General features: G+C 41.8%; 1 protein-coding gene across 2 annotated transcripts; it reads right to left on the reverse strand.

Moving 5' to 3' along the window:
* Positions 1-748: 748 nt before the first annotated feature.
* ITCH (itchy E3 ubiquitin protein ligase) lies at positions 749-53,812 on the reverse strand. Of its 2 annotated transcripts, XM_083508027.1 has the most exons (24): positions 53,533-53,812; positions 34,742-34,832; positions 31,329-31,470; positions 29,653-29,777; positions 28,659-28,793; positions 27,945-27,987; positions 25,218-25,387; positions 24,188-24,410; positions 21,991-22,086; positions 21,110-21,284; positions 19,882-19,942; positions 18,732-18,816; positions 15,193-15,321; positions 13,996-14,068; positions 12,789-12,860; positions 12,438-12,526; positions 10,906-11,065; positions 9,824-9,957; positions 9,060-9,200; positions 8,500-8,620; positions 7,861-7,965; positions 6,601-6,697; positions 5,249-5,321; positions 749-3,973 (listed from the first exon to the last, which is right to left on the reverse strand). In XM_083508027.1, exons 2-24 carry the CDS (start codon positions 34,809-34,811, stop codon positions 3,874-3,876), a joined length of 2,619 nt encoding a protein of 872 aa, XP_083364153.1. In that variant the 5' UTR covers positions 34,812-34,832; positions 53,533-53,812; the 3' UTR covers positions 749-3,873. The 2 variants fall into 2 exon arrangements, with proteins under 2 accessions (XP_083364153.1, XP_083364154.1); XM_083508028.1 differs by lacking the exon at positions 31,329-31,470 and having other exon boundaries at positions 53,533-53,698.
* Positions 53,813-57,273: the final 3,461 nt, after the last annotated feature.

The raw sequence follows: 57,273 nt of genomic DNA on the forward strand, positions 1-57,273 counted from the left end.
GCCCAACAAAATCTAATAGTCACCCCTGATTCAGCAGAGGGCACACAATTGCTGGCTTTTTGGCACTACTGTATTCAAGTGCTATTCTGCCATCTAGTGACATGGCCAAGAAATACATGTCTATACCAGTAACAGAAAAATTCCAAACAAATGTCACTAAAATGCAGTTACCGACGAACTAGGACTTGCAGTAATGTAGACGTTTTGGATATGGGAAGTCCAGTAATGTAAATGGGTTTCTTCAGTTATAATTGGATGCAACACTTTGACCCATTTGTGATCAACGACAGTGAGAGCATAGCATATGCAAAAGCTTTAGTCATCAAAACAGGAAGCCGATGTGCGACAATATTTCCTGGTACTGGTTTGTTACTGACCGTGACATTACAATATCTCCACCTCACAATAGCAACCTAGGCTAAGACAAGTTCACTAAGGAGTCAACAGGATAGGAGAGAATTACAATTGTGCAGACAGCTTCAAGGTGTGTGTTCAAAGTCCATGAAGCACATACATGTCAGTGTGAAATAAAAGGGAAACTTTAACCTAGAGGAAGCATATGTGATGTGGAATTCACCCCTTTAGTAAAAACATAAATAAAAACAAACCCAACATTTCGTATAACATACACAATTCCATTTAAGTGACGATTAGAGTGAATGTATGTTGCTCAGTGACTGTTGTTGCATTGTTTAAGGCTTTTAAGAGAAACATTTCACACCATACAAGGAATGACAACCACCACCAGCTTTTCAGTACTTTTATAAAAGTATGACTTGGTGAGAGACTTTTACAGTTACCTGAGTATTTGAAATTACAGTTCAAGGAAAATTTAACAATGGGATTCCAGTACAGTATTTTACAATCCAGTGCCTCTGATCCCAGTTCATAAACTAGTTAGCTAGGGCACATATACATTACAATGATTCCAGGGGGGCAAAGGTGGGACGACGTGACAGACCATCACAAAAGGAGCTGGAGATACCAATGCACTGAATGGAGCTTCAATTCAAACCCCACTGTAGTGTGTATTTATGATGAATATGAATCAAGAGCTCTACACAATGAAAATGGCTGATCATGAAACCTTGCACACTAAAAATTGGAAATGTAAATTCCATACAACCTATCCTGAGCTTTCCAGAAAGATAAGGCTTAGAAAAAATTAAGATCTGTAGGTTGAAGTACGTACTTTCATAAGGCAAAAATTCAAATAACTGATTAATGTTTCCAGTCAGATTGTGATGTTATCACATGCATGCAGCAGAATGTGGTTGTTATTGCTGTCCACATGCTGTTGAAGCTGTTTGAAGCAGACAAGTCTTAATATTTGCAGAAAGGACTTGTTGCAATCCAATTCATTTCAGTCTGTCGCCCATCAAACCAAACTGTGCTTCCACAAGTCTCCCAGGTTCCCACAATGAGAAGAGTGCGCCGACTGCTCAAATTACTTTTTATTATTGCAACATTACATGGCATAAAAATAACAGAATTTAGAATTTACAATGCAAAGGGACTTTAAAAGCAAGTTTTCATTCTGATCTTAGAAATATTGCAAGCATAATGCTTAACAACAAATCTCTTTTAACAATACTTCATGGTCAAGATTCCATTTCTTAAATATCCTCAGTTTTGAGTGTTCAAAATACTTTCTTGTGCTTGGGATATCCAGCCCCCATTACCCATGTAATACAGCAGTAAAGACAAATAAACATGCCATTTAAATTAAAATAAATTGAAGAAGCTAGACCCCCAGACTGCAAAAATATATACAAGCTTTTACTTTTTCCTGAACTAAACATCTGAGCCATAAAAATATTAAACAGCCTCGCGCCCTATAGAACTAGGGCTTCAGCTATTTCAATTAGAACTACTCTTTATTTTAAAAATATAGGGCAGAAAGCCTTTTGAATGATATTTATACATTAACAATATTCCTAGGTCCCTAAACAAATCATGAGCCATTATGGAGAACAGACTATTTTCCATAGCTTACTCTTGGTTACTTCATTTCATTTCTGTATTGTAAATGTTAGTTAACTAAGATGTATTAAAATCAATAAACAAAATATTTCTAAGGCTTTTTCTCCTCCGTAAGCTATATTTCTAATACACCCATCAGGTGTTCTGATAGGTGGCATAGGTAGACATATCTCCAGCATTCACACATGCGTCCTCTACCCACAGAAGCAGTAGGCCATTTGTGTAAGGGGAAAACTTCTACATATATATATTAGAAGACACACTGAAAGGGAGGAAAAGGAGAGCATGTTCTATTACCCTCTTCTTGTAAGCTCCAGCCGAGGGGAAATGGGCTGTTTATATTACTTCACAGAAGAGTCCTAAAGTCGGACAGTTGTAAAAATGGTTGAGCCCACTAGCTTTCAATAGCCCTGAATTAAGTCTCCCCCCTCCTTGCCCCCACCCCTCCAAGTCTGGATGGGGAAGATGATATTTGTTACCAAGACAAAAATGTTTGATCTTCAACTGTCACGGCAAGCTTTCAAACTTTGCTGCCTGCGCACAGCAGAACAATGCAAGTATATAGTTATCAACATGCACTACTGCCGGTTCAAATATCATCACTTCTCCCATTTCACAGCTGCATGCACACCATGGAATTATAACAACCTGGAGGAAAGGATACAAGGCAGCCAAGCTGGGGTAAAGAACAAAGTGCTTTCGTTCCAAAACTGGGAGTGTAGTTTAAGTACTGTTGTAAGCTACGATGGAAGTTTTGAAATTGTGATAATATAAATAACTGAAGCGCAAATCAGATTTAAAATCAAGGGCAGCACAAGCTGCCTGTAAGAAGCTGCTCAGAGTGCTAGCCTAGAAGATGCACAGTCTCCATCCTCTAAAGGGTTACTGGGTGGGTTTTCCTATGTAAAATTTGGATTCTTTCAAGAATTCCACTATTGCACATCCATTTCCTACAATACAATTCAATGCATGTTGACTCAGAAGTAAGTTTCACTGTGCTCAGTGAGGTTCACTTCCAAGCAAATGTGCACAGGATTGCAGCCCCAGAGAAATTAAAGTGGCGGTTTCATGGCAATGATTCAGCCACTACTTGGAAGTGATATTCCCTCGTTCAGAGGAAAACAAGAGTTGTTCATTTCAGGCATTCGCCTACAAACAGGACTGGAAATGAATTCCAGCTGCTGCCTTTTAAAGAGACCTTGTATTCTCTTTTAAATTCGCTCCTAAAGTTGAGAATTAGTCAAGAATAAGTTAAAATTCCTATGAATTTGAAGAAGCACATTCAAATGTAGGGATAAACCTGAGGAATGTGATCATCATGGTTAAATAAATAAAAGTGCTATGCTCTATAAGTGTGCATTAGCTTTTCGGGTCCTACTCTGCAGCTTGAACTGAGGTGATGCGGGAATAAAGTTTGGAAGGCAAACACAGTTAGATCTCACTTGGGTAAGAAACAGTTAACATAAGCAATGGATCTGTTTACAGCACCTCCGGAGTCTGATTGCAAGGAAGCACTGTTAGCAATAGGATGGGTGGTGCAGCAGCAAAAAGATGCTACTATAACAGAGTAACTTTTTTAAAAAAGTCAAGAACACATTCCAGTTAATGAACATGACCCAGGACAGAATCCCAGAAGTACAGGAAGCCTCTGGTTAGGGAAGATTTCATTTATAGTTGTATCATTCTTGGATTTCGCAAAGGGACTCAGGAGAAATCAATAATTAGTGGGAATAAAATGGCAGGATAACATCCATTTACTTACACACTAGCAATTGTTTAAATAAATCAAGGTCAAGTCCTGTTTACAGTAAGAAGTGCAACTAGCAGAGGCAGTGAAGAACTCACACCATATATGACTTAATGTTCTTCAGATGCAAATCTCCCCAATTGTTATTCTTGCCCGAATCCTTCTGTTTCTTCTATTGCAAACAACAGCTTTTCCTTCAGTTGTTCATAACTCTTGTATGGTGGCAAGTCCAAGCGGTTGAAACTGGAAAAAAGCAGCAAACCTCATTTTCATTTGAATAATTAACCCACAAACACAGGAACAAAAGTTCCCCACTATTTACACCATTGACAGTTTAAAACGTGAGAGGCATATTTATCTGACATTATTCCTCAACTTTGGTTCACAGCAGCAACCTAGGTACAATACTGTGAACTTTCAGGTTTCTATCTTGTGTGCTAATCTGCTTCATTCTATTAGGAACATACTGTCCACAGGGTTGAATCCAGACTCTGCCCTCAATGAACAGAAGGGCTCCTGCACATACAAGACTTTTAATCAAGGAATCCTACTGGCAGAAGATGGGTGCCTCTTCCAATTTCTCCTTCCCCCTGCAGATGGCAGTGTCATTTCCCACTGCAAAGTGAGCAATGTCTCCTCCCCCACTTATATCAGCTGAAGTGAAGGATTCAACTTCAGAGTAAGTCTATGTTTATTTCCCAAGACCTTAGGGAATACTGATTTTAACAGGACTGTGAATGAATCTGTTTTCAATACTGGTGGTTGTCGTTTTTTTAAAAAATGTTTTCACAACTTTTCATTCCTGGGCAGTCAAGAATATATCTAAAATAGAGTGAAGGAGAGCCTCATCAAGGACTGTCATGTAGAATGGTACAGCAACGCTCTCAACATGCTTGAAATGTTTATTTTGGCATCTGACAATATGGTAAATTAAGAAGTAGCGAAGAACATCTTAAATACCAAATTATGTTTTGTATGAAGGCACACCATTTGCTAAAGGCAACACATGATTTTGTGTGTCTAATGTTGAGACTACACGACCCTAACGATTCCTTGTCAAAACGGATTTAAGCAACCAATTACACAAACCAAATTACTCACATTCCTTGTGAATTTGATCTAAAAAAATACAGTACACCTGTCATTCTAGATGAAACCAACATAGGTAAAGCAAAAGTAAAGATACAGCAGACTTATTTTAAGTGCTTATTTTTAAACCAGAAACTTTGGCTCTCTGGGCTACCACACACATTTTGTTTGGAGTCAAACATGAGTTTGCTATCAAGTGTACACTTAATAAAGAAGCTCCAGTTGATTATATCTTTATGATGCATATTGACAATTTTGTATGTCACATTCATATGTGTGCCATGTATTGAGATGTAATTTTATACATCTTACGTGTATAACTAAAAAACGTGATGTGGTGCTAAATCTGTTATTTAAATGCCAAATAGGATCATCAACTGTAGAAAGAAGTATCAGAATCACAATTCTCATCTAATATATTTCACTCACCAGGTATGGCTTCTAGGTAACCAGTTTTCTTTGCCAACTTTCTCAATACAAAACTTCTGGGGTCCATTACTCCCTAAAATAAAATAATAATAATACAGGATATGGGAAAATAAAAAAAAAATTTCCATAACTAAATACACATTGAAAATAAAATCGTTTTGGCCCAGACATTTGAATTTGATAAGAAGTAACCCTAAGAAGAGTTCTCAAAGTTTTAAGAACTCAGATGTACCGTACTTTTTGCTCTATAAGACGCACCAGACCACAAGACGCACCTGGTTTTTGGAGGAGGAAAACAAGAAAAAAAATATTCTGAATCTCAGAAGCCAGAACAGCAAGAGGGATCGCTGCGCAGTGAAAGCAGCAATCCCTCTTGCTGTTCTGGCTTCTGGGATAGCTGTGCAGCCTGCATTCGCCCCATAAGACGCACACACATTTCCCCTTACTTTTTAGGAGGGAAAAAGTGAGTCTTATAGAGCAAAAAAATACCGTATTTTATGGCAATAGAAGACACTGGTCATACTATCGAATTCCTGTCAGCAAAATCTTCCCAGTAAGTGGCATTGCCACTACAGCTTGGTAAAATATTGTCATGCAAAGCTCTTACATGGGTCAGATATGACCAGGGAGTCATAAAGTGCTTTATGCCCCACGGAGGACTTTAAGGTCCATAAATAGCAACACCCTAGAGGTCCCGGGCCCTAAGGAAGTTAGATTAGCTTCAACCAGAGCCAGGGCCTTCTCAACACTGGCCTGGTGAAACGCTCTGTCACATGAGACCAGGGCCCTGCGGGATCTGATTTCTTTCCGCAGGGCCTGTAAGACAGAGTTGTTCCGCCTGGCCTTTGGCTTAGAATGTTTGATTCCCTCCCCCTCTTTCTTTTTCCTTTCTCCTCCTGTGAAGAGGCTGCATCCTAATGTTTTAACGTATTTTATTCTTGTTTTTATTATTGGTTGTTAGCTGCCCTGAGCCAGGTCTTGGCTGGGGAGGGCGGGGTATAAATTATTATTATTATTATTATTATTATTATTATTATTATTAAGCCTCTAGATGAAATTATTGCAGCTTTATACATTGGGCTGCTTTTGAAGACAATTTGGAAACCATAAGTAGGGCAGAATTTGACAGCCAGATATATGCTTTGACCACTCAGGCCACCAATTCTGGCCTGAGTAGAAAGTCAATTTGCTCCCAAGCCTAATTGGAAGTGCTGGTTTTGACCCTATATGCCTCAGGACCACCATACTTCAAGGAACACCTTTCCCCAAAATTCTGAACTGGCAACTCAAGCCAACATTCTGACACACAGGGTCATCCTGGCTCTTGCACACTTAGGAATAATTTTGCATACCCATGAGGTCAGAAAATCCTCCAACTGGTAATCGGCATGTTCCAGTAACAAACTGTAGTAGTCTCATCCTCTTCTCATTATCTATGTCCTTCACAAACTGAAAAAGAACACATTTAAAATAGCTGTACAGACCCCATCCCTATTCTAGTCTTAAAAACAAATAAAATTTATATAATCCATTCTCATATCCTTGTGTTTTGAGGTTCTATTTTTTGGTAAAAGGGTAGTGGAAGGAACAAGGATAGAGGCAACAAAGACAGCTTCCATGGGGAATAGTAGTGGAAAAGCCTTTTGAGGAAGCTTATTTAACTAGAGTGCCTGGATAAGCTTCTGAAGTATTAGTGTGAGATATCACTGGTGTTAGCTGTATCCCACTGAAGATTTTGTATGGTTTAAAGACTGTAAAATGTCCTAAGAGGTAACTAAAAAAGAAAAGAAAGCCTTTCCTCCTCATCCATGATTTCTTTTTCCAAGCCTGGAGATGCCCACGTTCTTCAGTGTTTGTTACCTCATTCCCAGGTGAAGAAAGGATTCGAAATAAGAAACATTTTTGCACAGTTCTGAACATATAGATCCATAGAATAGTTTGTAAGTGACCACAAAGCCACATAAGATCACTTTAAAAAGACTGCCAAAGGACACTGTACCTTAGTTTTTGTCAGCCATTATATATACTGTCATTTTTAACTTTGTCACCTAAGTCTGGCTTAACTATTACCATATTTTTCATACATAGAACTTGTAGCATACGTGCAAAATGTTCCCGCTTCAATCCCTGGTATCTCCAGATAGGACTGGAAAAAGACTGCTGTCTAAAACCTTGAAAAGCCACTACCCATCAATGTACTCTACAATTAAGGTAATACTGACCTAGATGGACCCTGTTCTGACTAAGTGTAAGGCAACTTCCTATGCTTTAAGTATTTTTACTATCCCTCACATAATTCCAGTAGGAAACCTGCTACTTTCCCCATTTTTTGGATGAGCAAGAAAGGCTGAACAATTGTGACATGCACAGGGTCAAGCAGCATCTATAGCAGGGTATAAACCAGAAACAGTTTTAATGTGCCACAAGACTACTGTTATTTATGCAGCAACAGTCTTAGCATGGCTCCCCCTCTGAAATCTGTTGGCTTCCTGTAATCTTAAGTTTATAAGGCTAATACTTAGGTAACTATTGGAACAAGAACAGAAGAGATCCTAGATTCCCAGAAGTTCCATTAGTGGTACATTTGGCACAATTTTTGCTGCAATACAAACCTGCCAAAACCACATTATTTGCTTGCTTGTTCTGGTATAATGTCGGTAGATGGTATGCCTTTGCCAGTCAGTCAAGTCAATCTCTTGCATTCCACACAAAAGCACCTTTTTGAAGAGAAATAGTTGAACACCAGCTAGGTTAGTGAAACTCTGATGCCATGATACGTTGGTGTAAGAGATGATGGAGGAATCTCTTAGATACTCAAAGGGTTAATGAAGAGTTACTATCTTTCTAGACATGGTGCATTTAGGAATTCATTTTCTAGCTCAGTTGTCCAAGTATTTAAACACACTTGTAGCATCCTTGTTTAGAAGAGCTTCATATTTACAGGGCGATCTGCCTCTGTGTTAAAACATGTTAAAATATACTTTGCCATGTTAAGGTGATTGTCTACCCTTGTATTAGGCTGTGTGATGCCCTCCAGGTGCTATGAAACTACTCTGAACAGAGTCAATGTTGGCTGGAGCCAATGAAGGTTGTAGTCCACAACATCTGGCTACTCCAGGTTAACTAAACTGCAACGTCTTTATTATAACTCTGCTATGACTCATGTCATAAAAGTGCACCACATTTATAAGCCCCTGCAAATATGCTAACCATTTCTCAACTAAGCCTTATGCCCAAAGGATTAGACATACCTCAAGCTCTTTTGCATCAAAGTACTGCAAGTACTGCTGTGGTAAGATCTCATTGAAACCTTCAAAGAAAGCTTGTGTCTGCTCTTCAACACCCCGGGAAAGTCTCCACTCTGCCACTAGCCTGGAGAATGAAAACACACAGTTACTCCAAACAGGCCCAACCAAGTCTGAAAATGTTGATTTTTGATAAGCAACAATATTAATTAAATTGTAGTAGGTATTATAGTAGACAGACATTGAATTTGCAGTGGAAGGTCCACCTCCATGGCAGAATTACAACACTGTGCCATGTGACACAGGCAGAGGTTACTGCTTAAGATTATAGCACACCAATCATAATAGTTTCCTATGCATGAATATGCTCACGCTGTATTTGAGGCAAGACTAGCTTTGATGTAGCATTTTGACTATTTTACTGATAAGCCCACATCTATTTTACATGTGGGCCTTCATGAAGAGGTTCGATAATACTTCCAAAACATTAAAAAGGGAAAGTTTATAGAATTAAAAAACAAATGGTTAAAAGATAAAATAAACTTGCAAACCAACTTTGAACTTACTTAATGTATTCCTCTTTATTTTCCTCAGTAACCAGGATGTTGCTGCCATTGGGTTTCAAATCATGGCTCTTTATTTCACCTAGAATTTCCTTATCAACTGAGAAATACATCTCCAGGCCACATTCCTCAATATTGTTTTCCCTACAAAACAAATACCATATATATTAGCTACTATTTTCATGAAGTGCAATCAGCAGTATCATTAAACAAGTTGATGTCACAAGCCGAAAATTCCTTTTGTTCATCAACAAATGTAATTTGTAAGGAGAAAAGGTTTTCTGAATTTTGATGTTTAATGTTCATATATATTTTCTGTATATCAAAAAGTTCGGTATCTATACTAGCTATCCAGTAATAATTTACAGTACCTCAGAATTGGCACGCAATAATATTTAACAGGTACATACTTTACATTTCATATCAAGTATTTTATAATTACTACTTCCCATTTTTAAAAAAAACAAATGGTCAAAGCAGTTTACAATCCAAACAAAATATTACAAAAAGATTTAATGCATGGCAAAATAAGGAATGTCAATATTCACTTCAGTTTTGAGGCAAATGTTCTTATTTTTAAAAATCACACTTGAACAGTAAAACTGACTTTTAAAACAAACTGCAAATATGATTTTTAACACTAATCCATACATATCAAATCACAGCACTCACTGATTTTCAAATGTGCATACATAGACACACACAAAGTCACACATTTTAACATCTACAACATTTCAAGAATTGAGAAGCTGACTTCAGAAACTCACTTTACCCAGATGAGTGAGTTGTAAAACTCAGGATCTACAGATTCTAAATCCTTTAGTCCTACTGGCTTGTTGAGGATACGTTTGTAGAATGGTAGAGAAAAACCCGTGTCTATAAATTTCACATGGAATAAAGCCTGCAAAAGATGGAAACTATTAATTATTTGTTTTATAGGAATCCTTGTCTAGTCAATCTCATAACCAGCAAACAGGTGCCTGCAGCCTAGATTTTGGAAGAAACAATGAATTAAAGGCCATCTTCAAGTCACTCAAAAACCAGTAACTATTTCCTTAGGTGGATGTGCTGCGTTGATGGTTACTGGTGACAAGAGAAAGGGGAAGCACAGAAAACATGTGAGGTATAATCCCTCCCTGTGTGAAATAGGCTATAATTCCCCATGATACAGATTATGGGTGGATTCACCTAATGAATCCCATCTGTGGAACCCTTGTGCAAGGATTTCCCCTTGCACAAGAGGGCTTTCCCCCCTCCACTCAGGCAGAATTTTCAGGTGGTGCTTTTACCGGAAAATTGCTATAAGATACTGTATATTTTGGAGCTGTAGGTTAATATGGATGATATCCGGCAAAGCCACGCTCAACAGTATAGCCACTGAAATCAAGGGATTCAAGTCATTATTTATTATACTCAGGTGGCCTATAACCCGTACTTCATTAAAACCAGCCCTAGAGTAGGGTGCAACTTTAAAATACACAATTCATAATAAAACAATTTGAAAAAATCAAATAATAATAAACCAAATTTACAGCACAGCACAAGCATGACCAAGCATGTATTTATTGTCACAAGCATTAAGGAAAAGAAACAGAATTAAGCACCTGGTATGTTTTAAAATACACTAGAGTGTAAGAGTGCAATGCACTGCACTGCAAACAACATTGTCATCCCTCTTGTCAAGAGTGGGTTTTTTCAGTCTAGGTTCCCCTGGCCCCACATGCGGACTTAAGAGTTTCTGCTACACTTTAAGAGAAAAAAAATTCCTCATTCTACCAGGAAAATTTCAGCTTGTCCTTACTACGTTCCCACAAACTCCCCTATTTATTATTTTGTGCTCTGAACTCACCATGGCAATAAATCTGCCAATAAAGTGGAAGTATTTCAGGTGGTCTGGATTGATGTAAGAAGCTGGATTTATCTGTAGGCAGTAGTTATCCTTTCCTGCATATTCAAACAGGCAATACATTGGGTTCAGCACTTCATGCGACAACAGAAAGAACCATTCCCTGAAACCACATAAAGAACTCACAGTCAACACCACAAGAACCAAGTATTAGATTTAGACATTGTGTACAGATTCCATAGTGCTAATTTAACCTCCAAAGCTAACATATAACTATTGGGGCAATCTATTATGTTCAGCCTGCCCACAGCTAGTTGGAATGAGCATGTCAAGTGCTTCGATAGGACACCAAAAGTAGTTCTCAGTTATAGAAATTCCGGTGCTTCTAAAAAGACTAGGATTACTCAAGGTTCAGATGCAGATAATTAGCAATTTACTTCTGCTGGCTTCAGCTCCTACATGCGCTCCTGTTTGAGGCTTATCGTTTTTCTTTTGCATATGGAAACTCAGGGTTCTCTTTATAAACAGGCCAACGCTATTCTTGCAATGCCCATGTACATCTCTTAAACAATGTCACAATATTGAGTGAAATTAATTATGTCCAAGATGCAGCCCTGTGACTTCTGATGTGGAATCAGATGTTCGGTTTATAAATACTGATGCTGACTTTACATTTTTTTTTTAAGCTGAGGAGTGTATTGACTGATATGCTGGGATATTTGGCATTAGAATAGACACTTACAATCAGTATAGCCAGAGTAGATAAAATCATTTTAAAGATAGTTATATGTATAATGAAGGACTGACCCAGCACTAAAGGTATGGTTATTTTGAGTGCCGCAAAAAACACAAAACTAGGAATCAATTTTAGTGGTTATCAAACTTTTTTGCTGCATCAGCTAAAGAAACAAGTATTGTGAGTCTAGCCCAACTCAGCTGATACAAATCTTACCAGGACACGTGAATATGTAAGTCAGGGGTAGGGAACTGGATTCAGCCCAAAGGCCAGAACCTTGCTTTGTCCATCTGTAGGCACTGATTGGACTCAAACTGTGCCTGTAAAGGAGACAATTTCCCTCTGCAAACCAGCGAAGTCTGCTGAAGGAAAATGCCCATTTGCAGGCATGTTTTGCCAAGGCACAATTGAGAGCACATTTCAAGCTCCTTATTGTTCCCTTGCAGCCATGTGATGTCATGCGTGGGGTGAATAGGAATGGTTTGCAGTCAAATTAGGAATGCTAATTAGGTCCACAGGGTGATGCTTTCTCACCAATGATATTAATGTTAAACATGATACTAGAGCCCAAATTTGTTTATTGAAAAGTTGTGTATATAACACACACACAGCTTTAAATCTGCAAGTTTCCCTTTTCCGGATACTGACAAGTTAAACCCCAAATTAGATAGAACTTTCCAAAGAAAAGGGTCACAGTTTTTTAAAAATGTAACCCCTCAGAGTTGTCTAAAAAGCTTTCCTACCAAACAATTTCAAGTGCCTATGGTTCTATTTGTTTTACATAGTAAGACATCCCTACCGTGCAACACCTCCATAATCTAATCCTTCTTCTCCAGGGAAAATGACCCACAAACGTCTTCGTAGGTCCGCAGGGCTGAGGCTCATTATCTTAGTGGAAGAAGTATTAGAAGATTAACATTCTAATAATTGTTCACACAGTCATGTACATTAAAATGGACACTGGTATATGGTGGTTTTGCTGTTTTACTCATTTATTCTGGATCAGCAGATCCATGAAACATTTAACAGGCCATTTAGAGAGGAAGGTTGACACTGAACAGATTAGAGAGGGCTGAAATATAGTTCAGATCAAATACACATACCCCACACATTTTACAATGCTTTAAGTACTGAAGCACAGCTCAATTACCTGCTGAAATGAATCTTCAAACAATGTTTTTCTGCTCACTGTGATTTTAATGTGCTGGGGCAGGGCCAATTGCTAAAATGTAAGAAACAGATTTGAAAAACAAGCCAACTACATAATAGGACAATAGATGATAAAGTATATGAAAATACTGAATTCAAGAAACCCTGGTTGCACATATGGGAACTGGTTTGCATATACAGTATAGTATTTACACATATGGAAGTGTGCCAGATGCAGCTGTGTATGGTTAAAAAAAAGAATCCTAAAATATCCCTTCCACATGTGCACATCAGCTATGAATCTGAATGCAGGCAGGTCATTATCTAACACATAGGGCAAATCCACCATGAATGAATGCAATAGATTGATGTGTTTCCATCTGTACCAGGTGTGGGGAACCTGTGGCCCTCTAGATGCTGCTTGACTACAATCCCCATCATCCTTGACCATTGGCCATGCTGGCTGGGGCTGATGGGAGTGGTAGACCTACAATATCCAGAGGACCAAAGGTTCCCCACCCGTTTTACAGAGATAGGTGAAACTGTGAATTATTTCCCCATGTGTGGTACTAGCTGCTTACAATGTATTACTGCATACACATATCCTTGAAAAGGGGCCATTGACACCATTGCTAGATATTGCCAGTAAAATAAAGTTGTTGTATGTGGATGGTATTCCCATTGATGTTCATGAATAATTCCAAATATACACGGTGAAAATAGAAACTCTGTAAACTTTATTTTGTAAAACAACTCCAATTCAAACCTATGCTGAGAGAAGCTTACTCCTTTGTGCATTCATCTAGTTTACTAATGCTTTGACCTGACAAAGTTTAATTATTTAATGACTGCCCTGTGGCCAAAAACTTCCAAGGATGTTTTTGAGTTTGCATGTAAGACAAACTCTAAGATAATGCTTTTATCTGATGGTAAATTATCACAGTTATTCTCATTAATAGTCATTTGTTAATGTAGAGGACAGTGCAGTGGAAGATTCTGAGTATCCTCTCTCTCCACTCTTCTTTGGGGTGTCCAACAGAGTTACTACCACCACAATTTCACCAAGCCTCATGAAATCCCAAAGGGCATGGGGGTTTGTGGAACTGGCACTCTTTTAGAAACATACATACTATGTAACACAGATTATGACAATGGACTCACTAGAGATTTGCAGTAAAACTCTTCCCCCAAAATAAAACATAACTTACCTGACACCAAAACCGGAAGTATTGGACCTTTGCTTTGAAATCACGAACATAGGCTATCTGGGGTCCATTATCTCTGAAAACAGAAGTAAAAAAATCACTTGAATACAGGTGTGCAATTGTTATCCATTTCAGTTCCTTGCCTAGTTAATTGATTCACAAAAGGAAGGTTTGTTTTGTGGAAGCACATATAGCTACAATATAGCTAGGTAAATTATTCCTTAGGAATAAAATCATCTCCCTTCTTCCCTTTACTCAGTGGCATGCTACTAGTACACCAAGGAGTTGTAATTTTCCATGGGCCTCTGTAGCCTTTCCTCCTAGCATGGTAGCAGCCCATTAGGGAAGGATGCAAGAGATTGATCCTATTTTCCCCTCTTCTCTTACCTCAACCTGACTGCTACTGCCTCTCCCACTTTCACCATTCCACTAAGTAAAGGTAAAGGTACCCCTGCCCGTACGGGCCAGTCGTGTCCGACTCTAGGGTTGTGCACCCATCTCACTTAAGAGGCCGGGGGCCAGCACTGTCCGGAGACACTTCCGGGTCACGTGGCCAGCATGACGAAGCTGCTCTGGCGAGCCAGCACCAGCGCAGCACACGGAAACACCGTTTACCTTCCCGCTATAAAGCGGTACCTATTTATCTACTTGCACTTGGGGGTGCTTTCGAACTGCTAGGTGGGCAGGAGCTGGGACCGAAAGACGGGAGCTCACCCCGCCGCGGGGATTCGAACCGCCGACCATGCGATCGGCAAGTCCTAGGCACTGAGGTTTTACCCACAGCGCCACCCGCGTCCCGCATTCCACTAAGTAGGTGTGATTAAAAGGGAAGGGTGGAGGGGGATAGAGGGAGCTAGATGAGTGAAGAGTAAACTGGGAATTCTCTGATTTGGAATTTAATCTTTGGGGTCTTTGAAGCAAAACTGATAAAACGCTGAAGCTCAGGTTAAATAAGTACTAAAGGAAAAATTTATGTATATTATTTTATAAATAATGTAAGTATTTAAAATTTAATAGCACATAAAAAAACCTTAGGCGAGTTGTTGAACATACTCTGCTAACATTTTAAGAACAGGGTCATTTGTTTTCACCACCAAAGGTAACCAAGTTTAATCGTACGGCAATCCAGCAGTGTGTATAACAGATGCCAATAGTAGAAAGGAAGTAGCAGTAATACAAAATTGTAGTAAGAAAGCTTACAGAGCCGATTTCCCAGTACGAGGATCGATATAGGTAGTTGTTCTTCTATTGTGATCCACAAAATATGGAATTCCATCTACAGTGAATCTCATCTCCCAGCCCTCTGGCAAAGGTTTCTCATTTAATTGACTGCAGAAACAAGATACACACAACACATAAATCTCATTATACATATTTTTCACACATAGTAAATAAAAGCTACTGTTCCATTTTTATTCCAGGTATTTCATTTAGCTTTATTAGACCCAAGATAGTAAATCGAACTCTTAATTATACTGAGCTCTAAGGATTGCACAGCTAACACCACAAATCCAAAATGGAAAACAGTTTGTCAAGAAGTTAAATGCCTATCCCCATCTCAAAAGGGAGCATGTGTTATTACAATTAATCACATGGAATCAGAATAGGGAAGAAAAACTAAACATTACACCAGACAGCCTAGTAAGAGAAGACTCAGAAATTCTTTATATCCTGCTCACAGAATGTAGGTTGATGTGTGGGTTACACCGTTTGCTTGTTACCTAGGACTCAGCTATACTCGTCAATTATATCGTTATAACTGCTTTATAAACACCAGATGGCGCAGTAGAGTTTGATCTTGTGATTTTCCATTATGAGCTTTATAACACGTTTTCCTGTAACTTTTTTTTATGTGTCTAGATCCTGCCTTAGTTATCTGTTGGTCACAAAAAAAACTCAGGGAGCTTCATGGGGGTGTATCCTTCATTTCCCCTCTCTGCTAATGTTATCTAAATGTCTTCTTCTTCTTTGGCCATCACTCGTAGCCAAGTAAGATTGTCTTCCATAAACACGGTTTTAACAATGAGTCCGTAAGTGACTGTGGAGGCCAATTCTGGATCCACATGTCCTTTCACAGTGGGGACATTGGTTTCCGGGCAGGAGTTGATCACGGTGTGGATTTGCCAAGCGTGCCTTCCTCTTAGCACGTTTCTCCCTTGTGTCCTGAGTTTGAGTGTCTTCAAAGCCCATGACACCTTTTGTAAAGGCTGTTCTCCAACTGGAGCGCTCGCAGGCCAGTGTTTCCCAGTTGTTAGTGTTTATACTACTATTTTTTAGATTTGCCTTGAGACAGTCTTTAAATGTCTTTGGTTGACCACCAGCATTACGCTTTACATTTTTAAGTTTGGAATAGAGTAGTTGCTTTGGAAGACGATCATCAGGCATCCACACAACATGACCAGTCCAACGAAGTTGGTGTTGACATTATTACATGTAAGAGGTGTATAAACAGGTCATTTTCCAGTGTATTCAGAGTGTTTAAGTGTTTGGGGAGAAATCCTCACAGGATTACAGAAGTGCAGGGCTGGGATACACCTGAAGATTATTTAGCAGAATGCCTGTTTTTAAGGCCTCAAATATGTATTACTTTCTAATCCTTCTCGGGGATATTCTAGAGGGTATCTACTATGCCTTTAAAATATTAAGCTATTTTTCCATTCCTCCTTTTTTGAAGAATTCTAGCAAGATATGAAATAAGGAACAGGAGTAGAATGCTTATTGAAAACAAGTCTCCGCAAGACTCTGGCTGACATCCAAGGAGGCAAAGTTCTTCCATGTGTGCAAGGCGGATTTCTGACTTGCAGCAATGAGCACCTGTGCCTTTGGGAATGCAGCTTCAGAGGGTTCTTTGTGCAGCAGAAAGGGGGTGCTAAGAACACCTGCATCCAGGCAGATGACGACTCATGACCTTTGAGATCTCCGCCTTTGATCATGTTATTAGGTTAGCCAATAAAAGAATGGCAAAATGAGTCAAAAGTTGTATAATAGGCTGAGTCGCCAGCAAGTAATTTGTAACACTGCACTAGAGGCAATACGTTCTTTTTCCCACCAACTCACTAAGACTGGTTATGAAATAAATAACAGGATATGATATCAAATAAAATAAATAACATTGAGTACAAGAAATGTTTTTATTGTGTGTTGGATGCAAATATGAGGATTTCCTTTTTTGTTCTTCTAGTAATAATTTTCTTATGTTTTGTTTCAACAAGAAATATTCCTCTTAAGAAGCCACTTCTTCATATCTGCTACTTTCCCCTTATGTTCTCAATACACTTTTAAAAAAAATCAATCAATCTCCTTTATTGGCATAGAAAAAGTGCATCGTATACATGGATCAGAACACAACACAACACAGTTAATGGAACATAGTAGGAAATACTTTAGGATAAAACTGTCCAGACATTTCAAGTTATGAAAATGGCTTTTAGGACCTACGGTGACATAATTTCATGGAATACACTTTTGATAAGCAACATGCTTTAGTAGTCTAAAATCTAGCCTTATTTCAGTTTAGATCCATTTTAACCTAGCTTCGAGACTGGTTTGGGCACTGAAACAGCCCCGGCAACTCTGACTGATAACCTGTATGGAGAAAGAAACATGGGGAGTGCATGGTGGTGCTCCTGGAGTGGTTCTGTGAGTTGGAGGCACTGCTCCTATCTGCGGGACCACCACCAGAGTAGCAGCAAGGGCAGACTGCTGCTTTTGGCATTTGTGCTGTGGGGTCCTGTGGGGTTCCATTCTGTACCCCACACTTTTAACATCTATGTAAAGCTGCTAGGAAGTGTCATCTGGAGATTTGGAGAGCAGCATACCTAGTATGCAGATAATATCCAGCTCTCGCTCTCTCCATACCACTTTACTAGTGTCTGGAGGTGATTATGGGCTGATTCAATCCCAACTTAGATTGAATCTGGACATGATGCAGGTGTTGATAGTTCTTATATTCAGGAATTGAGGCAACCTGTGTTAGTTGGGACCACACTCCTCCTGAAGGACAAGGTGTGTAGCCTGGGGGTGCTCCTGGAACCAACACTTTCAACTGGAAGCTCAGGTGGCTCCAGGAGCAAGAAGTGCCTATTTCCAGCTAGGGCTGGTTCACCAGCTATAGTCCTTCCTGAACCAAGATACCACAGCATGGACCACCATGGCTAGGTTGACCTCCCATTTAGCACTACTGCAATGAGTTCTAAATGAGAAGCTGGAGCTAGTGACAATGCAGCCATCAGCTGAGTGGCACTGTAAGGTGAGACCATATCTCAACAAATCTTAAGAACTGCACTGGCTGCCTATTCGCTGATGGGCCCAACTTAAGATTTTGATTCTGGTATATCAAACCCTATATAACCTGGGCCCCAAGTACTTGATGAAGAACTTTTGCCAATATAACTCACTCTTAGACTTAAAATCTGCAGAGCAGGTCCTATTCATGATCCCACCTATGCCTGTGGTACATTATGCAGGGACATGGGATATGGCCTTCTCTGCTATGGCACCTTCATTTTGGAACACCCTCCAATTAGTAATTCAGTTGTCCCCCTCAATTAACAGCTTGTTGTAGCCAGGTAAAAACAGTTTTGGTTTTAATATATCTTGAGCTACGTATTTATTATTTGCTGGGGAATCTCTCTGGGATGAAGGAAAGTTTAGAACTAATAGTAAACCAAAATGTTGCCTATGTTTGTTTGATTTTGGATTATGTTCTGAAGACTATTAAGAGAAGAGAAAAATCTTACCCTTGGCTTCTGGGATCTTCCCACTGTGTGATGCGTGTATTGTGATTGACAAAATATACTCTGCCATTGGCGTCTGTTCTTTTTTCTGAGGGAATATAAATTAGGACCATTTTAGTTATCATGGACATATAGTTTTAATTTTAAGATAATGGCAGTGAATTATATATGTCAGGACCTATTGGGAATATCTCACTTCTTTCTCCCCTCTGCAGAACTCTCTGTCAACAAAGCCTCTTAAGGGTTGGGGGCCCTCATGAAAGACTTGGGATGTAGAACAGTGGGAACAGGAATCTGGCAGAGGCAGCTTGCCTAAGCGTGATCTTTTCTGTAGGGACACAAGGGGAAGCAGAGGGCAGGAGGGCAAGGAGAACTTCACCTTGTGCAAGCACTTATTTAGATAGAACCCCATGTGTTTGGCAGTTCTGCTCCCCCCTTTGACTTGAATTGTGCCCAAATGCCCAGTCTGGAAACTTAGCATTTCATACCAGCTGTTTGAACATATCATCCAACTAATGAATACATTGTGTTCCATCATCTTAACTTCCTAGTTCATGAAACCTCAGTGGAACAGCACTTTATATCCAAGTCAAGGACATCTCCTTCAGGGAGAACCTTGCACAGGTCAATAGTATAAATAGCAGTACAGATGATTGGTTGTGAGAGTAGGGCTCAGATTCCTGTCCTAGATGAAACACTGTTACTTATGATTCTGCTACTAGACTAATAGAGGTCCCTAGAATTGTATACAAACTCAATGACAAGAGACTATAATATGTATAAAATATAGGTCTTCACTCCTGAAGGCACACTCTTCCATTGCCTCCTGAAGCAGATGGATGCCAACCAATGGGTCTTTATGCTTCTCAGATGAGCTGTGCTACATATTACACTATTCCTCTTGGGATATGAACACAATTTATCTACAGACTGCCCAACACCTACTGAGATTTGCAGTCTGGATAGCCGGAGAGCTCTGAATTTGAAGTGACATTATTGTGATCCCCAAGTAAACTCTACTACTTTTATCAGGTTTCTGGAGTCATCAGAGTGCAATAAATGCACTCATGATGGCAGAGTAATAGCTAGACTCAGTGTTGGCCTGGACCACTATATAAGTGATGTTGAGAAGCAGAACTTTTAAAGACCTTACCCCATCCATGTGGCAGGGGACCAAGAGGATCAAATTCTTTGTTCTGTGTGAAGTCTTGATTCTGCAATCACAAGAAAGCATACTGTAAACTACTAACTGAAAAATCTAAGCTTGGATAAATCATATACATTATACTTTTTATTTTTTATAAGACCTTTCTACCTTTTTGTAATGAAGGTAAAATCACCTAACAAGATAGTCCCTGGACCTATTTGTTTTAACTTTGGCAAGTTTCTTACCCATCGGTACCTCTCTCACTTTTCCAAACAAATGCCCACAAAAACTAGGAAAGGAATAGGATTTTACCATCCCAAAATGGTAATATGTCTGTCCTTGTAGGACAACCACTGCATCCACCTTTCTGGAATCTGACAGACTTCCGCTCCTCAGTAGAGGCAACCTACTTTCATCCAATTTTGCAGAAAATAAAAATACCAAGCCAGAGACCTGATAATATGGTTTCCAAGGATGGCATCCTGTGAAGTTCAATCAAAATATGCTCTCACTATGCCTTGAACAAAACTTGCCAGTAACTCTGTGCTTGCCTGCAGCTGCTTGAATTAACATGACAGTGTTTGCTTGCAAATGGTGAAGTAAGAAGCCATAGGCAAAATATATCTGATTTGTAACCCTCTAGGATCAATTTAAACTACAACTAAATCTGACAAACAGCTTATACTTTGTATACTAAAGAAATTTCCATTGAAATGTTTGGAGGGAAATGAGTAACTTCCATGTGTAGCAATCAATCACCCAAAAGGGACCCCTGACCATTAGGTCCAGTCGTGACCGACTCTGGGGTTGCGGCACTCATCTCGCTTTATTGGCCGAGGGAGCCGGCGTACAGCTTCCGGGCCATGTGGCCAGCATGACTAAGCCGCTTCTGGCGAACCAGAGCAGCGCATGGAAACACCGTTTACCTTCCCACCAGAGTGGTACCTATTTATCTACTTGCACTTTGACGTGCTTTCGAACTGCTAGGTTGGCAGGAGCAGGGACCGAGCAATGGGAGCTCACCCCATCGCGGGGATTCGAACCGCCGACCTTCTGATCGGCAAGTCCTAGGCTCTGTGGTTTAACCCACAGCACCTCCCGTGTCCCTCTGTGAAGTATCAGTGATTACTTATTAGGAATTTTAGGCTGAGGATACAGCAAGTGCTGTTGAGTTAATCTGCATTAGCTGATGTTATGCCAATATGAATTCCAGCCCAATCCTCAGCGTTCTCACCCCATATATAAACCTCTGGTTAAATTGTTGCATAGCTCCTTGAAGCTGGCTGCGCTGAAGTTGCCACTGTTCATAATTCCGGACAGATTCCAAAGTTGGCCGCTGCCAGGTTGTTGTTCTGGTGAAATGGTCAACATAGTAAATCCGGCCCATGTTGTCAACTCGACGTTCCCAGCTAAAGAACACAGATGATATAATCAAATGACTTCACAGTAGGCTACAGTCTGACAGAATGGAATACAGGAGTACTTGTTCAACATAATATGACAAAGCGGGTCAGCACAATAATTCCTCAGTTTTGCTTTATGTCACCTTATTACTCAATTCCAAGGGGTTTATCATTTGATTAAAGGTTCTGCACTTTGCTCTGAACTTCCTAATTTGAGGTAGCAATATCTATTTATCGGCCCGCCATTTTTTTTGAAACCTCTAGAAGTGTGCTACAAGTCCAAAGGATGAGAAAATACCACTTTCATATGCAACAACATTATGATGCAGACCCCAAACACATCCAATTTCTTTGGTTGGTTTTGATTCTCCTCTACTGAAACAGTGAGCAGCATAGCAGGCTTAAATGTACCATATCCATGCCTAGCGGCACTTCAGTTCCTGTCAAGGAATGCCACAGATTTTGGAGGTTTGTGCCACCGTTGGCCTCCCATGGCCTAATATAACTGACATTTCTACAGCCAGTCTTAAGATTCAACATACACAGAATAAAATGCAAATTAGACCCATTTTCTTTTCACAGAACCTTGATTTAGCTATCCAGCAGTGCAATATTTTAACTGGACCAAAGCTGGACATAAAGATGGCAAGCTTGGAATGACATCTTCAAGCATGTTATCAAGTACAGTTTGACAGATCACCAAATGACTCACCCTGGGGGAAGAGGTTCTGGCCTATCCCATGTAGTTCTTTTTTCAACATGATCTACATAATATACTCGGCCATGTTGATCCACTCGTTGTTCCCAGCTGGAAATAACACAAATAATTCATATGTACTATTGTGCCAACCTATTCACCTTGTTGCTTTCTCATAGTTCTTATTTCCAAATGGTCCCCTGGTCTGTTTTGTATACAGTAAGCCTGCCACTTATGCGGGGGTTACGTTCCAGAGACTGCGTCTAAAATCACATATAGTCAAAATGCCAAAGTCATTTTTCCTTGAACCCCACCCCCTTCCCATTCCTTTTAATTTTTACTTTGCCATGCATGTAAGTTGCAGGCTTACTGTATAGGACTAAATCTTCTTGTGACAATTAATAAAATTTTCAAACACATTTGTTTCTATACAAGACCAAGACCCAGGTTTAATTTTACATTTGTATTTATGACACTAGTACCATATAACTCTTGAGGGACATTCTGTGATTCCTTCCCTTGGACACATTTTATAGGAATAGGATTTATTGGTCATCTTTATAGTGTTCTCCTCCTTTCTCAAAGTTGCAGAGAGTAGCATACATGGGAATTATCTGTTGTGATCTTATATGAATCTTGTAAACTATGTTAGGCTGACAGAAGTCTGCTTCAAAGTCAACAAGTTAGGATCTGAACCCCCGTCCCTATGGTTGAGGTCTGACAATTCCCATCTCATAAGGTATGGATGAAGGGTAGGCCACAATCCACCAGTGGATCAGTAGTTCTTTTCTTGTGCCTGTTTACTTACAGACTTCCTATGGATATCTAGCTAGCCATTGTGGAAGAAAGCACACTGAACTAAATGAATCTTGACCTAATCCAGAAAGGCAAAACTTCTATTTTTCAGGAAGAGTGCCTACTTTTAAACTGCTATGGCATGACTAACATTACTGGAGATTCTGAATATGTACTCTTGCTTTAGAAATTTAGTGAACCACAGAGCTTCTTTAAAACATACTCCATGAAAACATAATCAACTCCACCCTGTACCATATCACACTGACTTAAGATCAAAAAATGTAAGACATTTAGATTCCAAACCCACTAAGCAACAGCAGCTACATTGGCCCACTGTGACTACATGCTATCACATATATTGCACACATAGGATTGTACCCATTTCTCACTATACATATTCAAACTGCAGCCATTCAACTGTATTTATAAACATACTGGCTTTCTTGTATTGGTACTCAACTATGGAAGTTTTGAAATTCTGATCATCATCGTATTTGGGCACATACAATAGTTTTTTTAAGTGTTTTGCAGAGAATAAACATGGTGGAAAAAAAGGCTTCTAAAACTTATTATTGGGGTGTGTCATTTATCAGATCTTATGGAATTATGTGCTCGTGCCAGATTACCTTTTACCACTGTACTGTGGGGTAGTCCGCCACAATATAAACAAATGTATCTTTTTCCATAAGCCAAGTGCTGAACTTAGTAGTTCTTAGATAGGGAGACAGACAAAAGGATCTTATGCTCTAATATTCATTTTTGCCTTTGCTCACTTCTTCAAGCAACAAAAATTGCTGAGAAGACTGAAAAGTATGATCATTATCTTTGATACTTGCCTTTCTCATCTCATATTACTGCTCTAGATAAAGTCTGTTGATTGTCTCTCTGTGTTAGCTTGGATTTCAAGAACTGTGAAGAGTTCTACTTGCAGGAATAGGGCTTCCCTGCCTCTTCCTTCCTGAAAAGATATTCCTGGTGGTCTGCAGACTCTACAGAATGCAAAGGTGTATGGCACAAGGAGCTGCAGTGAGTGAATTCATGAAAATTAGAACAAAAAGTTCCACTCATTGTGCTGTTTCTCATCTCTGTGATTTCTCTCAACTCAGTTAATTCATGGTATCTTTCCCTTTAATATTTAGCTGACCTCTCAGCTTTAAATAATTAAAAACTCACATCTTGTCTCAAGCATTTCCGTGTTGGTGTTCTATTTTTTCTAATTATTACATAGGTTTTACTTTAACTCTTTTGTCTTTTTTTAGTTCCACCCTGCAAATGCAATGTACTGTATAAAGCATAGTATATTTTGGTGCTTTTAGAAATCAAATGGATGAGACGGAGGAAACTTTTATCTTGCAGGAAAATTAGTGTTAGAGATGTATGTATAACATAAAACCTAAGAGCATCAAACTCTTACCCAGGTGGAAGAGGACCTTGACTAACTGTGTGATGTGGCTGTGAAGCTGGAGTTACTGGCTGAACTTGTCTGGATATTGGTGGTGTGGCCAAAGCAGCTGCTGCAGGAGCACCTGTTCCTGCTGTTGCTCCCTCTGAGTTTTGTTCCGATGCTGAACTTGTAGTTGGCACTAATCCTGCACTAGCCCCTTCTGATTCTGTGGAGGAAGTACCATTGACACATGCTGCAAAGAACACAGGCAAGAAAAAGACAAATAATTATGTTTATTTTAATTCCAGTATTGTATATTTATTTATACCCCACCTGTCCCCCTGAAATGGACTCAAGACAGCAGTACAGCAAAGCAAAAACAGATAAGCCCTCAAGTAACTACTTGGTACACAGCAGTTAATAAGTTCCCAGACTTCTAAGTAAAAGTAGTCAATGGCAGAAACCCTTTCAACAACATTTCCACAAACCTATCAGAACTCAGTTCAACCCTAAATGGAAAAGCCTTCTTGAATTTTAGTTTGGCTCATTGTTCTATTTCATTTACAGGAAATCTGTACTCTGATTAAGAGAACACTATGAAAGAGATTCTTTTTGCAGCAGTTGCCTCTTTCTCTTGACCACAGAAAGCCTGAAGTCCTTGAAAAGAAAATTCCAGGCTGCAACTTCAGTAGGCGTCACATAAAGCTACTTCAGTATTTTGTATGAAGAAAACTTCCATAATTTAACTATGGGACAATGTGTGTTCTCAGAATTACCATACGATGCACTTCTGAGCTGTATAGCTTTTCCTTCAGCAGTTTAAGAATGCTTTGCTGAAGGTCAGACAGAAATATATCTGGCTTCACAAATGCTAAAGCATGCTTATTATGAATTAAGCCACAATTTTTTGGAGGGGGGACGCATGTGGCATTATCTTTTATTATATTAGACACAGCTTTAATACACTAGTGCAGTGGGCAGAATACACTGAACAAACATAATTCAAACAAACACTGCATTCAAGAGCTTTTAAAGTGATACTTTTCTCTTGCAGACATACCAGGTGGAGCAGAGGGTCTACGTGGAGTAGGTGGAGGTGGCCGAGATGGTCTAGGTGGTCTAGCAGGCTTACAACCGCCATTTGCAATTAATGGAGAATCATTGCCATTAGATGTTCTGCTGTCACTAGACCCAGGAGACTCACAGCTTTCAGGACCATTTGTATTGTTCCTTTATGAGAAAGCACAATACAAATTATCATGGAGACATGGAGATCTCACTGAATGTTAAATTATGAAAAAGAAGTTTCCTAATTGAAGTCTTGTCACAATTCATATAAACAAATTAGAACCCTGTTCTTATAAAAGTTCAGAAACATATATATGATCATATATAGTGATGCCATCAAAACATATGCTCCTGGACCAGAAATATGAGTCACAGAGGCTCATAATGCTCACCTTAAAGATAAAACAAACACTGTAGCTTAATTAATTTTTCTCCAGCTTAGATTTTAGGCTACAAATTTTACAACAGCTTCCTAACTACATTGGTATTTGTAACTGATACTCAAAACTTGATAGCAACTGGAAGGAGTTGATAGCTCTCAAATAAATAAAATAGGTAGATAGGTTTCAAACAAACAAAAAAGCATCTGTAGGGTTATGGCTGAATTGTCATATACTCAAGCCAACTACTGACAATCATTTTATTTTCAATTATAAAAACTTCAAGTGGGCAAAATAACATAAACCACAAGAAATGTGCCCCTTAGATATCAAACCTTCTATAAGAGTCAGAGAAATACAGGACATCTTATTCAAATATTTGTAAATCTGCAATTATTTGAAACGCCACCCTGATAAAAACTTCTGACTAGATGAAATAGCTTACCATTTTAAAAATAAATTATTTTTATTATTGTGGAAGGTTGACATTGTGAAAGGAGACCTATGAATTTCTGGCATAATGAGCAAGAAAATGTTTAAAATGAACTGAGGCTGTCTCAGGCAACTGAGCCAAGTGTTAATGCTCTGAGTAGCTTGGACTCGGAACAAAAAACAAACCATCATTAAACTTTAGTCATGATCATTACATCGTGATCAATTATAACCACAAAGAACTTTTGTAATAGCTAACAAAAACATCCATATTTAACTTTTCAACTGAAATGTACATTGTTTTGTGTATGTTATGAGTTTGTTTCTTGATATATCCTGACCAAACGAAATGTATATTTTAATTAAAATGTGTTAAGAAAACACAGTTGGAAGATTCTGATAATTTAAGGCAGTAAAAACTACACATAAAATTAACTACACCATTTATTTACAGGCTTATAGTCAGAATCTTCACAGTGTCAAGAGCCTAACGTTAGCAACAGCAGCAGCAGCTTTTTAGTTTAGCATAAACATGCCCATGATCCTGTTTGACATATATTTCAAGTGGTACTAATAAACACTACTTTAAGTGGAATATATTCAGAATTCATCTTGCTGCTTCATGCTTTGAGGGAATTTTAAAATTGTCAACTCAGGTATTATAAAATATTTTGTTACTTGCAGTTTACAAGAACTAAAAACTTTATACCACAAACAATGTGCTTTTCAGGGTGGAATAAAGGAATTGAGAGGATAAGACACAGAGGTATTTATCCTATTGCATACAATTAAGTTGGACTAATCGTGCAATGGGTCAGTGTGTCTGGCTGCTAACCAGAAGGTTGGTAGTTCGAGCCCACCCAGGGTTGGCTGTGGGAAGGATTCCTGCATTGCAGGCTTCACCGTCTGACCACAACAGGGTCAGTATGGTGGGTAAGAGAGCTCCTTTTCCCTTGGAGAAGACATGAAAAGCTCTGAAGACCCTGTGAAGACCTTGCCTGCCTCCAGAAGGGGAAGTCATCCCAAACAAGAATGTCATCCATCCCATCTTAAAAATATGCGTGCACCAACTATTTTGCCTGAGTAAATTGGTGAAGATCTGAAGAGAAACTGGATTTTGCTTTCATTTTCATCTTTTCTTTTGAAATGTGTGTCTATTATAACCAAGATTTTTACAAGCTAGACACTCTTACAATTACAGTGGTACCTTGATTCATATAGGTAGCTGTGTTGGTCTGAGGCAGTCAAAATAAATAAATAAATTGTCCAGTAGTACCTTAAGGTAAAGGTACCCCTGCCTGTACGGGCCAGTCTTGACAGACTCTAGGGTTGTGCACTCATCTCACTCTAGAGGCCAGGAGCCGGCGCCGTCCGAAGACACTTCCGGGTCACGTGGCCAGCGTGACGAAGCTGCCCTGGTGAGCCAGCACCAGCGCAGCACACAGTATCTGAAGAAGTGTGCATGCGCAAGAGAACTTATACCCAGAACATACTTAGTTGGTCTCTAAGGAGAATTTGGTTGCAGTAGTTGGTCGCTACTGGAGAATTTTTTTATTTAGTGGTACCTTGGTTAATGAACGTAATCCATTCCGGAAGTCAGTTCTTAAACCAAAGCGTTCTTAAACCAAGGTGTGCTTTCCCATGGAACACACTCAACAGGAAGTGGAACATGTTCTGCTTCCAAGGCAAAGTTCACAAACTTCTTAATCCGAGTTGTTCATAAACTAAGCTGTTCTTAAACTAAGGTCACTGTACTAAAACTAATAAGGACGCTTGTATCCCCATGACCACTTCCAACCAGTTTCCAATACTCTGAAATATCTACAAAACTGCTAAATCTCAGCACTTTAAACATCACAACTATTAGCATTCCACAACTCCACTGCAGATGTGGAAAACCACCTTACCTTGTTTCATTTTTTGCCCTGGAGCCATCATTCTGCACAGGACCTTTAATATTAAAAATAAGGAAATGGAAACTTATTTTAATATTTGTGTTGCTTTATAAAGAGACATAATAAATATGCATGATTTTCACTATTGGTCAAAATATATGCCATTCGCCTTTTAATTATTGCAAGACATCAGAGTTCCCACAACAGCCCCAATATGGATAAAGTTTTTTGTACTTTAGAGCTGGAGTGAGCAGAAGGTAGATTGGGAATTACTGGCTCTCTCCGTAATTTGCCTCCCACAGACAGACCACAAGCAGTTAACCAAGAATAAACCTTGTCTGTATTGAGACAAACCATGATCCCTACTTCAGACATAACACGAAGGTAAACTGTGGCTTAGCTCCAGGTAGTGTGGTAGGAGAAGCACCAGGGGAGCAGCAAAGCAGATGCAATTTTTACTGTGGCTACCAGTATGCGTGCTCATTCATGCTTAGCCATGATTTGGCTTAGTGTTATGTGCAAGCCAAGTCACTGTCTTCAGTACTCTCAAACATGCATGTAAAGGTTTGTAACCTAAAGCACTTTGGCTTACAGTCCTTATCAGGGTTCAATGCATTCTTCAAGAAAAGCCAAAAGCTACCAACAATAACAAATGTTATTTAATATAAACAACTAGTTATATGATGCAACAGCAGTGTGCACACATAGAAGGTAAATATTACTCACTTCTGCTTGAAGCATCACCATTACTCAGCAGCTCAGGATCTACCTGCATGCCATCTAAGCAGACAGACAACTCTCCAATCCCATCAGTTGATTCTTTGTCACCAATAAGCATCATATTCACCACCACTTGTTCAACTATTGAAAATATACAAAAAAATAAAAAAATGTTCTTAACTGCCTTGTATTTTTATTTCAGTGAACTGATTAAGGTTTATACAATTTCATGAAAAAGCTGAGGAAAGCTTTTAAGAAATGACCACAGTTCCATTTCATCTTACACATTCAGTGATCACTGCACATGGTGAGCCTCAGAAAACTTTACTAAATGGGGGTAATTCCCTTACTGAAAAATAGGATTCTAAAGCTTTCCTTGTTTTAAATTTGACATCCATGCTCAGCCCATGCAATCAAAGATTATAGTCCATATTCAACAGCTGCACTGAGCAGAATTCATCTAGAGCATTTGCTCTTGTCGGTAAAGCCCACAACAATTACCACAGAACAGGTATCATCATATTCTTAGCAATGAATTAATGTTATATGGTATATTGTTCTGATTTCCCTAAATGTCCCTAGCAGAATAATGTATAATTCTCATTTATTTTTATGTCATCCTCAGGTTGTGCCACCCTTCTCTCAATAATCAGCAGAAACAAAACTCATCCATGAATATCTTTAACATCAAATAAAAGAGCCCTCATAACCGTACAATTAATAATAAGAGTTTAAGCATAGTTGCATATTCTCTGTGCCAGGCCTATTATTGTAGAACCCCATTCACAAAGGGGACCATATAAGTCAGAACCTAAACATGTTCCAAATGAACCAAATTTTAGTGGAGACTTTGTGGAATGATTTCTGGTTCTTAGGACCCTCTGGAAGACTGCAGGGGTGGGCATCACATTTCTTAAGATCTTTCATATTAACATTTGCCTACACACACACACACACCAAAGTTTACATCATTTCAAGTTATGTGCTTTTGTATACTTACGTTTCATATTGTTTGCTTTGAGAGTCTCTTTAATTTCTAGAGTGGCGCTTCCCAATAAGACATCAGATTTCAACGTTTGGTGACTCCATACACGGAAGCACAGGTTGCTGACAGGTGAGACAATTCTAAAAAGAAGAAGCAAGAAATACTGTAATGCATACTCGCAAGTTCCATTTAAAAATACTTCTGAGTAACTTAGAATCATAGACTTATAGAACTGTAGAATTGCAAGGGACACCAAGGGTCATCTAATCTAACACCCTGCAATGATTTGAGCCCCATGTTGGGCAAAGATTCCTACACTGTAGGGCATGGGTAGGCAAACTATGGCCCGGAGGCTGGATCCGGCCCAATTACCTTCTAAAGCCGGCCCGCGGACAGCGTGTTTTAACATGAGTAGAATGTGCCCTTTTATTTAAAATGCATCTCTGGGTTATTTGTGGGGCACAGGAATTCATTCATCCCCCCCCCAATACAGTCTGGCCCCCCACAAGGTCTGAGGGACAGTGGACTGGCCCCCTGCTGAAAAAGTTTGCTGATCCCTGCTGTAGGGGGTGGGACTAGATGACCCTTCATGGTCCCTTCCAACAGAATCTCAACTAGATTATACATGACAGGTGGCTACCTAACCTCTGCTTAAAATCTCCAAGGCGGAAGAGTCCACCACCTTTCATGGGAGTCTGTTCCACTGTCAAACAGCTCTTACCTGTCACTTACAGTTACAAAATTGACACCCCCCCCAAAAAAAATGCACAAATCAATTGATCTTCCAAGAGCTATCATATTCCAAACAGTAGTAACATTTATAGAAAAATGTCGCTTTTATGACAGAAATTAATCCTGCAAATATATGTTTATTTCAGTAGCACATAAATGGGGAACCTTGTGCACAATAATAAAAAAAATACTGTAAGTGTATTTATTTCACAGTAAATCTTACAGGCAGATTTTTACATGCAAGTTTTGAAGTCTTAGAAGCAAGAACAGTATATACACCTTTCACTAAGTTTTAGGGGAAATATCCTTTCTTCTAGCAACTGTATGCTTCTTTAGTTCCCTCCTCATTCCTTGGATACCTTGGTTCAGATACAAAGATGTTTAAAGTTGCTCACCTATGTACATTGGGACTTTCTGGACTTCCCTTTTATGGAACAATTCCCTGTACTCCCCCCTATAGCCATTCATGAGGCTCAGGGAGCCCACCTAGTGCCACACCTTACACAGTGTAAGGGGCTGAAACCCATATAACCTAGTTTTCAGAGCTACTGGTCTGCCTCTGTGCCTAATTAAAAACAAAAAAAAAAATCTAAAACATTTAAACCAGTTAAATCAAACCAACAACCTTTATTGGCATCACAGTACAAAACATTTAAGGCACTGGGATAATTAAAAGGACAAGGATGAAGCTATCGAGGGTTATAAGGTCACACTGTGATCGTGTGCACTTAGATATTATACAAATCAGGTGAATGAATTAAAAGTGATGGGGGGGGGGAGATTTGGAGTTCTCCAATTACAGATCTTGGGAATGGCTCAGAACAAAATACTATTTCCCATGATCACACTCTGATAAGAACTGCATTTTTCTCTTGTCAATATCCATCCCACAGTATAAGGCGGCTGCATTTCTGTTTCTTATAACAAAATAAGAAAATAAGGAACATTTCCAAACCTACACTGTAAGATGTTGTTTCCATTTTGGACTATTAGTATTGTTGCACTTTTCTGTTTTCTTTGACTGTCCATCAACTGAGACTTCCACGTAAGGGCTGGGTCCAAACCATTTGTTTTTGTTTTCTTTCAACTTCGCAGAAATAACTATTGAAAGAGAATGAATGAGTGCTTTATTTGCTTCAGCAACTTCTAAAGTTTCTACTATTACCTAGCAAAGTAGATTATGGAACCACAGCCAAATTACAACTCTTTTACATTGACAGAAAAGACACCATGACAAAAAGTCCTTTCATTTGGATGTAATATTTACATTGGACCAAAGATTTTCCCTTCCATTCAATCAATTTAAAACCTAAGATGAAACATTTGTCAAGTCATCACTATATCAAGCCATTTAATTTTCTTAAACCTTTCCAAAACTATATTCACCATCCCAATTCTGATCCATTTAGCTCTTGTTGCTGGAATGCCCGCCTTTTGCTAAGTAATTACATGACACTTTTTAAAGCAGGGGTAGGCAACCTAAGGCCCATGGGCCGAATGTGGCCCAATCGCCTTCTCAATCCGGCCTGCGGACGGTCCAGGAATCAGCGTGTTTTTACATGAGTAGAATGTGTCCTTTTATTTAAAATGCATCTCTGGGTTATTTGTGGGGCATAGGAATTCGTTCATTTTTTCCCAAAATATAGTCCGGCCTACCACATGGTCTGAGGGATGTTGGACCAGCCCATGGCTGAAAAAGGTTGCTGACCCCTGTTTTAAAGTAAACATAAAGATACACACATTTTAAGTTAGGTGTAAAGATGCATGCAACAATCTTAGTTCTGTGTGCTGCATTTGCACTCACACATATTCTTACGCTGTACCATACCAACCACAACCAATCTTTATGTTACCACTATTGGCTGCAGCATGTAGCATTTCAAAAAGTGGACCAATTAATTTTGCATGTCTTCTTGTTGTCTTGGTGGTATTTATATAGCTGCACTAGTCAAATTTAGCACCAGAAGTGTTGAGTCTCTCGCTGCAGTTACGAAAGTGACATAAGTAGTAAGTTTTAAACAAATGTGCTTTATTTAGAAAGCTGAAATGTGTTCTTCAGTGTGTGATTTAAGTAATGAGAAAGTGAGCCTGACTCGACAAAATTAACATCAAGCAAATAAAAATCTTTCTCTTTAGAAATTGTACCACTTAGCTGGGGCAATTTTACCACTCAGCCAAGATATATTTTCTTTCTGCTCGCACCATTGCAAGTGGCTTATTTCTCTCTGGTCTTGCCTCACCATCAACTGTTCACATCTACCAAGCACTTTTACTGCCAAAATTACTCACATATCTTGTCAGACAGACCACTTCAAGCCCTTCTTTAAATCCCAGAATTGGTTTTTTGCCTGCACCAGAACGTTACATAAACTTCTTGCCCTTATCTTCAAAACCCTCCATGTTTCTCCCCCCACCCCCAATTTTTTTCTGTTGTTCTATCCCAACACACCGCTTCCTGTGATTTTCACTTACCCAGGTCCACTCTACTCAATTATTTGAAGAGATCTTCTGCTACTTGAAACAAACCCACTCTTTCTCCCTTGCTTTCCTTTATGATTGGAATGGCCTTCCAGAACATCTCTCCATGTGACTACCTGTGGTCACTTGCTTCAAGCCCTTCCACACATTTTTCATGAAGCCTTTGAAACAACCCTCTGTTCTCAATATCCTGCAACTAAAGCGCATGTAACTAAAATAATTGCACATTCTTCCCTTGTTCAACCCTGCCATCCCTTCCCTTCTTCTGTTTCCCTATAAACCTCTTGAGGTAGGGGCAAGGCAAACCTGTTCTTTGTTAAGTGCCATGTAAACAGATAATTCCATGTAAACAAACAAACAAGTACACACTGCATATGTAGAAGTGGCTAAGAAGTGGCAACTACTTGGCTATATGGCTTATCACTTGTGTGAGTGGTCAATCATAGAACATGTCATCTGTTGCTTGGAGATAAGTGGAATTCTCTACATATTGCTTATGATCATGAAGGCAAGCTTATCTGTTGCCTCCTGGGCCAGTCTGCCTACCTCTTGATAGATAGCCGAGGTTGCTTAAACTCCTTTCCCCCAACCTCCCCATTTCCTGGCTGAGATCTCTCCATATCCAGTCTCCCCAATGTTGGCAGTCTCTTATGATGTCATTATCTTGACTGACAATGCTGCAGACCTACACAATCCTCTTCCTGTTTTTACAGTAGATGCACTAGTGTCTGGGACATTGCAAGTATTGACTAGCTAAGCCAATCTTTCCTTGGTAACACTCAATTTTTCTTGACTCAGGTGAGGCCCCACTGGGACATTTTTTCTAAAGTAACTCTCATGGGTGTTATACACAAGGTGAAGACACTAAATTCTAACATAATAAATAATTTGTAGGAAGTAGATTCTGTGTTAACTACTTACAACACAGTTATGATAGATGAAACAGATTTTTCAAAACAAAACGGACTTTAAAAGTAAGTTGCGACACCGCCCCCTATCATCTGGTTCTTCAAGCTAGGAGTCTATACTGATCACTCATTCATATACCATATTTTTGGCCTTAACTGTCATAGTGAAGATGAGCCAAAATAAAGTTTCCTTCAAAGACCACTGTTGATATCCATTAATATGTTCAAAGAAATATTAATGAATCAACAAAAAAGGAGGCAATGTGCATTCTTTCCCTAAAGGATTATTCCCTAGGCCAGTGGTTTTCAACCCTGGGCTGCCTTGGATGATTGTCAGGGGCACCGCGGGCAACACTGGCCTCTATCCTTCCTTCTTTCCTTCCCTCCCTCCTCTGATGCATCTCTGCCTCAGGAAGGCTTGTGGGGCTGTTTGTTGCAGCAGCCCTGGCTACGAGCTCCCCACTATGCACTAGTTGTAATGGGTTAAAACCAGTTTATAAAAGGTCTGTAGAAACTTGCTTAAAAGACACTGAAATAACAAAGCAGAGTGATTAAACCAACAACACTAGCTGGAACAGAAAAATTATTTAAAGGCTTCTGGCACAAAATTCCATTAAAACACCTCTGAATCAACAAAGAGAAGGAGCAATGTGAACATAGTACTGGAAAAATTCTGTTCCAGTGGTCACAGAGAAATAGTGACAAAGAACATGTTCAATCCTCAGCACCTCCAGGCAAAAGAAATCTTGGATAAGGCTGGGAAAGATGTTCTGATAATGTTAAAAACTTTAGGGCAGTTACAGTTAGATGGACAAATGGCTTGACTTGACATGAGGGATCTTTATATGCCTTCCAATAGGATTTGTTTTAGATTTCCCCACAAAGATGTGGGGAAAGGCCACAAAGATGAGAGTCTGCAATTCCTTCAGTTGCCCTTAAAAGCAAAGGCTCTACAGTCAGCAAGCAGGCCTGTTTGAGACACTTACCAGTGATCTGAAGCTGTGATTTCATAGTTAGTCCACTGATAGGCTCTGAATTTGACCCATTGCCAGCCATACCACAGGAAGGTACATGAACCTGAATGAAGAAACAATAAATAATAACTTTACTCTTGAGATAAAGAGACTAAAATTGAGTTCAACTGAAAAAATATAAATGTAAAATTAAGCTCAGTTGCCATATACATTAATATAGTAGACAACTACACTATAGGATATCTAGATAGACTCCCACAAGAGGTTGTGGACTCTCCTTCTTTGGAAAATTTTAAACAGAGGTTGGATGGCCATCATATATGATCTAGTTGAGATTCCTGCATTGCAGGGGGTTGAGCTAGCTATTCCTCAGGGTCCCTTCGAACTGTCCATATACGTGATGGACAGACCAATGTTTCTTAAGGCCAGAACAAAACAAATACTGGTGAAATGCCTGTTGTGATCATTTGTAATGAAGGAGCCAAAATATGTGGTTCTCTTCTCCTCCACCCCAACTCATTAGCAGATGCAAGCAACCAGTGGCTTGGGAATAAGGTTGTGTCTTCATCTTGATCACATCCATTTACTTTCAATGACAGAGCTGAATCAAACATTCATTTATATGGTTACAAAGAGAAATAAATGTTCAACAAAAACAATCACCACTGATACATCCCTCACCCCTTTCAAATGGACTTTGCTAATTGATTCTCCACACAGACAGGAAAAGTATTGACAGGGTCTCAGCTGATTCTAGTACCAATTTCCAGTGTGAGCTACCCAACTTGCCCTGCCTCACCTGCTCCCACATCCCTTTCTCGTGTTTATGTTCTTTTTCATTAAAACAAAATGATTTGCCCTCAATTTTTTTGGATTAGATCTAACTATAAAATATTTAGTATAACATCTGTATATACAGGAAAACTGTGCGATTAGACACAATAAAAACACAACTACAGTGGTGCCTCGCAAGACGAAATTAATTCATTCCACGAGTTTTTTCGTCTAGCGAATTTTTTGTCTTGCGAAGCACGGTGTCGGAAGTTTTGGAAAAGCTTCAAAAATCACCAAAAACGTCAAAAAAGGCTACCACACCGCGTTCTATGAGTTGCTCCTCGAAGTCAAGTCACAACTGTATTAACGGTGTTAAGAAAAAGGAAACAAACTTGCAAAAACCGCAAGATGCTTTCGTCTTGCAAAGCAAGCCCATAGGGAAATTTGTCTTGCGAAGCAGCTCAAAAACCGCAAAACCCTTTCGTCTAGCGAGTTTTTCGTCTTGCGAGGCATTCGTCTTGCGGGGCACCACTGTAATTAACTAGTGCAAACTGAAGTTGGAAAACAGCTACATATACATACATAAATGAAACTGAAACAAATTACTCACACTAGATTAAACCCCACATAACTGAAATATTTCTTCATGTACAAACTGCTATCTAATAACCCCACAAAGAGTTTCCAAAATGGCACAGAGTTATAAACAGCTTCTGCAAACCCCATGTGTCAATATATTTCAGCATATAGTAACTTCCACTAAGATTTGGAGAGTACCTGCCAGACTTGACTGAAGTTGTTTAATAATAATAATAATAATAATAATAATAATAATAATAATAATAATAATACCCCATCCATCTGGTAGGGCTGAATATCAGAATCTTAGATGTGGGACTAGAAGGTCTCATGTAAAACAGAGTTTTTTTAGTTTCAAAGTTCAAGAAATCAATTATTCCTATTTTCAAGTTTACTTTAATATGCCTCACAATTTGATAAGCAGACCTTAGTGTTTTAAAGTTATCACCTTTGAATCAATAAGGAACCAACCCTTTCAGGCTGGTAATAAAATTAATATTTCAAACATTTGCCTAGCTGATGTCAGCAGTGGTTTCTTCTTCCTGGAAATCCTTAGCTATAGGAAGCAGGCTTTATGATCAAGAACCTTTCAGAATTTGCTGTACAGTGGTGCCTCGCAAGACGAAAAGAATCCGTTCCGCGATTCTCGTCGTCTAGCGGTTTTTTCGTCTTGCGAAGCAAGCCCATTGATTAGCGCTACAGCGGTCTAGCGGCTTTCCGTGATCAGCTGTTAAGCGGGTTTTTCAGCGGAACAGCTGATAGGCGGCTTAGGAAAAGGGGGGGAGCGGAAAAAACCCGCGGGGACGCGCAAGATTTTTTCGTCTTGCGAAGCAACCCCATAGGGAAATTTGTTTTGCGAAGCGCCTCCAAAACGGAAAACCCTTTCGTCTAGCGGGTTTTCTGTCTTGCGAGGCGTTCATCTTGCGGGGCACCACTGTATTAATGATGTGCTGCTCTCACCTCATGAACAAAAACATTTCCCTACTAGAAATGGCAGCTAACTTAATTATGTAATTTATAAGAAGAATAGAGGGGAAAAGGGAAAAACAACAACAGCTCAGCAGTTTCCTGTAATCCAGTAATTTTCAGCTTTGCATCTATGTGGAAACTCTGGACTCCTACAGAATCCTACAGAGTTGCCACGTTCCCCCCAGACAGAAGCTTTGTACTTCAACTGCTGCAGAACCATCAACAGCAGCAGCAGAATGCATGGGGGTCAGCGAGGATCCTGCCACTGTTACTCTTCAACACCCACCTCTTCGTGTTTGCATTGAATGTGTACTTTTTGTGTGAAAAGCCGGTTAGTATCTTGATTATTTTTCCCTCACTTAGTGAATTAGGGGGTCTCTCTCACCAATAGGACTTTTCATTTTTTAGGCTGAGCACTCTAGCATAATGCCCCATTGACATGTACGGCTTTTTACACAAATAGGAATCTATGAATAATTCACATGGCGTGAGCTGAATTGCAGGGAAGGGAAAGGAGACAAAGAGCTTATGATTCCTTTGTGTGTGTCCCCTCCTTTCTCTCTTCAGTCAATTCCAAATCCCTACTTCCCTTTGCTATCCTTTTCGTGGCAAAGAGGAAAGACTTTGCTGCTGAAATCATCATGCTTTAGGACCCAGGCTCCTTTCCCAGACTATGCATGCAGTTCCCCAGTTATAGCCCAGGGAGGTACAATTATATACATGATTAAGAGGAACCAGGACTCCATGTGGCGCTGCTGAATATGACTATCAGATTCAGCTTACATATTCAGCAAGTTCCTGGTCTTACCTCTACCAGGAACATACTAGGTGGACTTAGGCAATTTCACCTTTAGTTCCCCATGTGTAACATGGGTGACCTTGGGCCAGTCACCATCTTTCAGTCTAACATACCTTACAGGATAGTATGGAGATGAGGTGAGCTATGTGGGCCACCTTGAGTTCCTTGTATAAAAGGTGAGATACAAAGCAAAAATAAATGATGAGATAAAAATAATACTGTGCATCCTTATAGGATTGCTATGTGAATTACAACAATAAAACATAGGCCAATTGCTGTAAGCACTATATAAATGCTAAGCATGATTAATATTAATTTCTTCCTACTATAATTACTATTGCAAATAGTTAGCTTGCTGTATGCACATATGAGAAAGGTGGGGGATTTGTTTTATGGAGCATGGGACTCCATGGGTGGAGATGAATCAAACTTCTGGGGGCCAGGAATATACAGTAGTGCCCCGCAAGACGAATGCCTCGCAAGACAAAAAACTCGCTAGACGAAAGGTTTTTTCGTCCGCGATTTGCCTTGCAAGACGAATTCCCCTATGGGCTTGCTTCGCAAGACGAAAGCCCATAGGGAAATCTCCGGGCAAGTCTCCGCCAGCAGCGGCAGAGCTGCCGCTGCTGGCAGAGAGATCCGCGAAGCCTGGGCGCGCTGCGCGCAGGCTTCGGCATGCCGGCAAGTCTCCGCCAGCAGCGGCAGAGCTGCCGCTGCTGGCAGAGAGATCCGCGAAGCCTGGGCGCGCTGCGCACAGGCTTCGGGATGCCGGCAAGTCTCCGCCAGCAGCGGCAGAGCTGCCGCTGCTGGCAGAGAGATCCGCGAAGCCTGGGCGCGCTGCGCGCAGGCTTCGGGATGCCGGCAAGTCTCCGCCAGCAGCGGCAGAGCTGCCGCTGCTGGCAGAGAGATCCGCGAAGCCTGGGCGCGCTGCGCACAGGCTTCGGGATGCCGGCAAGTCTCCGCCAGCAGCGGCAGAGCTGCCGCTGCTGGCAGAGATCCGCGAAGCCTGGGCGCGCTGCGCGCAGGCTTCGGCATGCCGGCAAGTCTCCGCCAGCAGCGGCAGAGCTGCCGCTGCTGGCAGAGAGATCCGCGAAGCCTGGGCGCGCTGCGCTCAGGCTTCGGGATGCCGGCAAGTCTCCGCCAGCAGCGGCAGAGCTGCCGCTGCTGGCAGAGAGATCCGCGAAGCCTGGGCGCGCTGCGCACAGGCTTCGGGATGCCGGCAAGTCTCCGCCAGCAGCGGCAGAGCTGCCGCTGCTGGCAGAGAGATCCGCGAAGCCTGGGCGCGCTGCGCACAGGCTTCGGGATGCCGGCAAGTCTCCGCCAGCAGCGGCAGAGCTGCCGCTGCTGGCAGAGAGATCCGCGAAGCCTGGGCGCGCTGCGCACAGGCTTCGGGATGCCGGCAAGTCTCCGCCAGCAGCGGCAGAGCTGCCGCTGCTGGCAGAGAGATCCGCGAAGCCTGGGCGCGCTGCGCACAGGCTTCGGGATGCCGGCAAGTCTCCGCCAGCAGCGGCAGAGCTGCCGCTGCTGGCAGAGAGATCCGCGAAGCCTGGGCGCGCTGCGCACAGGCTTCGGGATGCCGGCAAGTCTCCGCCAGCAGCGGCAGAGCTGCCGCTGCTGGCAGAGAGATCCGCGAAGCCTGGGCGCGCTGCGCACAGGCTTCGGGATGCCGGCAAGTCTCCGCCAGCAGCGGCAGAGCTGCCGCTGCTGGCAGAGAGATCCGCGAAGCCTGGGCGCGCTGCGCACAGGCTTCGGGATGCCGGCAAGTCTCCGCCAGCAGCGGCAGAGCTGCCGCTGCTGGCAGAGAGATCCGCGAAGCCTGGGCGCGCTGCGCACAGGCTTCGGGATGCCGGCAAGTCTCCGCCAGCAGCGGCAGAGCTGCCGCTGCTGGCAGAGAGATCCGCGAAGCCTGGGCGCGCTGCGCACAGGCTTCGGGATGCCGGCAAGTCTCCGCCAGCAGCGGCAGAGCAGCCGCTGCTGGCAGAGAGATCCGCTGGGAAGGAATCCCTTGGACCCCCGCCGGACTTCAAAAGAGCTTCGGGAAGTCCAGCGGGGGGCCAAGGGATTCCCTCCCAGCCGCCCGCATTTAAAAGCGCTCGGGGGAACACCTGCCCCCGCCGCCCCACTTCGGAAAGCTGTTCCGAAGTGGGGCGGGGGGCGGGGACACTCGCCCCCGCCGCCCCACTTCGGAAAGCTGTTCCGAAGTGGGGCGGGGGGCGGGGACACCTGGCCCCGCCGCCCCACTTCGGAAAGCTGTTCCGAAGTGGGGCGGGCGGGCGGGGACACCTGGCCCCGCCGCCCCACTTCGGAAAGCTGTTCCGAAGTGGGGCGGGCGGGCGGGGACACCCGCCCCCGCCGCCCCACTTCGGAAAGCTGTTCCGAAGTGGGGCGGGCGGAAGGGGACACCCGCCCCCGCCGCCCCACTTCGGAAAGCTGTTCCGAAGTGGGGCGGGCAGGCGGGGACACCCGGCCCCGCCGCCCCACTTCGGAAAGCTGTTCCGAAGTGGGGCGGGCAGGCGGGGACACCCGGCCCCGCCGCCCCACTTCGGAAAGCTGTTCCGAAGTGGGGCGGGCGGGCGGGGACACCTGGCCCCGCCGCCCCACTTCGGAAAGCTGTTCCGAAGTGGGGCGGGCAGGCGGGGACACCCGGCCCCGCCGCCCCACTTCGGAAAGCTGTTCCGAAGTGGGGCGGGCAGGCGGGGACACCCGGCCCCGCCGCCCCACTTCGGAAAGCTGTTCCGAAGTGGGGCGGGCAGGCGGGGACACCCGGCCCCGCCGCCCCACTTCGGAAAGCTGTTCCGAAGTGGGGCGGGCGGAAGGGGACACCCGCCCCCGCCGCCCCACTTCGGAAAGCTGTTCCGAAGTGGGGCGGGGGGCGGGGACACCTGGCCCCGCCGCCCCACTTCGGAAAGCTGTTCCGAAGTGGGGCGGGCGGGCGGGGACACCCGCCCCCGCCGCCCCACTTCGGAAAGCTGTTCCGAAGTGGGGCGGGCGGGCGGGGACACCCGGCCCCGCCGCCCCACTTCGGAAAGCTGTTCCGAAGTGGGGCGGGCAGGCGGGGACACCCGGCCCCGCCGCCCCACTTCGGAAAGCTGTTCCGAAGTGGGGCGGGCAGGCGGGGACACCCGCCCCCGCCGCCCCACTTCGGAAAGCTGTTCCGAAGTGGGGCGGGCGGGCGGGGACACCCGGCCCCGCCGCCCCACTTCGGAAAGCTGTTCCGAAGTGGGGCGGGCGGGCGGGGACACCCGGCCCCGCCGCCCCACTTCGGAAAGCTGTTCCGAAGTGGGGCGGGCAGGCGGGGACACCCGGCCCCGCCGCCCCACTTCGGAAAGCTGTTCCGAAGTGGGGCGGGGGGCGGGACACCTGCCCCATCCGCCCCACTTCGGAAAGCTGTTCCGAAGTGGGGCGGGGGGCGGGAACACCTTCTGAAGGCGGGCAGGGGGCGAAAGTCTTTGTCCCCCCTGCCTGCCTTCCCAGGGGCTTTTAAATCGCCCCGGACAGCGGAGAAGTCCTCCGCTGTCCGGAGCGATTTTAAAATGCCGCTCGCCTGTCCCCCCCCCCCCCAGCCTTCAGAAGAGGTCCGGGGACAGACTGTCCCCGGACCTGGTCTGAAGGTGGTTTCCCTAGGAACGCATTAATTGATTTTCAATGCATTCCTATGGGAAACCGTGCATCGCAAGACGAAAAAACCGCAAGACGAAGAGAATTGCGGAACGAATTAATTTCGTCTTGCGAGGCACCACTGTAACCAGCCTATCTTGGGATGCACAGCTCTAATTTGCCTACTGTTAAGAAAACTCTGTGATGGTTAAAAAAGCATTTTCACAACCTAGCTTTTTTTGTCCCTATGGTTAAGAGGAAAGCCTCTGGGCTTATTTCAGTCATATGAAGTAATTCCTATTTAGCAGAGACACGCAACCTGTTTGATTATCTCTGAAAAGACAGAGACAATTAGAAGTTACTTTCAACTTGTCAAAATTAACCATAGGTTAATGTTCTAGCTATAGTGTCTGACAGCACCACGGTGGAGACCTGTGTGAATGTTTAACAGAAAGGAATACAACAGACAGAGAAAGTTACTATTTGTTATTATTAACCTAATGGTGAATTCAGATGCTGAGTTTTATGCCGTGCAGTGATCTCTATTTAACATAACCCATTGGTGGCAAAATTGTCTGAACCAGTTCAAGGGCATCACATTTCAATTGGTTAAAAAAAACGTTCCTCTGAAGTGCATGGGCCTCAGTAATTCAACTAATCGGGACCTCCTTTGCCCATGACTTATACCACATGATCATCATGGTAGGAGATTAGTCATCTGAAACAGTTATAAAAGGAAATGCTTCATATAAGAATCCAATAACCCTAAAACATTAGGCAAGGAGAAGTTTCTGATGCTCACTATTATGCAAGTCTGCAGATTTTCAATCTTTAAGAGCTTTCACAACTGCAATTGATAGGTTTAGCAATCAAGACAGTAGTGAGCCCTGAAACATCACCATCCACCTATACAAGTGATGGAAAACTCATTCTCTAAGTGCCAATATTTAAGTAGCCAAAACAGCACTAACCACACAGACAAGGGAGGTATCACTAGCATTACTGGGGACCCAAAATAGGCCAATGAAGGGTGAGTGGCCATACAGTGCTGGCTTACTGTTTGGGGGATGGAGACTAGGGAAAGGGAGAAATAAAATGGGCTGAGGTACCCAAACTGGCTGCCATACTGAAGGGGGGCAATTAAGGTTAATAAATAATCCCAAATAGTGTTGCAAATAACTCATTTTGAGTTCATTGTTGAATTTATTAACTTCATCTATAATATGGCCATTCTGAAAGCTTTAGCCGCATCTATTCACCAAATTTCAGCATCCTCACTTTACATGAGGAATTGTAAAGCATAAAAAAAGATGTCAAAGACTGAAGGAACTGATTATTCTTAGTTGAAAGGTATTTATTTTTTTAAAAAGTTGCAAATAGGCAAAATACTGTTAATAAGCAGGCTTATGAGTTTATCTCCCCTACATGCAATCGTCATGGAAAACTAATTAACAAGCTTAAACTGGGAGATTAGGTTTAAATTGAACAAACGTTTTCTAGCCAAAGAAATAGGTGAGTAGCAAACAGATTAAAGGCTGTCACACTTGTCTATTTTTAAATGCACTATATAAAACAGAAGATGCAGCAAGTGCCTTCTTTAAAGGCAGAAGTAAAGACTACTTGGCACTTAAGTGTCTTCTACTCTTAATATCCTGTTTCATTTTATATTGAATGTCAGAAGGTGGAGAATGAACTGCAGACGTGTGTCAATTTTACTCAGTATAAAATATATTTAGCACATATATTTGAAGTAGGAAATACCTTGAATGGATGCTGTTTCAAGGTACCTATGATGGTAATAACAATAGGTGTCACATTAAAGCATGAACTTTACATGTTGTAATGTCTGATCCCAGACAAACTGTAGTTAATCTTAACTATGGTCTGAACAATCCAACTCCAGGAGGAGGAAGAAATGAAAGCCTATGGCTTACAGTGTCTTGTTCTCAAAGCACAACTGATTGGCTAGAAGATACCTACTAATTTCTTTATCTTTATCTTTTACTAATTTAATTTACAAGCCCTCACTACTGACCAAGGATTTGGTATCATAACTTTGTACAGCCGATGTGTGAAGAGCCGTAAGAAGACAAATTTCGGAAATACCCTTTGCTTCCTAAGTGATATTTGAGGATGTGATTGCTAGATTAGGGCGGGGGTGGTGGAGCAAAATGCTTTTCCTGACAGTGACTCTAGCATACACGTTTGTTACTGGCAGGAATCAGAACAACTCTAAAAATTAGGATCATTCCACCAGAATAATTATAATTTTATTTATTATTAAATAATTAGTTTCCTGGTCCAATTCAAAGTGATGGTTTCGATCTATAAAGCCTTAAATGGCTCAGTACTGCAAAAGCTCAAGGACTGCCTCTCCCAATATGAAACAACCTGGACCCTGCAATCATCATCAGAGGCCCTTCTTCATGTGCCTCCCCTGTCAGAGCTTTGGAAGGTGGCAACACAAGAACAGGCCTTTTCTGCAGTAGCTCCATGCATGAGGAATGCTATCCTCAGGGAGGTTTGCCTGGAACCTTCGTTACATATCTTTAGGCAAAAACATTCATTTCCTCCCAGGACTTTGGCTAATGAAACAATCTGTAGCCTTTTAACCTGGTGGGCATTGTTTTTGTTTGTTACTATTGTATGTATTTTTGTATTTTTATATTGTAAACCACCCTCTATTCCTCAGATGAAGGGCAATATAGAAATTTAATAAATATTAATGAAACAATAAATATGAACAATTGCTATCCTAGATTCCTAAACTTCGCCATTGACATCCAGTTACATAACTGGAACAGGAAGTATTAGCATGCTTGAGAGAAACCCAATGTTTGCAGAAGTAGAAAAAAGCAAGCAAAAAAATCTCCCCATCCCAAAACCTAGTCCACTGAGGACCCTTTGTCACAGGCCAGATAACACTGAGTGCAACTGGGGGGGGGGGGGGTAAAATGGAAATTGGGCAGAACAGAGCTAATGGAATATACCAGAAGCATGACTGCCTGGCTGGAAGGAAGCCTTCTTGCCTCTAACAGCTTCTCTGACTCCACTTGTTAACCACATTGGCATCCTCTTCACACTCATGGTATCTTTCCTGCTCTGTGGTATATAGTCCCCTTGAGCTTCTAAGACTGTATTTTTATACAGCTCCCAAGCATTCTGGAGTGATCTGATCTGACCTTCTTGACTTTGCCTTTCAACTTCCATTTTATCAAGCCACTCATTTTGGGGAAGTCTCATTTTTTGAAATCAAATGTTACGGTGTCAGATTTTCTTGGTGATTGACTGTTTATATGTAGTATATTTAATTTAAGAACACTATGATCTCTGCTCCCAGTTGGCTTAACAACACTTATATGTTGCAGCAGAGGTAACGGTGTCTCACTGGATTTCTGCATTCCACCTCAGTTAACCCACACTGGCTTGGACTCTTCTAACATTAGCATACGTATAAACACAGAGAATATACAAGACTCACTCTTCAAGTGTCTTTGGCACTTCCATTTTGATCTACGATGCTTTCTCCTCTCTCAACTGCAATCATGTGCTCCTGCATTCACAGTGCTGAGTTGTATACCTCCCACATTTAAATTTTCATTAATTTTATCATTGTCATTCGAGTGAGATTTGCTCCAAACCCTACTCAGCTCCTGTGGGCTTTTCCTCCCCCCCCCCCCCAGTTTAAAAGCTGCTCTGCCAGAGCATCACGGCCGCAGAGCCACCCCCCAGCCAAGCACCAGCTTACTGTCGCCACTGCCGCCACCACCAAGGGAGAGAGGTAGGAGGGTACCGGGAGGGTCAAGGAAGCCGCAAGGAATTGCATGGCCTAGCCCAGGTCTGACCCCGAGTTTACCTCCCTGGCAGCTAGTGCAAAAAGAGCACCCCAGGAAAAAATAAACGCAACGTGGCCACTCCCTTGCTGAAAAATTATTATAATATTTTTTTCTTTGAAGAACTGTAATAGCGTCCATGCAGGAGGCCTGAACCATTGAAGGTCACTCCCTGGGACTGCTGCCTTAGCCCTAACCTAAGGACCCAACATCCAGGTCCTGTGGGCCCCGCAGTGAAATTAAAACTGCCTGTGAGTCAAGGCTTTGGCATTGCCACGTTTTGCCATGCGTCTTTGTTGCTAGGGAGTGGTAAGAGAATTCCTCTTCTAGAGCATAGTACGAGGGGGCTTCAGTGGGCCTTAGGATGGGATCATAAGGAATGGTCTCAGGGTCGGTAGGCCCAACTCTCTGCTCACAAGGTTCCCAGAAATATGAGAGAGCCCTGCTCTGCCAGACTGTCACAAGGCCATCTGTTTTGGGTTTTGATTTTTTACATGGCTGGAGGACTGGGAAGGGCATTTATGTCTACTGGGATGCTACCTAGCAAGGCTAGGAGTATACAAAGCTGCCTAATACTGGGTCAAGGAGCCATTGGTTTACCTAATTCAGTGTTGTCTACTCTGACAGGCAGTGTTCCTAGGGGTTCAGAAAAGAAGGTATTTCTTATCCTACCTGGAGATACCAGAGATTGAACCTGGGATCTTCAACGTGCAAAACAGATGTACACCAACCTATGATCCTTCCCCATCAGGCAAAATGTGAGGAAGAGAAGGTATCACATAGGTCACCAAGGAGAAGGATGGGCAAAAGGGGCTAAATGGTCCGTATAGGAGGCAGGCTATTGCTTCACGCAGCACATCTCCTAACTGGCTAGTTTGCCTGGGATAGCAGTCCAACCCTTTTTGAGTGTGCAGTTGTCCCCTGGATTCAAACAAGGGGCCTCGAGGATGTAAAAAGGGAGTAGGGAACTGGATCCACCCAGAGGACGGGCTCCAGAACTGGCCCACTCTCCAGTTAATTTTGACATATGGTTGACATGTGGGATGCCATATGAGACAGTTCAAGGTGTGGGAGTGGCCAAAGGCTCATCTCCAGCCTTAGAGCTGTGATGTTTAGAAGCAAGATGTCTTACTGCTTAGATAAAAAAATATCCACACCTGACCTCATGTGACTGACATATAGGCCTGATTTGTACAAAATGACCACATGGGCCAAATTCAGAGGACTGACATGCTAATCAGACTTGTGCATGAAAGGTACTCCACAGCTAATGTAGAAAACAAGCTGCTTGGGTTTAGGGTTTATCTTGCAGTCCCAGTGATTGTAACATCTGATCCATGGGCTGCAGTGGGATGATGTCAATGACCCATGGTTTGTCTGATGCCTGTCTTGCTGCTGAAGTTGAGTGTGAACACGTTGTGGAACTCGAACTGTGGGTTGGGAATCCCAGGAGCTCCCTCTTTTGCCATGATTATGATTTTATGTTATTTTGCCAGGCATGCAAAAGGCGAGTAGGAACATATTTGCCCCTTCCTCCTGATGGGGCTCAAACTCCCATTTTGTGCTTCCTAACCTTATGTAGGGAGCTGCTGAAGAATGATTGCAGCAGTTAGTGTATGCCTGTCTTATTGCATGTTTTGGCCACTCCGCTTTAATTCTTGGCAACAGTGACTTCCCCTCATTTGGTCTTGAAACTTTGTCCTAGGGAGGGCTGTGTCCTGTTCTCTGGAGGCCCGGGAAACTACATCAATGTTGTTTTGCATGGACTGTCCTCCCTCCCTTTGTATGTGCTGTTCTTCCAAAAAAAGTGGTTGTGAGTGACATACAAGGATTCAGACTCCAGCCTATAAGGATGCATGGGGCCAGAAGCAGCAGATATATTGGTGGCTGTGCAACCAGGGCAGATGAAGTGGAAATACTCTAGCATTATCTTACATGTAGTGTGCGCTGGAGGCATATCCTCACCATCCTGTGTTCATCCCTCTGAGTGGGATGGTATATGTGTGTTGCTGTCAGCACAGTTCTCTGTGTATGTATGTAGTTTTGACACCGTGTTGTTTTCTCCTTGTTGTACCTTCCCTGTCCCTCTGAAGCTGACCACACATAGAACATAGTGGCCATCTGCCAACCTAGTATTGGCATATCTCCATTCATGGTGTATTAAGAGTATAAAATTGCCATATAAATGCAGTGAAGCTATAACATACAGCTGGAATAGCTAACATAGTCCCCTTTAGACATTGTTGGACTCCCAGCTGCCGTACATCCTCCACAGTATGGCCAATGATAAGAGTTTAGACCAAAACATCTGCCGGGCACCACATTGGCTACCCCCACCACTGTCATTGCCATCAGAACATAGGAAGAGCCTGCTGGATCAGGCCAATGGCCTATCTAATTCAGCATCACAGTGGCCTACCAGATGCCTGTGGGAAACCCATAAGCAGAGTTAGAGCACAGGATCCTACGGCTTCCAGTAACTGGCATTCAGAACCATTACTACTTCCAACTGTGGAGACAGAGTATAGTCATCATGGTTAGTAGCTATCAATAGTGCTCTTCTCTACGTCAAGTAGATGAGTTCCAAGTATTGCCTCCATGACAAATAGCCTTGGGAATATATATGCTGTTCTGAGCTCTTTGTAACAAATAGTATATTACATGGGTTGGTTGCTGCTATCTTGTTTTTAAAAACTGAGATATTTTTTAAAAGATAACATTTCTTTTGTACACTGAACACTACTGGAAAATCCAACTGCACAGGTATAACTGCATTTTTCCTCATGATCGTAATAAGCATTATGTAACCTTGGTTTAAAAATTCAATTGCAGCCAAAATATAGGAAAACAAGTTTTTACTGTACTCCAGAGTAACTTGAGGTTATTATAATTCAAAGTGAAGAGGACAGAATAACTTATTCTGGTTAGTTTTACTTGCATGCATATCCCACAAGAAATATGCAGTTTGTGAATAACAGCAGACCAAATTCTTTACCAAGACTCCATTCTATGAACTAATGCTTATAAGTGGAACCCTGTGCAGTACCTGGGATTTCAACAGGATTCAACATGGACACAAGCACTAAAGATAAAAGTGGTATAACTGTAATTAAATAAAATAATAAAACGAACTCCATTCTATTCCTCCTCCCATTATTTACCCACAGTAGTCAGAATTACATGTCCAAAGTACGGTCAGTATTCATTGGACAGTTGGGGAAGGGGTTGGCCCATTTATTTCATCTATTTTTCCCCTGCAAACCTCCAGTCAAGCCATACTCATAGAGCCATGAAAATAAATGGACTTAAGTTGTGACTAATTGAAATCCATCAGTTTCAACAGGTCTACTCCACATATGGCTTGGTGGAGGCTACTCATAATAAAAAAAAGGTGTATGAGCTTAAAGTTTATAATATTTTTCTCAGCCTTGTCGAAACACCCAGAATGCCTAATAACTGAATTCATCAGAAATCTATCCTGTTAATGTTTTCTCTTGCAAGAGTACTTTTCTCTGATGTTCTCAAGTTTTGCCTCCAACTGTGATGCTGTCATCCCTATTCAAACATCTGAAAGGAAAAACCTTGCCATACAGCTGAAAATATATGAATCTGCTACTTTATCATGGGATATAAATTAAGCAGCTGAAGACCGAGAATCTGAAGTGCCCACCCATAAAGGCAACCAACCTGTGCATCTTTGCATGCTTTGGCCTTGCCTCCTTCAAAACAGCTTCCACTGGGGTCAGGTAATTCTGCCACTTCTCTGTAATCTACAGCTGGATTATCCAATCACTCCCAACACAGTGGGAATTAAAATCCCTCAGAGAATGTCCATGCTGCAACTCTGCATTAGTTGTTGCTCTGGCACTAGCCTCTTTTAATCAATATGTACATCTAGAATATAGTGGTTCACACAGATTGCTTGAGGATAGAGTCCTTTGAGGCAGATACTATTTACACATGCTAAAAACAAAGTTTTCAAGGATAAAGTTACAATTCTAATGTTATTTTCTTAAACAGCACCTCAGAAGACAAGGGAATCAGACAAGTTTAGAAAACAATGTACTATAGGACAGAATTAACAAGTTAGACAGAAATACTTTTCTGGAAGTCAATTTCATAAACCTCTTTCATCTGGCCTTTGATTTTGTATATACTTTTTCCTTTATAGGAAAAAGACCCTGAATCACAATACCTGAATGCAGAAGGTCTTCAAGTTTAAACCTGTGCTCACAATGAGCCTGTAGCCTGGAAGAGTTTATCTATTTATTAACATTTATATTTAAAGAAACATTGACATTGCAATAAAGATCAGTGGGAACATTCAAACAACTGCTCCTGTTCCTTTATATAAATGCTTTTCATATTTGAGGTAAGAACAAACAGGTACTGTACAGCAAATTTCTCATAATTACAAACCAATTTCACAATCTGTAGGTCCATAATGAGCATAAGGACAACAAGCTTGGGAATTATCTGGTTGCATTGGACAGGTTCCTAGTGACAAAGCCTATCATTATACGTGTCATCGCCTGGCAGTTTCAGAATCAGTGCCACTGAATACCACTGAACAAAGTAATCTACTATCTATGAAGTGGGGGAGACATTATGCCTTTTAAAGATAAGCCACCTTCTCTTACCTGTTTCTGAATGTATCATTTTTCAAAACAAAAAGTTTTCAAGCATCCTAACAAATGTATTTGAGGACACCTTCTTGTGTATCAGCATAGTTTTCACAAACAGCATTCCATAGATTTGCCCTTTGCTGAATTCCAAAGAATTATGTTTTGCTCCTATACCAATAGATATTGATCCAACAAAGACCATCACCTTATCTATGCTATATAGCCTATTTCCACAAAGTGAAAACCACGTAGTAAAGCAATGGTCATTGGTTCCAATGGCTTTAAAACCATTCATTACAGCAGAATTAGATCATCGTGGAGGATAAGTCTCCAAAATCCATGGATAATTATGTCTATCAAAAGCTATTAGCCATGACAGCTATCAGAACCTCCAGTTTCAGAGGCAGTATGCCTCAATACTAATTGTTATTAGTTATTGATATCATGCCCTGTCTGTCAGGCACAGGAACTTTTGAGCAGTGTGCACTGTAATCAAAACACTTTAAACAGTGGTCTAATGCAATGTGTGAACAAGACATTTGTGTACACCCAATATGCAATACAAGATTATTTAGTTCACAATTTCAATGGCCTCTTTTACAAAACAACTTTGTTTTGGCAACAGCATCATTGTGTGTTATTGGCATTCATCCATTATAAATATTTGCCTGTTAGCTGCCAAATGAATCAGAACACAAGTAATTTTTGGTGAGACCTACAAAACCATGTCTGTTTTCAGTTTCCAAATTCAGGCTTTATGGTGCTATTTTTACATGAATATCAATTTATTATTCATATGCTTTGTAATAACAAAAAGTGCTAAACTTAAGACAGCAGAATGAAATACCTTTACTTGGAGCTAAGATTTATGAGTAGAACATTCTTTTTAAATGACTTGTCCACAATTTAAATTCATTTTTAAATGTATTTTCAATAATAATTCACAAGCTTTTTTCAGACTTCCTATGTATTTAAAATATTTTGCAGGGCTGCAAGATAAACTTTGCAATTTACTAAGGAGTAAAAGCCACCTAACTCAGTACAACTTACAGTGCAAGTGCACCTGAAAGTAAGGCCCAAACATAAGCATACAAAAAAAGAAACAAGTCACCCTTAATGGGACCGACTTCTTAGTAAGCATGTACAGGATCAGGATTCAAGTGCAGTTGGTTTTAGACTTATACCAGTGATACAGTAAGTCCTACTGACTACAGCAATTTCTGTTTTAAGACATATTCCCCTCTTTTGGTACTGTTTCTCAAACATTTGTAACTTTATCCCAAGTGGTTACAAGCAAAGACGTCTCAAGATTCTGTTGTACTCATCTTTTAACATTTCTTGTCCAACTTGTAGCACAAGGTCCCTAGAGAGCGAGGCAATCTTTCAAGCACAACTACAAAATTACTGAGTAAAGAATAATAGGAAAAGAACAAAAACAGGTTGTAAATAGATCTGTTGTGGTCAATAGGGCCAATTCCCAAGTAAGTATGTACAGGATTGCAACCTTCCCGTTCAATTAGTCATCGTAGAGCCTAACAAGTCACCTGATTTCAAGAGACTTAGGTCAAACGAATTCTGAACAGAATCTTGCTGAATGGCTGAAAACTTATGAACAGTTACATGAACTATTGGAATCATAGGGGCTAACATTAGAGTAACCATTAGAAAGGCTTTATGTCCATATAGCAATTCCCCTCCTTACAGTGTAATATGCATCCAAGGAACTCTTCCCACACATTTGCTGCAATGAGACTGTTATTACTGGTAGTATAAAGCTTTGAAAACCTTCCCATTAACATTTGAAATAATTTAAAATATTTAGCACCATCTAAATGCGCGGGTGGTGCTGTGGGTTAAACCACAGAGCCTAGGACTTGCCGATCAGAAGGTCGGCGGTTCGAATCCCCGCAACGGGGTGAGCTCCCATTGCTCGGTCCCAGCTCCTGCCAACCTAGCAGTTCGAAAGCACATCAAAGTGAAAGTAGATAAATAGGCACCGCTCCGGCGGGAAGGTAAACGGCGTTTCCGTGCGCTGCTCGGGTTCGCCAGAAGCGGCTTAGTCATGCTGGCCACATGACCCGGAAGCTGTATGCCGGCTCCCTCGGCCAATAAAGCAAGATGAGCACCGCAAACCCAGAGTTGGTCACGACTGGACCTAATGGTCAGGGGTCCCTTTACCTTTACCTTACCACCCATTCCAAATCCTGTAAGATTAAGGCTCTGCTGTTCAGTGTTTAATATTCAAAAACTATCTGAATTTAAAAGCAGTTCAGCCTTTTTAACTGGAACAACAGACACAACAGTTGCTAACAATCCTCAACTTTAGATTGATAACTTTCATATCAATTATGTACTGCATTTCATTATATTTATCTCTTGCCTGTTCTAAACTTAAGAGTAGCACCCCATAAGGTGACTTAAAGCCATCTAGCAAAAGCCAATCCACCCTTTATGCCATAGGTATAGATGCAACATGTATATTTGCAAAGGCAAACATCATTAAAGCGTCAAGGGGATACTGTGTTTGTAACCACACAGGGACACAAGCCAAGAGAGTCTCAGGGCTGCACTACACCTTTTGAAATGTACAAGATTTTCACAGCTAAGAGTTCCAAAACATCATTCCCCCCCCCCCTCAAGCCATCCAAACCCAATAACCTAAGCAGCAGGATCTGCTTGGCTTCCTTAAAAAGTAGCAGGTGGAAGAGAAGAGAGTGCATTCCCTGTATTTAACAACTGGTGCTGTCCCGATATGGCCGCTAGATGACAGAGACATACAGAAGCCAACGAGAATAAGAACAATCCAGGAAACAATATTCCGATAAATGCTAACGAAACTGGAATGGGTGAAAAGAGCCAAGAGCTGTGGACAGCAGCAAAGGATACACATAACTACAGCATGTACTTACACAAACAGCATTGGAGTGTCTCCCTGAGGCTGGGAACCTTCGGGTCACACATACACACCCCCCCAGCTTTGCGTCCCAGACCAAAGGGCCACCCACCTCGGGACACCTCCATCCATCCCACCCACCCACCGGGCCTCGTCATCCTGACAACACAAGGTCGCGAAAAGGGGGACCGAGAAGAAAATTAAGCCATCTTGAGTGCACAATCCCTGCGAACAACTTCAGTGAAGGGGGAAAGAAAACGCTTACCAACGGCATAGCAGGAGAGGAAGGAAGAAGAGGCCGTAATGGGAGGGGATGTCTCCTTCCCACCCGCGCATCATCCCCAAACCCCTCAGTCTGAAGCTGTGACTGCCTCTCAGTCCACAGGTAAAGCGGGGAGGCACTGACTGAGCTCACAGGCTGGAGGTGGGGGAGAGGGAGGGAAGAACGGGATCCCTTTCCCCTTCGAAGGATATAGGGCAGGACCCCACCCACCGCACCCCCTCCCCCCCCCCTAAGCGAGGCTGCTGCACCTGCTGCCAGCCTTCCCCTCCTCGCCGCCCACCCTTCGCAAGCCAGGCCTACCTTGAGCTCCCCGCCCTGCCTTAGACGCCCCCTCCCTCGGCCTCGGCCTCGCCGCAGGCCCAGAAAGAAAAGCCTTCTTTCCCCCACCCCGCCCCCGCGGGCCCAGCTCCTCTACCGAGGCAGCCCAAAGAACACACAGCAAGCTCCTCACCAGCTAGAAAGGCGACGGCTCCTCGCCTAAGATGGCAGCCAGTCCAAGTCCAACCTGAGGCGGCTTCTGTCCAAAGTCAGGCGCGAGAAAGACGCACGCGCACAACAAAGGCGGAAGGAGAAGGAGAAGCGAGCGGGCGCGAGGCAGAAGGCGGGAGCTGGGAGCGACGACGACGAGGAGGAGGAGGAGGCGTACGCAGACGCAGGAAAAAAACCCGGCGGTACTACAATTCCCAGCATACCGTGAGAGAAGCCCGGCGCGCTCCGACTGGCTCCTCAGAGAGAGAAAGGGCTGGTTCAGTTCCACTCGCCAATGCCTGGCTTTCTCATTGGCTCTCGCTTTTGTTTCTGTTTACTCGAAAAAAGGAGTGGGTTGGATCCAGGGTGAAAGGGCTTCTACAGGTTTCGTCCTGTTCTTAAGGTGGCGCCTGAAGGCTGTCAACTCTGCAGTTGAATTTAGCCAATTTCTGTTTCGAACTGTGGGGGAAACCGCTGTGGTTGACACGTGCCCCTGACTCATTTGCAAAAAACAGCAAGAGTCCTGGGGACTTAACACATTTATTATGGCACGAGCTTCTGTGAACCACGGTCCGTGCATCATGTTCTGATTTATAGGGGACCCTGTCCTCAATGTTATGTTCTTTAAGTATTCTATAAAGGTAAAGGACCCCTGACCATTAGGTCCAGTCGTGACCGACTCTGGGGTTGTGGCGCTCATCTCGCTTTATTGGCCGAGGGAGCCAGCGTGCAGCTTCCGGGTCGTGTAGCCAGCATGACTAAGCCATTTCTGGCAAACCAGAGCAGCACACGGAAACGCTGTTTACCTTCCCGCCAGAGCAGTACCTATTTATCTACTTGCACTTTGACGTGCTTTCAAACTGCTAGGTTGGCAGGAGTTAAGTATTCTAGAAACACAATTACAAGTGTATAGAAAACTCTGCAAGCATTAGGCTGGCCTTCGCCCAGTTATTTGTTGCTGAGGTGGAAGGTAACACTGTAAGGAATTTATTTTATAGAATTTCCAATTGGTTTGCTAAGGTCAGCTCTGAAATCTTCGTGTCAGGAGTGATTTGTGAGACCACCCCGGGGCTCAGAAAAACCTGCCCTTTTCTGGTATAATGAAACCCAGCTTGCCTTAGCACAGAAGAAGAAGCCAAGTGGCAGTTTGAGGTAATCTGTATGAACTAATATAAAAATACAGTTTGATTTTTCTCCTTGTTTAGTTACTTGTCCATTTCTAACTATTTGGATCTGTCATGATGATATCCAAACATAACTACTTTATCTGTGAAGAGGTAATGCAAATGTATAAAATTTACATTAAATGTGTTTTTTACAACATACTGGCCCATAGTCTTTCAGTAGCTATTTCATATCAATTTGTATGCACGAAAGCAGGATTGTGTTGTTCCCCATACAATGGAATGGATATTTGATGGGACCAAACAGGAAAATAGCCTGTTTTATGATTTAAGTTTACATCACTGACAGAAAGAGTGAAAGGCAGAGGACTCCTGAACATCCTTCAAAAGCACAATCTAGTTATAACACAACAGGAAAAAAGCAGTACAAAGAAGAAAAAATGACTAACTGAAGTAACTGGAAATCTTAAGGACATGGGAGAGAGGGTGTGATATCTCTGGCTTATGTTGTGCAGCTACACCAGTAAAGTTGGCTCTACAAGACAGCGCTACCTTTCCAGGAAGTATCCACCCTGAGAAGTACTGGTGTGCACAGAAAAACAGTTCTGACACATTGATGAATGTCAGTATTTGTAGTGCTAACAAACACCACATCACAAAGTAGCAACAATACTCCTCCTTTGATCAAGCCCTGCACCTGCCATTCTCCAGATCTCTTATATGTACTGCCTCAGTAGTAACTTTAACACTGTCTATGTGTTGTCTTTTATATGAAGACAAATTCAATGTAGTAATGTAGTGATTAGAACAGATATATTTTATTAGTAAGCAGGCACCACATATATGTACAACATCAATCAACTGACCTTAACATTCTCTGACAATCCTAAGTGACAGACTTGCTCTTAAGATTCTATTCAACTTAAAGATAACAGCAACATCTACAGTATATCCCTACTGTCTGTGTGACAGTTTCTCCCGCAAGTTCCAAAGATCTCTGAAGCCTTGGTAAAACTGAGCAGGGCCTTTAGTGTGACTGTCCTGTTCTGTGGAACAGCATTCCTGTCAATATATGACAGGTACTCATTATCTTCACTTTCCGGATATAAATTAAGACTTTTTTTCCCCAACAGGCTTTGCCAGCTGGGTAAATAATTCTTTACCAGAAGTGTCTACTTTGCTGGGGTTTTAGTTTTGTTTTAAATTTAGTTGCTGTGTATTTATGTTTTCAACAATTTTTAATAATATTATGTGTAAATCACCTTGAAATAGTTGTTTACAAGGTGATTAATAAATGAATAGTGGTGGTGGTGGTGGTGATAAGCAGTAACATTGCTGGTTTGGATTTTTTTGTGATTTAGTAACAGGACTTAAATGCCTTATTATATGCTGCTTGCTATTCTTGCATACTAAACCTCTTCTGCATACACCCAAATTTCTAGGGAATTTTATATGCTGCTTTACTGCCTGTACATTGATTTAAAATGAAACATTCTCTAATAAAAAGATTTGTGTAAGCAGAGCAGACTTTGGACTTTTTCTCTGAAGACGTGTTATTTCTGCATGACAGAGTTTTGCTTTTGTTCTTTACCATGGTGTTCCTGTTGTACCTTCCTGTTTTTCCTTCCTGCTTTTTTTCCAGCAGACATCATAAGGAAGAGCAGAGACCTTGAAATTATCCATCAGCAGTTGGCACCTGGACAGTAGATTGAGTTTCTATTTACATAACAGTAATTCTGAGTTTCCATTTATGCTTATAAATTAGCGTATGCAAACTTAAGCAAATAATTGTCCTCTTTTTCTTACGATGCTTTCCCTCTTTTTTGGCAACGTGTAGTTTACTCAGTGCTTCCCCCCCCCGGGGGGGTACTCAAGGGCACGCAGTACCGGCCCTACTTTTGTTGTTGTTAAGAAGTATGACACTTACTGTAACACCTTCATGGTGAGTACTAGCACTTAGTTTTCTAGGAAAAAACCACTGGTTGTACTTACACCACACAGTGAGACAAGCACTTCTCACATGCATAAATATTCTCTTTTTTACTTTGCTATTATGATGTGATGCTAACATTTTTAACATAACTTGAGTATAAAAACCACAGTAACTCTACATCATAATATATAGTCAAATAAAATAAAATCGCACCTCTGTCAGATTGGTACTTTTGATTGGTGCTGCACCAACAATGCATGAAGACTGCTGCAATCATCTTCTTTACCAATTGTGAGATGGGTGAAGTGTGAAACCTTCCCACACAATATGAAACTTAATTATACTTCATCCTTGATCTGAAGGAGTAACCTCTGTAGCTGTGATTGAATTTGCACTGCCACATTTTCCCAAAGTTGCCAGATGTTCTTGTGCAATTTCTTGATGATTAGACTTGAATAGCAAGATTTCAGTCTGGCAGATTTAATATTATGCTTACTAAGCGCTTCCTGAAGAACCAGGAACAGAAGCAAATGGATAAAAAATTGGCTTTGAATGCAGGAATGTCAGATTCATATTTTCACTCGGTCAATTATTTATGCAGGTGGTTTTGGGTAAGTTTGTTTTGTAGAACTTATCATAATTCAATAACTGATGTAGAGTTGCTATA

The sequence above is a fragment of the Podarcis liolepis genome, assembly GCF_965112155.1.
Source record: "Podarcis liolepis genome assembly, chromosome: 6".
Taxonomy (NCBI): Eukaryota; Metazoa; Chordata; class Lepidosauria; order Squamata; family Lacertidae; genus Podarcis; species Podarcis liolepis.

Coding starts and splice junctions, on each gene's coding strand:
- ITCH (XM_083508027.1), bottom strand. CDS start 34,811: ATGGCTGGCAATGGGTCAAATTCAGAGCCTATCAGTGGACTAACTATG. Junction 28,794..29,652: donor CAAAGCAAACAATATGAAAC/GTAAGTATACAA, acceptor TATTTTCAATAG/TTGAACAAGTGGTGGTGAAT. Junction 9,201..9,823: donor AACTCACTCATCTGGGTAAA/GTGAGTTTCTGA, acceptor TTTGTTTTGTAG/GGAAAACAATATTGAGGAAT.